At 36.8% G+C, this 72,089-nt stretch overlaps 4 protein-coding genes across 5 annotated transcripts; 3 read left to right on the top strand and 1 right to left on the bottom strand.

The window, feature by feature from the left end:
• On the top strand, nucleotides 12,538–14,016 carry LOC109229863 (ATP-dependent DNA helicase PIF1-like). The gene has a single exon (XM_019395413.1). The coding sequence runs from the start codon at nucleotides 12,538–12,540 to the stop codon at nucleotides 14,014–14,016; it is 1,479 nt and encodes a 492-aa protein (XP_019250958.1).
• Nucleotides 22,416–32,423, top strand: LOC109228761 (serine/threonine-protein phosphatase 5). Of its 2 annotated transcripts, XM_019393962.1 has the most exons (13): nucleotides 22,416–22,679; nucleotides 22,780–22,949; nucleotides 23,046–23,117; nucleotides 24,735–24,885; nucleotides 25,878–26,081; nucleotides 27,209–27,317; nucleotides 27,402–27,519; nucleotides 29,163–29,310; nucleotides 29,800–30,048; nucleotides 30,584–30,709; nucleotides 30,840–30,940; nucleotides 31,773–31,847; nucleotides 32,003–32,423. In XM_019393962.1, the coding sequence occupies exons 1-13, from the start codon at nucleotides 22,601–22,603 to the stop codon at nucleotides 32,060–32,062; spliced, it is 1,662 nt and encodes a 553-aa protein (XP_019249507.1). In that variant the 5' UTR covers nucleotides 22,416–22,600; the 3' UTR covers nucleotides 32,063–32,423. The 2 variants fall into 2 exon arrangements, with proteins under 2 accessions (XP_019249507.1, XP_019249508.1); XM_019393963.1 differs by lacking the exon at nucleotides 25,878–26,081 and having other exon boundaries at nucleotides 22,419–22,679.
• On the top strand, nucleotides 36,493–38,036 carry LOC109230416 (protein TOO MANY MOUTHS-like). The gene has a single exon (XM_019395928.1). The coding sequence runs from the start codon at nucleotides 36,606–36,608 to the stop codon at nucleotides 37,977–37,979; it is 1,374 nt and encodes a 457-aa protein (XP_019251473.1). The 5' UTR covers nucleotides 36,493–36,605; the 3' UTR covers nucleotides 37,980–38,036.
• Nucleotides 43,486–50,879, bottom strand: LOC109228760 (ubiquinone biosynthesis O-methyltransferase, mitochondrial). The gene is made up of 9 exons (XM_019393961.1): nucleotides 50,568–50,879; nucleotides 50,391–50,480; nucleotides 48,990–49,068; nucleotides 48,772–48,849; nucleotides 47,043–47,091; nucleotides 45,647–45,696; nucleotides 44,736–44,885; nucleotides 43,991–44,071; nucleotides 43,486–43,890 (listed from the first exon to the last, which is right to left on the bottom strand). Exons 1-9 carry the CDS (start codon nucleotides 50,831–50,833, stop codon nucleotides 43,765–43,767), a joined length of 969 nt encoding a protein of 322 aa, XP_019249506.1. The 5' UTR covers nucleotides 50,834–50,879; the 3' UTR covers nucleotides 43,486–43,764.

The following is a 72,089-nucleotide window of genomic DNA, read 5'->3' as shown; positions in this document are numbered from 1 at the left end:
GATTGATTCGGGAGCCACTCGCCATGTTTGTGCTGTTAGAGAAGCTTTTGCTACTTATGCTCCTGTTGGACCCGATGAGAGGCTTTCTATGGGAAATGCTGCAAAGGCGAAGATTGAAGGATGTGAGAAGATATTCTCAAAATGACCTCCGGCAAAGTGGTGACTTTGAACAACGTCCTTCATGTTCCCGAGATTAGGAAGAATTTAGTCTCTGCTGGACTTCTTGTTAAGAATGGTTTTAAATGTGTTTTTGTCTCCGATAAGGTTGTAATAAGTAAGAACGAAATGTTTGTAGGAAAAGGTTACCTCATTGAGGGCCTTTTCAAGCTGAATGTAATGGTTGTTGAAAATAATAATATAATTTCAGCTTCGTCTTACTTACTTGAGTCAAATGAATTATGGCATATTCGTTTGGGTCATGTTAATTATAAAACCTTGCAGAAAATGATTAAATTGGAAGTATTGCCTAAATTTGAATGCGACAAATCAAAATGTCAAATATGTGTGGAATCTAAGTATGTTAAACATCCTTATAAGTCATTTGAAAGGAATTCAGATCCTTTAGACTTAATTCACACAGATATTTGCGATATGAAGTCAATACCATCTCGCGGTGGAAAGAAATATTTCATAACTTTTATTTACGATAGTACTCGATATTGCTATGTTTACTTACTTACTAGTAAAGATGAAGCAATAGACGCATTCAAGCAATACAAAAATGAAGTTGAAATGCAACTTAACAAGAAAATCAAAATGATAAGAAGTGATAGGGGTGGTGAATATGAATCTCCTTTTGAACAAATATGTTTAGAATATGGAATTATTCATCAAACAACGGCCCCTTACACGCCCCAATCCAATGGGATTGCATAAAGAAAGAATCGTTCATTAAAGGAGATGATGAACGCATTATTGATATGTTCTGGTTTGCCACAGAACTTGTGGGGGAAGTCGTTCTTATGGCTAGCCGAATACTAAATCGAGTACCCCATAGCAAAACACAATCCATTCCATCTGAAAAATTGAAAGGAAGGAAGCCCAACTTGAATTATTTTAAAGTGTGGGGTGTTTGGCAAAAGTGCAAGTTCCTAAACCCAAAAGGGTAAAAATAGGACCGAAAACCGTTGATTGTGTTTTCATAGGATATGCGACTAATAGTAAAGCATATCGATTTCTGGTTCATAAATCAGAAAATCCCGATATTCATAATAATACGGTTATAGAATCAGATAACGCTGAGTTCTTTGAAAATATATATCCGTATAAAAAGGAATGTGAGTCGATTGGTGAAGGATCTAAACGACCTCGGGAAGAAACAAAAGAAAGTACACTTAATCAGGAGGATCCAAGACGTAGTAAACATCAAAGAACGTCTACTTCATTTGGACCAGATTTTGTGACTTTCTTATTGGAAAATGAGCCTCAAACATTAAAAGAAGCTATGTCTTCTTTGGAATCATTGTCTTGGAAGGAGGCAGTCAATAGTGAAATAGAATCCATACTGAACAACCATACTTGGGAATTGGTTGATCTTCCTCCTGGAAATAAACCGTTGGATTCTAAATGGATCTTTAAGAGGAAAATGAAAGATGATGGAACTATTGAAAAATTTAAATCAAGAATTGTGATCAAAGGGTATAGACAACGAGAAGGTCTTGACTATTTCGATACATACTCTCTAGTTACAAGAATTACGTCCATACGAACGTTAGTAGCGTAAGCTGCAGTTTATGGTCTTGAAATTCATCAAATGGATGTTAAGACAACCTTCTTAAATGGAGAGTTGGAGGAAGAAATTTACACGGAACAACCTGAAGGGTTTGTGGTTCCAGGTAAAGAAAAGAAGGTATGTAGACTTGTTAAGTCCTTTTATGGACTAAAACAAGCACCCAAACAATGACATGCGAAATTTGACCAAACAATGTTGTCAAATGGTTTTAAAATAAATGAATGTGATAAATGTGTGTACATTAAAATATTCCAAATCACATAGTCATTGTTTGCTTATATGTGGATGATATGCTGATAATGAGTAATGACATTGCCAACATAAATGCGACTAAGCGCATGCTAACTAGCAAGTTTAATATGAAAGACTTGGGAGTTGCTGATTTAATTCTGGGAATTAAGATCCATAAGACTTCTCAAGGTCTGACATTGTCACAACCTCATTATATTAAGACAGTACTTGAAAAATTCAAGCACGTGGGCTTTAAAGTTGCAAAGACTCCAATTGACGTGAATCTTGCATTAGCAAAGAACAAAGGCCAAAGCATATCACAATTGGATTATGCTCGTGTGTTGGGTTGCTTAATGTACATCATGAATTGTACACGACCAGATATAACTTGTGCTATAAGTAAATTGAGTCGATATACGAGCAATCCAGGTCAGTCTCATTGGATAGCCATGAAACGAGTTTTGGGGTATTTAGTACATACCCAGTACTTTGCTTTGCACTACAGTAAATATCCTGCGGTCATTGAGGGATACTGTGATGCAAATTGGATCACTGGTTCAGCTGATTCGAAGTCCACAAGTGGATATGTATTCACTATTGGTGGAGGAGCGGTATCTTGGAAGTCGTCCAAACAAACTTGTATTGCCCGCTCTACGGTGGAGGCTGAGTTCATAGCCTTGGATAAAGCCGGTCAAGAAGCTGAATGGCTCCGAAATTTCTTGGAAGATATTCCATTTTGGCCCAAACCATTGGCACCAATATGCATACATTGCGATAGTCAAGCGGCAATTGGAAGGGCTTGGAGCGTTATGTATAACGGTATCATATACGACGAAGACATAAAACCGTTAGGCAATTACTCTCTAGAGGAATTATCATGATTGATTATGTAAAGTCGAGTGATAATGTGTCGGATCCACTTACAAAAGGCCTAACTAGAGAGGTAGTTGAGAAATCATCAAGGGGAATGGGACTGTGGCCGAGAACAAGTCATAGTGGCGGTAACTTTACCTAGAAGACTGGAGATCCCAATATCTAGGTTCAAAGAGATCAAATAAAGTTATTAATGACGGTTCAACATTGTCAACTAAACTTTTGGTCCATTCTCATGATGAGACAATGTTCAGTACCAAGGATAAAGCATTAAGGGTTTTTAATGATTTCTAAATTTGATACGGGGTATATCAAATAGTGTATCTACGGGATGACACGTTTAGGAATCACCTATGTAAGTGTGAAGTGTTAGCCGCTTCAAGGAGAACTTTGGAAGGCCAGTTCTCTACGCACTTATGAAACCAGGCGGTGTTCATGGCTGAAACGAACACAACAATGAGAACCAAAGACGGTTAAGGGTTGGTTGTGTGACTTATGGTTATCTAGATATACACCAAAGTTCGACGGTTCAAAGATATCAAATCTACCAATTGATCGAGTATATCCGACATAAGTTCACTACGGAAAGTTCAAAGGGAAACCTACTTATCCAGATGCAATTAATCCTTGCTTGCGAATCGCACAGTTTTTCATGCATGTTTCTGTGATATAGCCATTCCCCATTCATGTGGGGGATTGTTGGGGTTATATGTATTTAAGTATATTAAATACTTGAAAGAGGGTGCATGGGAAATGGAGGGAAATGAAATTTTTGAGTGAAATTTTAAGTTTTCCCCCTTGGCAAAGACATTGTCCCATATTGGAAGAGGAAGAGGTTTTTTATGGGTATATAGCAATTGCTCTTCTTCTAGATCTTAAAGAGTTGAGAAGAAGGCAAGCCTCGCGCCGTCGCCGTCGCCGTTGTCGTCGCTCGCTCGGCTCGGCTGTTCGGATTCGGATTTGGTCAAATGATCGATTGATTGATTAATTTTTTGGACCAAATTTATTTGTTAATAGTAAAATATTAACAGAAATATTATTAAATATTTATTTTAATAACAGAATATTAATATTAAAATAAATATTAATATTAAATCCAATCTGTTTTTCTGTTTTGGTAACAGAAATTAAGTACCCTCTTCAATTTTTCCTCTTTATTGTTGAGTAAATAGCCATTTATGTTATGGCATTTATGCTGTGGCCGTTTTGCATAAACAGTCATTCTGAAGAGTTGCACCTCTTCAGATTTTAGCCCAACTTTGGCTATAAATACAAGACTATTCTGCTCAAAATTTTCATACGATTTTCTGAGTTTCTCCTCCTTCTTCTTCATACTTTTAACATCAAACAAAGCAACAGTAAGTGTGATTTGCTTCCGAACTTTGTGTTCGCTGAAACACTGGTGTTTGAAGTACCACTACACTAGTGTGTAATTCGTTCTATCCTGGGAGGAAATAATCCATAACCTTGGGTACTAGGAGGGGATTAAATTTCTTAAGGAAACACTGTGAATTCAGTGGGCTCGAATTAATTTCTATCTCTTTACGTTTTCTGTTTATATATTATTTTGCTTTGTTTTTTTAGGATTAGTTTACAAATACAGTCTACTAACAATTTCTCCAATCAAATCTACCACCAAAATAGTGAGTACGTATTAACTTTAAATAATGTTAATTAATATCTTTTTAAAGCTAATACATATGAACTTTACATAATGTTAAGCCAAGTGACTTTTTTAAATGTTTTTTGTATTTTATGTAAAGAAATGTGCTGCTTGAATTTTTTTTCGATTTTCAAATTCATCAATCCTTAATATCTTAAATAAATTTATTTACTTTATTTATATTTTAACTTGCCCAGAGTACAAATAGTCATAGTTATCCCAATCTACATCTTTCTAATATTTTTATTATTTTATTATATTATTATGAATTTTTAATTATTTTTCACTTCCATGTTTTAAGCTAATATAGAAGGAAAATTGATGATTGGATCTATATATGATATAGATATAGATATGGATATAGATATAGATATATAGATTAGATTTATTTTCTAGATTATATCTTAAATGTGTCAAGTGGCATTTTCTCAATACGCTACTTGATTACTCACATACTTCACTACCCTCCTTTTAATATAATATAGAAGATAGATGCGCTGGGACCTAAACAAATCTTGGCTAAACAAATACTAAAAAGATAGACCATTTCCTTTTTCAACTTTCTTGGGAGGCCAACGTATGGAAAAGTGAAATGAAATGGGGAAACCTTATCCATAGGGGGATTACACTTTACACCAAACTAAATTAGTTCCCTATAATTAGTGACACATTTGAGGCAATAATATTTGTTAATTAATTAGTTATAATTAAGTATTAAAAGCACATGTCATGTACTTATTAAGTTGTTATAAACACTAGTGTGTGTTTTGGTGTTTTTTAAAGGAGGGCTTGATGAGAATGAACATAACATCTATATCTATATCTATATTATTATAAAAGCATGAATACAATGTCGGTTTACAAAAATAACCTTATAATATTAAGAACAATAACTTATAATAAAAGGACATAACCGAAATTCTAGATATTAGCCTTATAATCCTATTAGTTTTAGGACATAATACTACACATTAGGAATCCTATTAGTATAATTACTTTCAGGCGTAGACATAAAATACTACATGTTAACAAGTAAACCTAATACTTTAGGAACACATTGAACCGTTTGGTGAAAAATTAATGGTTTGGGAGGTGATTTATGTCAAGTACTACCAGTAGTTCCAAAATGATAAAAGCAGAGACTGTAAAAGCTCGCTTGCCAAAGTTATACCTCTGGTCTCAAAATGAAAAAGATTCAACTCACAAAGAAATATAAAAGTAAGAATAGATCCAGTATTCGGTGTCTTACTGCTTCGTTCTGTACGCGAAAAAAGAGCATCCAATAAAAGATGGTTTGGTTCTTCCTGAACACTTGGTTAGCAACCCCAATGATAATAGTATTGCATTTAATAAGAGAAATATTTCTGTTAATAGATTAAAACGCAATTTGTGCAAATCGCATGATAGAATTAGTCTTAGCTAGCAAAAATATATATGTTGATCAACTAAATAAAATGTTGATTGCAAAATTTTTATAGTAAAACTAAAATATTTTTCAGTTTTTGACTCAGCAAAAATGATATCAATAATTACTACCAAGAAGAATACTTAAATACTTTAATATCAAATGGCCTTCTACCATACATGTTTGTTATTTCTTACGTATGTTAGTCTCACTGTATATATAATAGACTAAGTTAAAATTGATATTCCATTGTATGTAGATTGATTTTGAAGAAAAATATGCATGTCATGCTACTGAAAAACTTAGATACACCGAATAGCTTATGTAATAGCACACATATGGTATATAGAAGTTTTGACAGTAACATCATACATGCAAAATTTTGATACTGGTCAATGTGCTTCTAAGCATATTCTTATCCCTGAATTCAACTTTGGACTTCCGAAACTAAGGAATATCCTTTTAAATTTGTGTGAAAATAATTTTTAGTATGTTTGTTTTTTGTAAATATAATAAATAAAGCACAAGGACAAACATCCTAAATATTGGACTATATTTATAGCAATATGCTTTCTTGCATGAACAACTATATATTATACTTTCAAGAGGGATATCAAGATCGACAACAAGAGTTTTGGTTAAGGCAAAGCAACCAAATCATTAGGAGGAAATATACACACAAAAATATATCCTCCACAAAGAAGTGTTCAGTAAGATACCATCACATCAAATACTTTTAAAATATACTCTCTCCGATCCACTAGGTTAATATAGTTAATTATTTTGTTAATTAATGCTAAAAGGTGAATTCCTTAATATGTGTGAAAGCAACCAAAAAATTACTTGAAGTGGACCACAGGAAGAAATACATAATTATCTAAAACATGACAAAATTGATCATTTGTGTAAGTTTTGATGATGTCCTTTTATATTAAATTCATGTATTATGCTAATGTAATAATATTTTTCGGCATTTAGATGATTGTTGTAATATTATACATAAAATTTCCCTCATTAATTAAATTTTATTATTCCTTCATATAAATAAATATTAAACTATCACGTGCCATTATTAATGTGTAACGCACGTTCATAGATACATCTATATCTATATATTAATATAAAGCAGGGAATGAGAGAGCTGATGTGGCACTCTCTACATCGAGGATCTCTATTTATCTTTTACCTCATTTTTTGGCTCTTTTTTTCAACTTTTTAATTTTGAGATATTTTAAAAAGTCCAAAAGTCACCTAATTAACTATCTACATAATTGCACCTTTTAAGACTACTAAAACCCTAAGCGTTACAACTGACAACTTCTCAAAATTCATCCATCTTCTTCGTTTGCCCTCTTCTCTATATTTTCCACTCTTCCGTCCACAAATACTATTTATGATTGCAGAGTTAATGTTTGTCGTCGGAAGAGACGTAGGCAACCAGATCTATGCTTTGTCTAAAATTTACTTTTGCTTTGAGTTTGTTTTTGTTCCTCGGTTTATTTTTTCTTTTGGCCTATAGCCAATCAGTTTTTTATCAATCTTTTATGTCAAAACTTTTTTTACATACTAAAAATTTCATCATCTTTCTCGTGCAGATTCAAGAGAAAACATTAAAATCCAATGAGATTTAGCTTTAGAAGGTAATATTTCTTCCGATGTTTTTGTTTTTGTTACTATCTTTCAGTGATTAACTCTATATTTTTTTCCTTTTCTGCTTGGTCAGTACTGTTTTGCCGTAAGCATAAAGTTTAATGCCTTTTTTTGTACCAAATATTGCTGTGTTGTAATTGGCATTTGATATACACATAGTAAGAATAATTTGAAGTGATGCACATTGCCGTTCTTTTGACTTTACAAGTTACTATGCTGAAGACTGAATATACTCTGGAGCTACCATGAATTAATCTTTTAATTCTTACATATTACAGGTACTACTATCAATCTACTTACTCTATTAGATTATACTTTTGCTGGTGGGCTTGTGGTCTAATTATATTAATCTGATGGTTACTATCATAAATGGTATTCTAAAATGTTAACTTGGAGCCAGTCGGCCAGAAAATGGTAGATAAGACTAGGGTGCGACGTCCTGTAATTAAAAGCTATTGAAATATGCCAATGAACTTGTGGAAGAAAAATACATTTAAAGACTAAAAAGGCACATAACAGAAAATAGAGCGAGTATTTTGAAACTAGCCTATCGTTTTAATTTGTATTTTCTGTGTAATTAGCTATGCATCAAAGTGAAAACCATTTTGCACTTCTACTTTGTCTTCTACATTTTCCCTAATTCAAAAAATAAATACTTTCTATTAATTTCACTTGCTGATGATGTTTATGTTATTAGGTGAATGATTCACCTGTTAAAAAATTCAGCAGCATTTATGATGGAGATGTGAACATATAGAAATACTTAAGAGTTTATCTTGTACTTGGATGTAGCTCTATTTATCATCATTTGAGCAAAGGTGAAGTGAAATAATTATTCATTGTAATTAGGAAAAAATTAATATATTGTCAAGTGTTCTATTACGTATTCACAAAGTTAAGTTGTTTTTGCTATATTTTTTCATAATCTCATTTACTTTTATTGTCAGGATTACCATTTAAGGTGTATTTGTTCGATCATGTTTTAATTAAATATAGTAAGTTAATATAGTTCCACAATATAGACCGTTGTTATAAACAGTGGTACTATTATTGCTACTAGAGCATTCATGGTTTTCCTCGACAGTATTCTCTCCTCTTGGTTGATTCGAATATACCAGATAAAGTGCGAGCGTTGGAGGCCGAAATGCTTCTCAGAATAAAGCAACAGCTTAACTTCAAGCCTAAAAATCCTTATGTTACGAAAATGTATTCATCTTTTATCTCTTTTTATTTATTTTTTCCTCCCATTTACGTGTTTAGGTCTTTTTAATGACGCTTTGCGCTCAATCTCACGTTTAATTCTCCCATCCTTTTTTATTCTTAAATTCAATTTTCAGTTGTGCACTGGATGATGCAATAAATCAAGATTTTGCGTGCAAAAGAATGGTTGCTTGCTGTGTATTAATTCCTTCCAAAAGGAAAACTTACTTTTGGTCATTATGGAGTAATTCTGTATTTACTATTTCTATATGATATTCAATAAGAATGTAATAAAGTGTCGAAAAAGAAAAACCTTTTTGTATAACAGTTAATCAATTATAAGAAGTTTTCAAAAATGAAATTCGAAAATCATTTCTATTTCTATGAGCTAATTATTGGTACTTTTGTCTTTCTATTCTTTTTTTAACAAATTATTAACTTCTCTGGCAGATCACGCAACCAGTTTCATCGTTTTTGCTTTCACGTAATTATATTAAAGTTAAGACAAAGGAAGGTGAATTTGTGCATGTAATACTCATGACAAATATTTCATACCAGATTGAGAGTGGGTCTAACGATAGCGAAATAATTAGATATAAAAAATGTGAAGGAAAAAGATGTCTCAATATGACAAAACAGTGACATTAGAAAAAAGAATTATTCTATGGAATTAGTCTTTAACCCTACAATATTTAGTAACTTCCTGTATACATATTTAATAATACTATATGTTTATAGTCTTAGGTCGAAAGCTCTATCTATCTATTTTTTCCAAAATTTTAAAAAACCTTTTTTAATTTATAAAATTATACGGTACTTTAATTTTTCGTCCAAAAGACTTCCATAAAATTAAAATACTTATTTGAGGTTTTGAACATGTTTACTAACCGCTCATGTTCTTTTTTTAAGTACTTTGGTAGATTTCTGTCTTATTATTTGGTTATTCTCCCCTTCCTCTATAATTGAGTATTTGTTAAAATATAGAATTGATCTGTATCAATGTCTATAAGTATTTTTTAGTATGTTTTGCATTAATTGATCAATGTAAGTATTTTTGAATTTTTTTTCCTTAGTAGAATGTGAAACTCTATCAATGTGAAAAGAAACAAGCACTCGGGTGAAGGTTGTTAATTGGTGTTATCGACTTCAAGAAGCAAATTGTTTAGTGTTGCTCTTTGATAAGGAACTGCTTTGTTTTTATTATTTTCCTTTTTGTATGGTTAGAGACTTCTTTTGGATAAGATTTGCATATTAAAAAAAAGAGTTGTTTGTAAATTTATTAATCACCGTGTAAAGCGCGGATAAATTCACTAGTTTCTAAGATACAATTAGCAGTTGTACTACTAAACGGCGACTCATGTATCAAATAGATAATTTCACATTTTCACTAGAATAACATTGAAGGGCATAGCATAAATGTATTACTTATGTGAATGATAGTGCCAACACAAATTATAGGGGCAAGTGCAAAAATATCATTCTCAAGAATACTATTTAAAGATTAGCGAGTATTTATTTTATCTTGAAAGTTTAAATTAAAAATTTTAACTTTAAGAAAATTGAATTAAAATTTAAGATGTACAGGCTAATTCCTAAATAGCAGCCTTATAAGGTGGTCCAAATTATACCGGAAATCCACTTGTCCATTATGAGATGGGGTTTTTTCTTTCATATACACTATATGAAACCTTATTACCAAAATTGTTCCAGTTTTGAAAATTACCCGCCCTAAATAAGGTTTGCTTACAATTTATATACAGTCCATTATTAGTGTCTTAAATTAGGGGATTAAGTTACACCCTTTTCCTTTTTTCTCTCTTCTCTTTCCCTATTTTTTGCTATCTCTCTCTATGTACTATCCATTATTAATGTCTTAAATTAGAAGCTTTAGTTGCACCCTTTTCCTTTTTTCTCTCTTCTTCTATTCCCTATTAGTGCCTTAAACCATGCTACATTTTTTTGTAGCATATGAATGATTAAATGTCAAATTAATTAGAATTACTAGAGAAGATTTAATTGCACACAATTAGTACAAATTTTCTCAAAGTATAATTGCTCTTTAGCTTGTGAACGAGATTTTAAATTTTTGGTCAAAGATAAAATCGAAATTTAAGTAAAATGTTCAACACGTCCATCTCCGTCGATGTAGCACCAGCAGCAACAGCTATATAAACTTGATGATGATAAATTTGCATAGTACATTAGCATACAAATTAAAATTTCGTACAAATTTGATGCATCTACAACAACATATAAACTAAAAATAAATTTTATATAACTAATTATATAATATACAACTTATTTATAACTTATCTACAACTTTCATACATCATTTTTACCAAGTTAAATACAACTACATCATCATACAATTTTAATACAAAATTTGTACAATATGTCTTCTGTATGTATTTTGTAAAAGATTTGTATATTTGTATGTAGTGTGTTCTTCTTCCTCTATGAAATTTCAATCAAAAATTCCTCTTTTAATACAGATACATATCAACAACTTTATGTAAAAAGATAGTATTTATAACTTAAATACAAATTTCATACAACGATTCATACATTATACAACTATTTTTTAACTTTCATACAATATTCAAATAAAAAAATATATAACTACAACAGAATACAACTTAAATACAATTTACATACAATTATAACATAATTCGTAAGTATATTGTATGTCATGTGTTCTTCTTCTTCTTCTTCTTCAATTTTCAATATACAATTCAGCCAAAATCAAGTCTAATCTTCATCAAACACCCTCAAAATTGAGATATAAACTCCAAACAATATTTCCAATTGTTTGGAACAACACCCAATTCAAATAAATAATTTTTTTTTAATTCAGCCAAAATCAAGTCTAATCTTCACCAAACACCCTCAAAATTGAGATATAAACTCCAAACAATTTTTTTAATTATTTGCAACAACACCCAATTCAAACAAATAATTCGAATTCAAAGCTTCAAAACTTTTTAATGGCTGTCAATGGTGGAGAGTCAAACACCTTCAAAATTTATTGATTGGCAATTTCAATTTGACACCAATTGTGCAACATGAAAGGAAATTACTAAGTTAAAACTCTATAGTAAAATGATTGAAATCCGTTGATGAATTTCATTAAAAATATATACAACATAAAAGGATAAAAAGTAGAAAACATCAATGGATGAAAAATTGGGGAAAGAAGAGAGAATGAGAGAGAGAGAGCGCAGGAGAGAGAACATGGATGGGAAATAACTGATTTCTTATTCAATTCCTAATATAGAGGGATACTCATTTAAAATTAAATTGTATATGACCATGTAATTAAGTTAAAACTTGATTAGGGAAGGTAATAAAGTTTTATATGTAGTATAGGAAGGTAAAAATTCCTTATGAGATTAATTGAGGCCCATTTTAAGAAAGAAGCCCAGTGAGCCCAAATTAGACTAGCCCATGATATCGTGTTACATAGTACGAACTTTTAACTTCTCTTTTCTGTTTCAACTGGAAATGAAGCAGGATAAAGCCTCATTCAGAGTTCGGTGAGCAATCCCTTTAAACATTGAATGTTTGAATTTTATTTTTTCCCTTACATTTCCTATAATGTCTGATATCCAAGATTCTAAATGCTTTATATTTTGTACCCCAGCAGAGAACATACGCCCTAAACCTCTTTCTGATTTTTCCGTTCTTTACAGTCAAAATACCATTTTGTGTGATGAAATTTGTGATTAGCCAAGAATTGATTTTTATGAGTTGACTGAATAGGGGGTGAGGGGGCAAATTAGCAATATGAAGCTGTCATTGTACACAGCTACAACAGCCTACAGGTTCTTGAGTTCCAAAGCTGCATGTTGGTCTCAAGCTAGTGCAAAGAGCAAGGTGAAACTCACAAACCCTAAAAAGCCTAGAGTAAAGTTAACTGACCAACAAAATCAAATCTTGGAAGCCATTTCAAATGGGAATTCTGTTTTCATTACTGGGTCAGCAGGCACTGGAAAAACCTATTTACTTCAGGATATCATCACTAAACTTAGGAAGATTCATGGGAAATCTCGGGTTTTCGTGACAGCCTCAACTGGGGTTGCTGCTTGTTCCCTCAATGGACAAACCCTTCATTCTTTTGCTGGAATTGGACTTGGTGATGCTAGTGATGTGGATTTGCTCTCTAGGGTTACATTGGATAAGAGAGCGTATCGAAGATGGAATAAAGTTAGGGCCTTGGTTATTGATGAAATTAGCATGATTAGTGGTGAGGTTTTTGATAATCTTGAGTTCATTGCAAGGAGCATTAGAAGTGATGAACTTGGGTGTGAGGACAAGATTTGGGGTGGGATACAACTAGTTGTGAGCGGTGACTTCTTTCAGCTTCCGCCAGTTATCAATAAGAAGGGACATAACAAGGAATTTGCTTTTGAAGCTGAGTGTTGGAATGCTAGTTTTGATATGCAAATTGAACTTAAAACTATCTTTAGGCAATCAGATGCACAACTGATAAAACTGCTACAGGGGATTAGGAAAGGGAAGTATGATTCTGACGATTTGCAGCTCTTGGATCGATGCTGCTCAACGGTCGAGCCAGATGCTTCAGCTGTTCAGCTTTACCCAAGAATTGAGGATGTGAGCAGAGTGAATGCCGATCGACTCGACTGTTTAGATGAGGTATTATTTCATTATCAAGCTCTTGACAGTGGTAAGGATCCTTGGAAGAAGCAGCTTAAGAATGGAATTGCACCTGAGTTGCTCAAATTGTGTGTAGGAGCTAGGGTGCTTTTGACAAAGAACATTGATGTTATCGGTGGACTTGTGAATGGTGCAACTGGTACGATCTTAGATTTTGCTGTTGTTCAAGATACTCATAAATTGTATGACCATGAAATTTCTGACATTTGCTTAAATGGCAACCTGCTACCTGTTGTTAAATTTGATTCTGGACAAGAACTGATGATTGGTCTAGAAAAATGGTATGTAATGGATGGAGATGAAGCTGTTGCCATGCGAAAGCAAATTCCTCTCATACTGGCTTGGGCTCTAAGCATTCATAAATGTCAAGGAATGACTCTGAACAACCTCCATACAGATCTCTACCGGGTTTTTGGCTTTGGGATGGTATATGTTGCTCTTTCGCGCGTTAAAAGCTTGGATGGCCTTCATCTAGTCAATTTCAACCCGTCAAAGATCAAGGCGCACCCCAAGGTTTTGCAGTTCTATCAAATACTGTCTGGTGAGAAAGATGAACTAAAGGAAGACGCTGTATCTGATGAGATTTAAATTTGGAAGTATTTGATGTAAATCCTTGAGCTTTGGTAGTAGAAGTCGGAAAAGACCCTTAGATGATCTGGAAAATATGGATTCCACTAAGGTTATCCTTGCGTCTCCTCTTCTTATACTCTATTAAACGGATTAGTTTTATCTTTCCTGTTTTTCCTGTTTCATTAGGGTAGAGTTGAGTGCTGACAAGTTTTGGGCTGAAATAGTTTAAGGCGGTAAGAGGATACACACTATAGAGTGTCGTCCATGTGTAGATTGTATTGATGCTGGTGTGAGCGGTAGAGGTCTTGAGAGATACAGGAGGAAATATGACCATAGCCTACTCTGTCCCCTTGGTAACAGCTATGTGTATGGAGTGATATTTATGGGACTTCAAAGTAGAAACTGACCATTCTTCATTATGAAAGCAAGCAAGACGGAATATCTAGCACCATGGCAATCCGGGAAGACATAAGAAAGATACAATATTTGATATGCAAACGGGGCCTTGAGTTTCATCACTGCCTCTAGGTAAGTAAATTCGTTGGCCAAACATGAGCACCTTGAAGGGGAGCCTTGGCGTAACTAGTAAAGTTGCTTCCATGTGACCTGGAGGTCACGGGTTCAAGCCGTGGAAACAGCCTCCTGTAGAAATGCAGGGTAAACGGCCCTTCCCCTTCGGGAGCTTAGTGCACCGGGCTGCCTTTTTCTAAACATAAGCACCTTATATTTACAGAAAATGTGAGGATATTCTACCTACAAGAACCTTAAACTTCATAACATGCAATGTCCATGATTTTGATTTGGCCACCTGAATTCTAGGAACACATGAAGTACCACAACTATGTAAAGACAGGTTATTGTAAAAGAATGGCTATATCCATTATTTACAGATACTATGGAGGCATAGCTCACGGTCCTCCTACGTGCATTCTCATATCTCTGTATATCTTGATAATTATCAACGGAGCACTGATTCAGCTAGGACGGGATCCTGATCCATGACAACCTACTGTACTCTGGTTGAGACTTAGCTAATGTTAACTTCTTAATGTAATTCTTGTTTTTTGACATGTGACTACACTGTTTGGCTAGTGAAACAAATTCATTATCCTGCGAACTGTGTTTTCATATTTTTCCTTCAGCTACAAACAGCTAGGTAATTAAATTTAGTGGTCTAACATGTTTCGTTGCCAAGCTTCCTCGTTGGGGCTTGCTCAGGTACCACTAGCTGAATGCGCGCAATTGCTTGATATGGCATAAGTATACTTGTTTTAGATGGTTTCCCTAAGCACGCAGCTCCAATATAAACTTTCGAAAGCTCAAACCGGGTTGGATAATGTGTTCAGGATGATGTAAAATCATTTGGTGCAAATTTATGCGTTAGAACTAATTTCTAGAATGTTTTCCGGTGTTTGGTTGAACATAAAAGTATTATACGATAATAGTAGAACGTGAATGATATGAGAATGCTTCTTTATTTTGAGTATTTATGTATCACTTGAAGAATGTGAAGTGAGCAACAGTTGTACTTCTGTTTTCGTTTTGGATAGGGGCTTGACGGCCGCTATGCCCCTATCCAAAAGGAAAACAGAAGTACAACCGTTACTTCACTTCAAGTTAACGCCATTTCTGGACTTTTTTCCATGGTTGACATTTCTGTTTGTATTTTAATGAAAGAACTGCAACTGAAGATAGGTGGACATGCAATTGCCGCATAACCACATAAAACTAAGTTCATCATTATTAATTATTGTGGTGGAGTGGACTAAAATAGGTAGCGGCGGGGATTTTTCGGCTATTTCCTCTTTTTAGAGTTAGTACCTTATATAATGTATTTGATCTCGGTTATAGAGATAATCTTTTTTTCACACAAGGGAAATAGGGTAATTTGGTGTATACAATATGTTTATAAATTTTATAACTCCTTCTAATGACTTATTGACTTATGCATTTTGTTATCATTTCTAATTGGATGAAACATTAATCCAACCAGTGGATGATTATAGATTTGACTCGGTTGGCTGGTCGCCCTATGTGACTGGGTCTTCAAAAAGCAAAACTCTCGGTCATTTTGAAATGACAACGTCAAAAATATACTTTTATATATACAACGAGTATATTTTCTTCTTCCCAACTTGGCGTAAGACAAGTCCATCTACTCCAACTTTAGTGAATATATGACTTTGTAACAAATGAAATTAGTAAAATCAATCTCGTTAAAGTGTCAATTACCATCCATAAAAAATAAGAAATACATCACAATTCACATATATTATCGGATTTTCTCTCAAGACAATATAAAATTTATGAATACATAAGGTGTACAAATACACATAATTATTCGCTTATTTGATTAAAAGAAAATTATTTTTACTAATACGTTAAGGTGGTAGTTGTTTGATAAATGATGTGATACTTTATACAACCATATAAAGCATATGAAAACTCTAACTCAAATATATGATACAAAAAGTACATAATATTTAACAAAATAAACACAAGCCAAGGAAGTATTGGTGTGCGTGCGCACACATGAAATAGTCCTAGGTAATTAGAAGAGATGTCGAAGTTTTGCATTTTATTTTTATATTTATATGGGAATGTTATGCAACATTAGTTGTCAAAACAACACTTCTTTAAAAATCATTAAATTCTTTAATATGTTGCATTTCAAACCTTCAGATAATTACCAAAAATACATCTTGTGAAACTATAACATGTCATCTAATTCATTCGATACTATTAACAAAAATAATAAAAATGATTCAAGATATGAAGAATACATATTTTTTTTTAAATATTTATACCACAGTGAGTGTTTTCAATTTTATCAAACATTTACTGGCAAAGTTATCCATTATCTCTATGGTGAAACATAAACCTATACAAATAAATTTACTCGGACAAATAAAAATGGAACTATAGTGTATTTGAATATTGAAATAAAACAATAAAAGAGGAAGAACAATATTGCAGAGAAAGAGAGAATAATTCTTATTGAATTTTGGGATGATTTATAATGGGGTAAGACCCCTCTATTTATAGGGGAAAAATGACTTAGTCACAAAGTAAAACTCTCTACAAGATAGACATTCACTCCAATTACAATTCTATTCATAACACTCCCCCTTGAATGTCTACTCAATAAGTAATGTTCTTCGTTAAAACCTTAACTAAAATAAAATCCATTGGGGAAAAAATTCTAGAAAAGGAAAAAGAGTACACATGTTTAATAATCCGTCTTTTGGTTGCCTCATTAAAAACCTTGCAAGGAAAACCCAATGGAACAAAACCTTGTAAGGGAAAAAGAGTACAACACGTATTAAACTCCCCCCGATGAGAGCATCAATTCGCATCTTTGAGCCTTCGCATCCCAATCTTGTGCACTAGCTTCTTGAAGGTTGACGTCGGTAGAGATTTTGTGAACAAATCAGCCATATTATCATTTGAACGAATCTGTTGCACATTGATATTACCATTCTTTTGAAGATCATGTGTGAAAAATAACGTTGGTGAAATGTGTTTTGTCCTATCTCCTTTTATGAATCCTCCCTTCAAATGGGCTATGCATGCTGCGTTGTCTTCATACAAAATCGTGGATAGTTTGTCACATTTCAAACCACATTTGTCTCGAATAAGATGTATTATAGACCTCAACCACACACTCTCTCGACTTGTTTCATGAATGACAATTATCTCCGCATGATTAGATGAAGTAGCTACAATTGATTGCTTAGTAGATCGCCAAGATATGGCAGTGCCTCCACGGGTAAACACATAACCTGTTTGAGATCGGGCCTTGTGTGGGTCAGATAAATACCCAGCATCAGCATAATCAACAAGATCGGGACTGTAATTGTTGCCAAAAAATAAGCCCATATCGGTAGTCCCTTTTAGATACCACAATATGTGTTTGATTCCATTCCAATGTCTTCTTGTGGGAGCTGAGCTATATCTTGCTAAGACGTTAACTGAAAAAGTTATGTCAGGCCTTGTAGTATTAGCAAGATACATTAGTGCACCAATTGCACTAAGATATGGTACTTCAGGACCAAGTAGCTCTTCATTCTTTTCTTGAGGTCGGAATGGATCTTTATTCACATCAAGTGATCGAAAAATCATCGGAGTACTTAATAGATGTGCTCCATCCATGTAAAACCGTTTCAATACATTTTCTACGTAGGCAGATTGATGAACAAAAATTCCGTTTGCCAAATGTTCAATTTGCAAACCAAGACATAATTTTGTATTTTCGAGATCTTTCATCTCGAATTCTTTCTTTAAATAATCAATTGCCTTTTGGAGTTCTATAGGAGTTCCAATAAGGTTTATGTCATCAACATATACGGCAAGTACAACAAATTCCGATGTTGTTTTCTTTATAAAAACACATGGACAAATGGCATCATTTATATAACCTTCCTTTAATAAATACTCACTAAGACGAGTGTACCACATTCGTCCTGATTGCTTTAGACCATACAAAGATCTTTGCAATTTGATTTGAAAATATTTCCGGGACTTTGAATTATGTGCATTAGGCATTTTAAATCCCTCGAGAATTTTCATGTATATCTCATTATCAAGTGAGCCATAAAGGTAGGCAGTAACCACATCCATTAAATGCATGTCAAGCTTTTCATGGACAGCAAAACTAATGAGATAACGGAACGTTATAGCATCCATAACGGGTGAATATGTCTCTTCATAATCGACACCAGGCCTTTGTGAAAATCCTTGTTCAACAAGGCGTGCCTTATATCTTTGTACCTCATTTTTCTCATTCCTTTTGCGTACAACGACACATTTATAGCCAACAGGCTTAACACCATTAGGTGTTTGGACTACAGGCCCAAAAATTTCACGTTTTGCAAGTGAATTCAACTCTGATTGGATTGCTTCTTGCCATTTTGGTCACGTCTTCATCGACATTCTCCAACAGATTGAGGTTCAACGATCATGCCAAAGTACAAAAGTATTGGAATCATTAACCTTTTGGTTTACGGTAGAATGTGCCTCAATTGCACTAATTCTTGTCCAATACAGGCCACAAGATAAAGATGGGAACTTCTCAATAACCCTCTTTTGACCAGAGACATTCTTGGTAATGATGAGATATTCAAGATTATTCTCATCTATTGTCTCAATATGATATCCATTTCGGCGGATATCTTTAAAACTCAACAAGTTCCTCTTGGACTTGGAGGAGAACACTGCATTCTCTATGATAAGTACTGTTCCCTTAGGCAGAGTTATTGTAGCTCTTCCAGAGCCTTCAATTAATTTACTACTAACAGAAATTGTAGTAACATCTGCCTTATACATACTTAAATGAGAGAAATATTTCTTCTCTTTGGTATCTGTTGTACATGAATCAACTAAATATATATTTTTACAATTGAACTTTGGTCCAAGTTTGCTTTGTGGGATATCCATGTTTGCTTCCAATTGTTTGACATACAAAAGAAAATATACTAATAAATATTAGTATTTAGCACCTTTTAACATAAACAGTAAAATTAGGATATGCTTCATGTACTATATGGGTTTGCTCAATTAAGCTATCTTTAATAGTCTATATCCTAATTCAATAACAAAATTCATAAACTGGACTAGTTAATCGTATAGCAATACTGACTAATTATTAGTAATGACTAGCGACAAGACAATAATATTACTTTCTTTTGTTAAATATCAAGCGTGCACTTCTAAAAATTAACTAAGATGATTTGGTTGTCAATTCAACAAACCAAAGAATTAAAGCCGTCAAATCTAGGTAACAAAAAAAAAAAAATTGCTTTTGTTGGCGAATGTTCTTTCCAGTTGCCAATTGCCAGTAACAATCTATACATTCATACCTTTTTTTTTTTCAAAACCAGTAACTAAATATTTTCTTCACATTAAAATATTACTTCAATAAAAAAATATGTTAATCCTTAAAAACTAACCAAACTGAAATATTGTTTAAAATAAATAGTAGAACTAACACTATTTCATAACACAAATAAAACTAATGACTACTACTCATGTAAAGAACTATGATTACATGATGTTTATTCACTAACTACTACGAATAGGCAAAAATAAAATTTAAACTACTCAATCATCTTTAACCACGGATCCATCACCGATCAAGTGGTCTATTTTCCCATCAGGGTGCTCAAATAAGTCTGCCACGTCCAAGTGGGCGATGTCAAAATCATTGTCAGATACAAAATTGACTTCAGGGCCTTTATTCTTTAGAGATGCTTGATAAAGCTCAACCAAATGTCTTGGTATACGACAAATATTTGCCCAATGCCCTTTTCCACTGCAACGATAACATTCGGTTTCTCTACCATTTGCCTTTGGCTTCTCATCTTTCCCTTTCCACTTTTGGTGGTTATTTATCTTTTGGGGGTGATTAACACCAGGAAAATTTCTTCCTTGTCCACGGCCACGGCCACGAATAGGGCCACGGCCTTTTCCACGCTTAGCATAATGGGAATACACCTCATCCACTTCAGGCAATGGTGTAGACCCAGTTGGTCGATTTTCGTGAATTCTCATGAGCAAATCGTTATTTCGTTCAGCCACAAGGAGAAGAGAAATCAACTCAGAATACTTCTTGAAACCTTTCTCTCAGTACTACTGTTGCAAGACCATACTGGAGGCATGAAACGTTGTGAACGTTTTTTCAAGCATATCATAGTCAGTGATAATATCTCCACAGAGTTTCAATTTAGAAGTAATTATGAACATTGCAGAATTATATTCAGAAACAGACTTAAAGTCTTGGAGCCTCAGATGAGCCCAATCATATCGTGCTTGTGGAAGAGTGACCAACTTTAAGTTGTCATATCTTTCCTTTAAGGCATTCCACAAAACAAGTGGATCTTTGACTGTGAGATATTCTATTTTCAACCCTTCATCAAGGTGATGGCGCAACAAAATCAAGGCCTTAGCACATTCTTGGGTGGATGCTTTAGTTTTGTCTTTAATGGCGTCTCAAAGATCCATTGCATCGTGAAATAAAACAATAAAAGAAAAGAATAATATTGCAGAAAAAGAGAGAATAATTCTTATTGGATTTTGGTATGATTTACAATGGGTAAGACCCCTCTATTTATAGGGGAAAAATGACTTAGTCACAAAGTAAAACTCTACAAGATAGACATTCAATTTAATTACAATGGCGAAATACATAAACGGGCCCTCCATGTTGTCCACAACGGTCAGTTGAACACCTCAACTGAGACTATTTCCAGCTAAACACTTCAAGTAGCTATTAAGTAGGTCAAGTAAACACCTGAGTACAGTAGACCATATGCGTGAGTTGCACTTGCCGATGACATGGCAAATGAACCAATCAAAAAATGACACGTGTAATTTCGCCATAAGAATTTGACACATGTAATTAACAAAAAAATACATTTAAAAAAGAAAAAAACTTTTCTTCTAAACCAGGTTCCTCCTTCCCCTAACTCTTTCTTCCAAGCTTTCTCAAACTCTTCCACTTACTCCTTGAGCCCATGACCACCATTTCATTTGCAAAAAATTGGGCAAAGAAAAATTTAGATTCCAATCGGAACAAAAGGTAGTAGGTTAGATCTGGAGCGGAAGTGAAGGCTGGCGGTCGTCACCATTTTTAGGCCTAGCCAACGGCGAAGGTTTTCTGGCGGGTTTGTTTGTTATCTGCTTCTGGCATCTTGCTGGACTTGGGCTAGTGACGATAATAATTTGAAAAAGTTGCAGAAAAAATGAATTGACAATGAAAAGTGAAATTATATATCGGAAACAAGAAAAAAGAATAAATTTAAGTAGAGTAGAAAAATTCATAACTTTAATCAAATTTAGTTGTCTAACCTATTTAGTGGCCTTACCTTGGAGCCGGCCATGAGTGTCTTGATTGAAGAGTGTCAAGCTATTTCCACAAGTACTGGGAGGAATTATATTTTCCGATCGAATCTGGGAAACAGAATCACCGGGTGTTGATGATGAGTTCTCATGTTGTTTTGTGTAGAAGGGGAGTTGTGCTCGGACTTTTTGTCGGAGATTGACGGGGTATGACATTGGTTTGCTTTGGGTTTTCTTGTTTTTCATCTATGGTGAAAATTTTTTTGAAGAAGGGGAAGAAAAGATGAAGGTATGTGGGTCCACAAAAATAAAGGTTATTTTTTAAACTGAAAAGAAAAAGAAAAGAGCACAATTCATGTCCTCACGCGCTCAATTTGTAGCGAGACACAATTGATTTGCCATGTCAGCGCAAAGTATTTACTTGATATACTTTGTAAGTACTTGAAGTGTTTAACTGGAAATAGTCTCAATTGAGGTGTTCAACTGACCGGTGTGGACAACTTGAAAGGACTATTTATGTATTTCGCCAATTACAATTCTATTAGTAACAAATACTATAAAATTTTAAACTATATGGAGTAGTAGAAAATAACAATGTGTAGGATAGCCGGAACTACAAACTAGGGCTAGAAAGCACTGAGCAAAGTCTTTCAGTCTTCTTTGACAAAACCCCTAAAGCGCGCACACACACACATACGCCATATTCATGAAAGTTCCTGTATTGTGATTGCACATAACAAACACTAGCCTCCGTACTCCCATTATTATGCCCGTAATGGAAACAGAGAACTCAAACACCCCTAGAGCTGAAGAACTCAAGCAACTCGCGAATGAAGCATTCAAAGGTAAAAATAACACAAATTTGAACCTCCTTTATTCACTGCGTGGCCATTTATGCATAATCCGAAATATAAAGTCTATTTTCGATTTTGAATGAGTTTTTAGGGCACAAGTATTCGCAAGCTATTGATTTGTACACACGAGCGATTGCGTTGAACAGTGAGAATGCGGTGTACTGGGCTAATCGTGCGTTTGCTCATACCAAATTGGAGGAATATGGCAGCGCAATACAGGATGCAACTAAGGCTATTGAAACTGACCCTAAATATTCAAAGGTTAAGTTCCAAATTGTGAAAATATGGAAAAAGAATTATGCTTTCGTTGTTATTATTCTCAAAGTAATCCCTGAGGGGTTTTGATTGGGGTTGCAGGGTTATTATAGGCGAGGGGCTGCATATTTGGCAATGGGGAAGTTCAAAGATGCGCTCAAGGATTTTCAGCAGGTTGGTGGAGTACTATTTTTTGTAATTCTTCAGTCATATCAGCTGCAAATTGCTTGTGTATTATCAAATTTTTATTTTGTAAAGCTTTAATTGGGCACAAAGGAATGTGTCGAGTGAAACATTGCTTGTTTAAATAGCTTATGCATTAGAAGAGAAAATGATGCCTTACCAGTGACATTGTGTGGGCACTATGTCATTTGTGACCTTTTAGGTTTCTTGCCAATTCTATGCTCTAGCAACTTCCGGATGTACTAAATAAGTTATCCGGAAATACTAAGATTAACAACATTTGACATCAAATTCAAGTGCAATGACATGTTGGTGAAAAATAAAATAGGTCTGACCGTCAGAGTTTGTACTAAACTGCAATTTGTTTAAAGTCATCAACAGTAAGTTTGTGCCTTCTGGCTTGTCTTTTTGGTACATAGTTATGAGATATTCATTTTTCCGCTATAAGGAAGTTGGTTGCTAAATGGAGAAGTATTGAGCAATGCTGCTTCTCTAACTACTAGATCAGCTAAAGTGGGAATTAGAAGGCAAAAATTAGAGAAGGGTATTATAGATAATCATATAAGAAAGAAATCATACTGCAAATAACGGCTAAGGTGAATACTAAAGTTTATATTTTACTCAGGATAATAGCACTGCATGCAAGATACATACTGATATTGCATGCTTTATCAATTTGGCTAATCATCCGAAAAAAGGGTAAAAAAAAGGGAATGCACCATGATGTTATTTGATGTATTTCTTAGTAGTCTGGGTGAGCCTGAGAATAGGTGTAGAAGTAAACTCACAGTTGCAATGTTTAATTTTTGACTGGCAGCTAAGTTGCTTTGACTCAATTTTACTTTTGGGGTGTGCCTTTTCCCCCTTTTTGACATCATCAACTTACCCGTGCACAATAGAGCTCTAAACTCAGTTTGTTCCTTAGGTGTTTTTGGCATTTGGATTGTCTTAGCAACTTGTTCTTTTGATGGTTTGTGCAATGGCGGAAAAAGGCCGAATTCACATGTATATGAAACCTTCTCTTATGAGTGATAAATATATAGTTTGTTTTATTGCATTTGGCGGCGAACGGGAGGAACTGTTAGTTGGGTTATTCGCAGTGTATCACAGCACTGAATTTTAGTCTTAGCTTAGTCACCACGTATAAAGATTCCTCTCTATGATACATATGAAAACATTAGTTCAAAACGGGTACTTGATATCTAAGCAATATACATATATCCATACATAAACACACATACATACACAATTTTAGTGTTTGGACACTGGAAGAGATATCAAGTAATCTTTTTAGACTGCTGATTTCCTATGATAAAGGGTATTGATTTTTTTTTTGGTCTCAGACTATTAAAAGTATTTTATTCTTAATTATGGGTCACAATAGTTGACAAATATTTTGGAGAACTTAACTATATGGTCGTGTCTCCTAAGTGGAGTTCTTGGGTGTCTCTACATTTTATGTGCTCTGAGTATGTTGTCTGCATGTCTCTTTGAAGTCTGTCTTATAGTTTTGTGCAGAAGATGCCCCTATCTTCTCTAGGCAGAGCATATTGGTAGGTTTTACCTATCTGCAATTTATGAGACCTGTTTCTTTATTGTCTCACTCAGGTCAAGAAGTTATGTCCAAACGACCCAGATGCTACCAAGAAATTGAAGGAATGTGAAAAAGCTGTCATGAAGCTAAAATTTGAAGAAGCTATTTCTGTCCCAGAATCTCAGAGACGTTCAGTAGCTGATTCTATTGATTATCACACCGTAGGTATGATAGCTCCAAGCTGATCTTTCTTCCAAGCTGGTCTCGGTGTAAATTTCTTCCTAGCATGTATTTTTCGTGAAGTTTTCTTGCTTTCATTTATGACTATATTTGTTGGGTAAATTTCTTACATGTCATCATACTTCGCAAGGTGCATGGAACATGGTTACTATACTGGAAAAAGGCTTCTTTCCCTCTCCTTTTTTTATTTCTACTGCTTGTTGCTGCCACACACATTTGATCCATTAATTGGGGAAATGGGAATTGCTCAATATCCTTAAAATGGTGAATTTACTGTCATGAGTTCTATTTATCAGTAGGGTTTAGGAGGAGTTTGTGCATCTTTGTGTATCCTGATGCATCAGTTGTTTAGTTTCTCCATTTGTTTTCACTTCTCAGTCTATAGGTTATAGGTTAGATTGTTTTTTGTCGAAGAGGTTGGTGTTCTGCACAGACATCATTTTGCTGATGTTGGATGGTAGGAAATGTTGAATTATCTCTTACCGTCTCTTTCAGATGCTCCATTTGAAGTTACCATAACAAAATAAAGATAAATCATTTTGATCTTTTATACATCCTTGATTCGTTACAGATGATGATATGTTGTTTCATTACTTTCTGTAAGAACATAACAACATAACAACGTTGTTAAGGATGCATGTCCGACTAATTAACTGTAATTGAGCCATTGCTCACTTCTCCTAACCCATTTAGGAAATGTAGAACCCTCTAAATCAAATTGTAGCTACTAAAATAGTTTTTTTAGTTAAATGACCATTCGAATTGATATGGGCCTGCCCCTTTAGATGATTCATCAATAAACCTTCATTTCAAATAACAGGACAAAATAAAGATCTTTGAACTTAGTAACCTTCTCAAAAAGAAAAAAGGGATCTTCAAGCTTAGTCAACTTTCAACCTTTCATGTTAGTCCATATAGTTTTCGTTCTTATAAAAGTAAATGTTAATAGTACGATTTTACCTATTTCATCCTTATAGGGTCTGGCCCTGGCTCATCATATGTTTCCACCAAAGTAACTGCTGTATCAGCGGCAGCAGCACTAATGGCAGTACTGGTGGTATATATGGGGACTAAGGCAGCCACAGCGGTGGCAGCAGCAGCTTTGGCAGCCTTATTGATGGTCTTGCTAACATTTCGGTGGGCTCGCTTCAATGATACCAAGAGTCGAACACTTGAATTAGGTTTGAGCCTTTCTAAGAAAAAAGTCAACAAGTAAATAACCCAAGTCAGTGGTAGTTCCAAAACGGAATTCCATCATAATTAATCAAAGGAATAGCTAAAAAGGGACTAGCTGCAAACTGAACCAAATGTTCATAGTTTAATTTATGTTGCATTGCATTATGTTATATTTTGAGTAAAAGCTATTCCTGTCTAATTGATGCTATGTTCTATGTATCCAATTGCCAGGAGCATGGTATTCCAACTAAAAACATTTTCCTCCCCCTATATTCAGTGTTGACAGTAGTTATTTGTTTCTTTTACCCTTCTCCTAGGGCCATATGGTATGGTGTTAATTATTCACCTTTGTTACTCGATTTTAGGTGGGTTATCAATCACCGGTTTAACCGTACTGCCTAGAGTACCGCAGCACCCTTACTTTCTAACCATTAAAGATTAAAGTTTAGTAGTAAGATACTACTATATCTTTAGTTGGAACAGCTAACAGTTTTCACCCCTCATTACCGTGATACATTTCAATGCTTGGGTCACATCTGTTATTGTATTTTGTGGGGAATGTAGATTTTCTCTCTGCGTGAAGCAACACAGCAATGTTTTGCTATGCAGGTTTCCTTTTGAACTTCATGCTTAGAATTCTAAACTGCCCCTTGCTGAGGACATTCATCTGTTGCCTTATGCATTTACTGCCTTAGCTTTATGTATGCAGTAATTGCCAGTTTGATGGTCCTCGTCCATTACATTTTGGATATGTTAGTAAAGACTCGTTTAGGAGAATTGGACATTGAGGATGTGTGCATGTTCTGATGCTTCTTCCTTCTGATTCTTCCTTGCTTTTATGTGCCAACTTTGTTTTACTTATGATACTCTTAGAGGCCGTGTGATCATTTTCCCTTAAAAATGTTTTCAGGTTTTCCATTTTTTATGTGAGACTTTTTTCACTCCACAATTTGTCTTGACGTAGTTAGACCTCCTGGTGATGAGTCTGTGTTGGGGAACTGGCAATTTGTCAATGGCTTAAGCTTTATTAATAGTTTAGTACTGTCTATATGTCATCTAATTCAATGAATGAGAATGTGCTGCCTTTGCTGCTCATGGATTTACCATGTTGGTTTGGTGTTTGAAATTGTAGAAGTGGAGCCTCAATATACTGGTGCAAGGATAGAGGGAGATGTTGTAACATTAGATTTTGTAAAGAAGATGCTGGATGACTTCAAAAACCAGAAGAATTTACATAAAAGGTATGTTTCGTTTATGTGGTCATAATCTTCTCTTTAATTTTTGACATGCTTCTCAATCTTTCAATGTATGCTCTTATTTGGTAGATATGCCTACCAAGTAGTTCTGCAAACAAGAGAAATGCTGCGAGCATTGCCCTCCCTCGTGGATGTCGTTGTTCCCGAAGGGAAACACTTCACTGTATGTGGTGATGTACATGGTCAGGTAATGAATATCCTAATGATGGATCCTTCTTAAAGCTTGTTGCTGTCATCTTTGTCATTTGCTTCTTGTCCTTTTTGTTCTGTTTTTCCAGTTTTACCTCGCTCTTTAGCACACCATTGTTATGCCATCAAATGATATTGACCAAGGAACATGCATTTATAGAAAGCCCCAGAACTTTCAGGTGCTTGCTAGTAGTACTATTACATGCAAGAATAGCTAAAACAGGAAACTGTTGTTTTTTTCAAACTTTGCTGCTTGGTTCACCAATCTCTCTGGAGATTCTTTAGGGTGGAATCCTATTGTCAGAAAAGATGGGCTCCGAGTGGCTCCAACCTGTAAGCAAATTTAAGGCGCTGGAACCTATTAGAGATCGTGGGCTTTTTCCCTTAGACATATTTGTCCGTCTACCCTCCCCCCTCCCTAGTTAAAGATTAGAGCTCTTTCGTGAGCTAAAATTCTAGCGGTCATACGAGTTAATACGTAAGGCCTATCTACCATATCTGAACCGCAGTCCCTTCCTCTTATACTTATTGTTGCAAGGCCGAAACATCCCTTTTCCCTTTTTCACTGAAATCCGAATTTGGATTTCCCTGATGACATACTCAGTGGCCCCACCCGCTCAGTTTTTCTCTCTACTCAGGAGAAGCATCTTCACCTTCTTACCAGACTGGGTCACCTTCATATTTAGTATGCACTTCTCTTTCCACTCAGAAAGGAACAGTATAAAATAAAAGCTCTTGAACTTTAATTTTGGTAGAAGGTGGCGAGGAGCCTGTATTAGGTTTCCACACACTATCATGAACCTTCTATCCAAATTTCAATCTTGTCTCTTTGTCAACTTTGATTAACACTCTGGTCTGTCCAACAACCCTCAGAATCCCTGGGCTACAGAACTGAGCTGGCAAGCCCACAGGTCTAATCCAGGTTCTATCCAACACCAACTCTGAACTGTCTCCCTGATCAGTGGGTTACTCCATCCTTTTGAAAGCCACTCTTTGCTTGGTATTTGGTAAAATGGCCAGCTTCCCTTTTTGAAGGGAATTTAAGAAACCTTTGTACTTTCGCTGTAAACAACCAGTTGTGATTGACCCACTTCCAGACCATCCAATCTTCGGTCGTTTTAAGCTCTTCACCAAATTTTTGTACCAAAAGCCTCTACATAAAGTGTATCTTTTCGTCATGATTTACCCTCAACCTCCTCCTGTTGTTTTCCCTTGCTTTTCTTACTCCCCTTTATCAGAATTGCCAGCGTTTGTTTAATTTCTTCAACCTGAGCATAGGCTTGGGAACCCCTTTTACAGGCACTGCTGCTGGTCTCGTGAATGAATTTCGGCTTGCTTGTGTGATTGTCAAGCTAACTGGAAAAATATTTGACAAACAAATAATTGGCCAGTAAGATTTAGGTAAAACAGTAGTTTTTTCTGATTCAATTAAGGAACAGATCCTAAAGAGAACTTGTTTGTGCCTTTGGAGATGTGCTGCAGCCTGCACGATATAACATTTAGTCCTTTATTCTCTCCTTGCTGTTTATATAGTAAGAACATATTTTGCTGGGTCTACCATTTTTGTGCTGGCTGAATGACTTACTACTTTTTATTCCTTGTGATAAGTCTCAACATGGCTCTAAACTTTTGCTATTGCAGTTTTATGACCTTCTAAATATTTTCGAGCTCAATGGGCTTCCATCGGAAGACAATCCGTATCTGTTCAATGGTGACTTTGTTGATAGAGGGTCTTTCTCTCTAGAGGTCATATTGACATTATTTGCCTTCAAGTGCATGTGTCCATCAGGTAGACCACTTGCTCTCATTCTTCTTCGGTGTTGTAAGCTCGGGTTCTTTTATATTCTTACTCCCATTTAGTATCGGGTGGTATTTAAAGGTTTTCTGGTCACAAGTTCCAGTCTCCTCTTTTTTCTACTTAACCTTAATAATCTTTTCGAGTCATTTTTCTTTTTTTCCATTATTCATTTTCTATTTTTCTCTTTTTTTGGGTACATCAATTAGATCTAACAAGTGAATGTGCCGTTTTGGGCTCCATGTAGGTCTAGGTGGTGTCTTAATGCTTTTGTTTGAGCATACTGATATTGCAATACATTAAACTCTAAGATCAAAGCTATGATTTTGTTTTTTTACATCAAAGCTATGTTTTTTTTATCAGTTCTCTGCTAGCATGACCTAAAAAGTAATTCGTCTTTTCATTGATTCAGTGAGTTTATCGCTGGTTTTAGAGTTGTTTAGATGGGCCAATTGTATCTTGCTAACAACTTCAAATTTTCAGCTATATACCTTGCGAGAGGAAATCATGAAAGCAAGAGCATGAACAAGATATATGGGTTTGAGGGCGAGGTCAGATCCAAGTTAAGCGAAACCTTTGTGGAACTCTTTGCAGAAGTGTTCTGTTGCTTGCCTTTGGCTCATGTCATAAATGGAAAAGTCTTTGTAGTTCATGGAGGCCTTTTCAGTGTTGATGGTGTGAAACTTTCTGATATTAGAGCAATTGATCGGTTTTGTGAGCCCCCTGAGGAGGGTAAGTTCTAATGCAAGTAGAGAAGTATTTTTGTTTATCCTTTCAATATGCTATTGTTGCTTTTAACAAACTGCTAATTACTCTGTTCTGAGATCCTTGATGCTCCATTAATCATCTGACTAACTTTCCAAAACAACAGCTAGGAAAAACTATGCATGCCAACATGTTTGTAATATAAAAAACTGTCCATTCTCATTTGCATGGTAGTTATCATCATTGACACATTGTCCCTGCACGCCACTTTGTTGATGCATGCTAAAAGAGAGATTCAGTCCAGACTCTACTATTATTTGATCCATGATTTGTCAGCCAAGCAGCATGGAGCTTTCTCCAGCTATGCGTCATCTTTATTAGTTAATATACTGACTTACGTTTTTGATAGTTAGTATCAATTTGCTGACTTGTTTCTCATAAAAAATAAAAAATTTGCTGACTTGTTACAGCTGTTTATTTATATTTTCTTACCTTGGTCAGACATAGTAACATGGCCAAGTTGTTTTAGGTAATAACTGGTGCTTTGTTTGATCTCCTTCAGGGTTAATGTGTGAATTGCTATGGAGTGATCCACAACCTCAGCCTGGTAGAGGACCTAGTAAACGAGGTGTTGGTCTTTCTTTCGGGGCGGATATAACTAAAAGATTCTTGCAAGAAAATAATTTAGGTACTTATCTTTTCCTTTCTCCCCTATTCTGTTGTTTGACCATGCAGAGAATCGACATTTCACTCTATTTCTGTCCTCTTGATGGGTTTTACCACATATATTCGATGCTGACAAGTGTGCATGCTTGCAGATTTAGTGGTCCGATCTCATGAAGTGAAGGATGAAGGTTATGAGATTGAGCATGACGGCAAGCTCATCACGGTGTTTTCTGCTCCAAATTATTGTGACCAGGTAATTTGTCTCTACATTTTCTCCTCTCAGGAACTTATTTGAGCTCAATGCAACTTAAGGTCAATAAAAATTACAATTTGCTAGTAAAGAAACACCTTCCGGTTAAAAGCTGCCTTTAGGTTGAAATGTAACATTTCATCCAACCTCTACTGGGTTTCCTCCATGTATAGGTTTTGTAGTTCTGCGATTTGTCGGTCAAGTTTAGCCTTGAAGTTGTGCCTGAGGACAGCCCAAAGAGATAGTGCCTTTATTGCTTCATTTAGGATATTAACATTAGGGGAAATGTCATCAAAAAGTAACTGTGCCATGACAAGTCAAAGCTGCTGGACATGAAATTAGAACAAATCATGTTATGTGCCTCCAGAAGGATGTACTCTAGTGATCTGTTAAGATAAGAACTTCTAGGGGCCTTTCTGTTTCTAGGTGGATTTGGAATTTGTTTGATATTGACTTTGTCAGCAACTTTGGTGGATGCCATTGTGAGCATATTTGGTAAATGGCATGGTATCCTGTTCCTTGAGGTCATTCTTGTTACACCAAAGCATTGTGAGTTTTGTGCATTGCTCATAATATAATTTTAAGTACATATAGTCATTTTATCTGCTACTCTCTGGGACATTAGTGGTGATTAAATCTGACAGGATAATCTGATAGCTTGAAGTGTGTTATCTATACATTTGTCTATCAATTAGAGCGAGTATCCTGCAATTTGTAGTAATTTCTGCTCGTACTACTCAGTACTCGTAGTTTTGTTTCCTACATGAAGTTCCCTTGATGTGGATGGAAATCATTTAATCAATATACTCAAATACAACTGCTTTGCATGTTGCAGATGGGTAACAAGGGTGCTTTTATACGGTTTGAGGCTCCCGATATGAAGCCAAACATTGTGACATTTTCAGCAGTGGTTAGTGGCTTTTATATTTGAAATGTCCTTTTTACTCCTCGATACTAACACTTTTAGAAATATATGAAATTTCCTCAAGTCTCTGTATTCCTTTCATGGGTTGGCTCAGTTTAAGCCAAGACTGGACTAATTTCATCGCTTTGCATTATATGCAGCCACATCCTGATGTCAAGCCGATGGCATATGCGAACAACTTCCTTAGAATGTTCTCTTAAACCTGAAACCTAACTTGCAGTATTACAATTGATGCAACCTTTTGTCTCACTGACCAAGTGCATAAACATCAGGAGGCAGAAAATTAGTAACGTACAGGCAATTATCTGCGGTGTCATTTTTTGGACAACTTCCTGACTTGCACGCCGCTGGTGAGGATCCTCACCTCGTTTGTTTTGTGTGGACAGAAAGACTTGGGTTAAGGTGTAAACACTTCAATAACAATGCTGTGTAAGATGTTTGGTGGATTGTCCCTTGTATTATTTATATTCCTCTGCGCAAGATTGTCGCAATTCTCATTTCTCTTAGAATGTCCAAACTGGGAGCTTTGATCAGTTGAAATTTTGGTCTTTCCTTTGTCTATTTTCTTGATTAAATAGGCGGTAATTTACCTGTCAGCTAAGTGTGACAACTCCTGTCTGATAATTGGATTGTCATTTGTCTCTGTGCCTGTGGCCAGATTACTGGTCAATGGTCACTGGCATTTCCTGGCTTTTGGTTCTTTAATAATAATATATAACGGCTTGTAACGAGCAAACACAATTTTTCTATCAATTTGTGAAGGTGCTGCGTTGTATATTGCCACGCGGAGCAAGTGTTGCTACAAAACATTCAACTCCCTTAGTGCCATTTAGGTTTCTCCATGGGGAAATAAGTTCATGCTATGTTCTGGCGAGGTCCGAGGCTTGTAAAGAAGCAATTAAGAGTTGAACAATTGAGCTGTTGTACATACTGAATCAGTCCTTCAATGAACTGGAATATTTTCTTGGTGATCTTTCCTTAAAAAAGTGTTAATAGATCACTGATAATTCAGTGCGTGCAATCTAGCACTTGTGCATGTGGCCAATGTCGAGGAATCATTTTTTCACCGTTTGCGGTACAACTTGATTTACAGGATGTTACAGTCTGCTGTTTGCTTGTAATTTTTAATGAAATCCAACTTTTCCAACAGGTATTCACTGTACATCTTTTGCCAAAATATCGTACAGGGACTGAGTAGGTAAATTTGGGAGAATTTAGTAGGTCTTTAATCCAACTACCAGTCAGTTTACTTCACCGAGATGTAAATGTAAAAATTTCTTCCTTTTGTGTCATGCTCTCTCTCTCTCTCTCTCTTTTATAAGTTAAAAAATTGATTCTTAGTTACCTACGGAAACTAGGAACTCGTGCATCTGTCTAGGTTCCTATTTAGGTGTAAAAGGAAATTGATTTGAAGGTTTTTATATCATAATATAATACTCCCTCCGGTCCAAAATAAGTGATTTTTTGGCCTTTTTCTTGTGGTCCAAAATAAGTGATTTTTCCAGATTTCAAGAATGAATTAATTATTTTTTTCCTACATTGTCCTTGGAGTAAATAATGTTGGAATATGTGTTAGGAGTGTTTATGTGAGATAGTAAAGGTTAATATGGTCAATTCCATTGCTAATTAATGTTAAAAGGTAGATTTCTTAATCTGTGTGAAAACATCCAAAAAATCATTTATTTTGGACTGGAGAGAGTACTGTTTTTTTTTTCTTCCCTTTATTCTATCATTTCAGAGTAGCAGCCATTGGAAATTGAGTCAAGCAATCTGTCAAACATGCGTAGTCATTAATAATTTCATTGAGCATCAAATTTTATGGAGGGAAAGCTGAAGGTTTTGGACCCAGCGTTAGGACAAGTAGTATTACATTTATCTCTTAATCTCAACTGTCTGTCTAGGATTGGAAAAGATGCTAACAGTAATCAAGAAAAAAGTGTCGAAACGAAAGAAGAAAAAGTTAAACTATAAGGAGGTTTAGGAATTGGCCCTCCTCTCTCCTCTCAATTTTGGCAAGGTTGCGGAATGAAGTTGCAATCTTGTGCGGCTCTTTCCCGAATCCCGCGCACAGCAAAAGTTTACTGAACCTGCTTGATCACGCCCAACTCTAGTCCTAAAAAGGATAAGTGGGTTGCTGCAAATATAATCCGGTCTAAAAGTGCGGAGTCGAATCCCACAGAGAACTAAGGCTTAGCTGTATCTGTTTAATATCACCAAGAAGACAAGATTGAAAATAAATAAACAGCTGAAAACTAACTATGCTTGAATTGTAAACAATTGGAATAAAGGTCTAAGGCAATGGTTTCCCCCGTTGTTGATTTCCTTGGTTGTATGTTTCTTATAGCGTTGACTTAGTTGCCTCTATCAATCATGAACTCTCCAGCTATCATAAATCTCTCTCAAGCAATTATGATAATTTACTAGACGCACTCTCTCAAGCTACGCTAGCTAGATTCGCATTATAGTTCACTTAGATCGCACCCGAGGTATCGTTATCTCTAATCCAACCTCTAAACCCTCGGTTATGACTCTCGCCTATACTCCGGGAGTGATGTTGTTCAAACAACTACCTAAATATGCACTCTCTCTCAAGCAGATACATAATAAATAGGAACGGCTAATTAAGGATCCTTTCAATTAACCACAATCAAAACATAGTTGAACAAATAGAGATTAAACTAATTCAAATCTATATTACTTATAACAACCAATTCATCCCCAACGGGTTTCACCAAAACCTTAGATTAGAAAAGTTAGCTACTCATGAAAATAACAAAAATCACAAACGAATTCATATTCAAAGGTAAAAGAACAAAGAAGAAGATTAAAGATTGATGTCCAATGATCCTCCTAGCCTCTTGCCCCCAAGGGTGTTGTCTAACCCTAAAGTAGTGTCTCTCTCTCTTCAAAATAGGTTTAGGACCCCTTTTATACAAGTTGGAATAGTGTAGGGCCGAAATTACCTTGTCCCGGACGAAATAGGACTTCTTTTTGACGCCTGGAGCGGCGCGGCCGCGGCCAAAACGCGGTAGGACCGAGGCCAGACAAGCTCTCTGATTTTCTGCCGCGGTCAGTTCCGTGGTCGCGGTTTCGACCGCATTTTTCACCCTGTTCCTTTTGGAATTTAGAAAAACGTAAAACATGAAAGTTGTAACCCTTTGAGTTAGCTTTCCAACCATATATTGTGGAGTCCAAATGGAGTTCTGAGAAAAAAGTTATGTCTATTTTACTAGACAGTGCGCAACATGCCTCCTCGAGTCTTCGTTCGTACTTAATTATCAAATTTGACCCCCGAATACGATCCCGGCTTAATTCCTTGGGCTTTTACTCAGACTTCAAAGTAGGGGTGTGCATTCGAATCGTTTTATCGATAAATCGAATCGATTATTTGTTATCGAAATCGAAATCGAAAAAATCGAAACCTTATTGAAACGATAACGATAAGCATATGTACAAATCGATAATCGATAAGTAATTATCGATAAGGGTCAAAATCGAATCGATAAATCGAATGCAAACTCCTAGACTGTAGACACTTGTTAAATGAGTAATTACCTATTTGTGTAGATTAATATAACATACAGAATGTATATATACTACGCTACTATTTTGAAAGCGGCTATACAATATTATTTTTCCTAATCTATACCCTTTCCTTTACCCTAAGTCCCTTACCCTATTATTTCCTCTACCACATTTAAGGAATGATCATATTTAAAGATCAAGGGAATGAAGTTCAAATTAATAGAAAACAGAATTAGCAGTGATGATGCGTTTTGTTTTTTTTTATACCGTTGGAGTGTTGGTGGCATACATTTGATCCCTTACTTTAGTTTTATTGCATGTGCTTGTTGACACAATTTTTATATTATAAATGGCGTTCGTCTTATTTTAGCTTCTTTTTGTCCATATTAGTTAGGCGCGTTTATAGCGATATACTTTCCGTGGAATCCCGTAAATTTTCTTATTGGTGTAATCGATAACCGAATCGATAAGCCCCCAAAATCGATAAATCGAAATCGAAAAAATCGAAACCTTATTGAAACGATAACGATAAGCATATGTACAAATCGATAATCGATAAGTAATTATTGATAAGGGTCAAAATCGAATCGATAAATCGAATGCACACCCTTACTTCAAAGCTCCAAATCACTTGAATTCATTCCATAACATCTATATAGCTCGAAATCACTCCTACAAGGCATAAAACACACCGTTAGTGCAAAACAATAGCGATTAAAGCGCAAACTCAACTAAAGTGCAGTAAATTAGAGTGTAATAAGCGACTAGAATATGTAATTATAGCCTATCATCACTGCTTTTTTGCATAATGAAGTTGCAAAGCCATTAGTAAAAAATTAAGCTACCTAAAATTGTGTAATTTCCTACATTTTGATATGTTTTCTATGTGGTCCAATTTAAACAAACCTAGTAAAATGAAAACGTATTCTCTGTTATTGTCCATCCACTCTCTCTATCTTTGTCTCCCCTCACTAGGTTTTTCAGAGTTTTCTGACCCTACCTAGGATTCAATTTCTCACTGAGTATTATGTCCCCCACCCATCATTCAATCACATTGCACTCAGTTCACAACCCCACCAAATTCTCCACCCTATCCCCTGGCCAAAGAAACCAAACCCCAAAACCCCATACATACAGAGTCTTTTTCAAAATGATTCTGTTCTTAATAAACCAGATATAACTCCTACAACTGATCAGATTTTCACAGACCTCAACACAATGTACTGTTCATTTTCATTTTCTTTTCCTCTGCTTCTACTGCTCATCATGTCCATCTTATTTCTTTCTACTCCTTCTGCCTCCACCAATCAACAGTCAACAAACATGGATCCTCATGAGCTAGAAACTCTTTTCAAGATTATGGAAACTGTTTCCTCTGATCAAAACTGGAGAATTTTACATCCATATCCTTGTAAACCAGGTTCATCTTGGCTTGGTATTGAGTGCAAAAATGGTGTTGATAATAAATCCCATGTTACTAGGCTTGATTTTGGCACACGTCCTAACCCAACATGCAAGCCTACAGCCACATTCCCTAATCTTATTTTCCAACTCCCAAATCTAGAATCTGTTTTCTTCATACAGTGCTTCACACACAGTAGGACAAGAATATCTGTTTCAAGAAACAGACTTCTCAGCACTTCACTTCAGCAGCTGAGTCTAAGATCAAACCCTTCACTCATTGGCTCTATCCCTTCTCAACTCTCTTCACTAAAGTCACTTCAAGTTCTCACACTGTCACAGAACAGTTTAATTGGACAAATTCCAGTACAAATCTTCAGTATGAGCTTTCTTGTACATCTTGATTTGACCTATAACAAGCTTACAGGCAACGTTCCAGACCAAATTGGCAATCTCCAAAATCTTGTAGGCCTTGATTTAAGTTATAATAAGTTCATAGGGCCAATCCCTGACACAATTGGCCAACTTGGTATGCTCCAAAAACTGGACTTAAGCTCCAATGCAATTACTGGAAGTATTCCAGAGAGCATTGAGAACTTGCCTTCCTTGAGTTTCATGGCTTTAAGTAACAACAAATTAAGTGGGAAGTTTCCTAAAGGATTATCAAAGCTTCAGAGTTTGCAATATTTTCTTATGGATGACAATCCAATGTTCATACCATTACCAGTAGAATTTGGTCAGTTGAAGAAACTTCAAGAATTAAGACTTGCTGGCTCTGGTTATTCAGGCACAATACCATCTAGTTATTCACAGCTCTTGAATTTAACCACCTTGTCATTACAGAATAACAAATTGAGGGGGGAAATCCCAGTTGGATTTTCCAGTCTCTCACATATATATCACTTGAATTTGAGCAGGAATTTTCTGGGAGGTGTGGTTCCTTTTAATTCTAGTTTCTTGAAAAGGTTAGGCAGGAATTTGGACCTTAGTGGTAATCCTGGGTTATGTTTGAGTCCATCTGAAGCAGATGCAGTTTTCATTGGTGTTGGAGTCTGTGGGAGAAACAACACAAATAATTCCATAACCATGCCATTTAAGAAATCTGAAGCTCCATCTGGACATAACATATCATTCTTTCTTGTGGCTGCTTTAGGTATTGTTGCATTTCATTATCTATTTTCACTAGTGTAGGCTTGTTGTATAATTTTTTATTCTTTCAAGTAAAAGTTGCCACCCAAAATTTCTTATCATGATTGGTCCTTATAATATGTGTGATGATTGATGATCATTGCCATTAAAACACCAATCCAGCAGTCAATGAAGTGGGTGAAAATCATGAGAGATTAAGGTTCAAATTCTAGCAGAGACGAAATGCGCTAGGTGGTTTCTTTTCATCTATCTAAGCTCCGGCGGGCAGATTACAAAATTACCTAGTACTGGTAGTGACAAGATTAGCATATATTACGTGAAATAATTGAGGTAAGCGCAAGCTGACTCATATACTATTATTATAGCAGAAGATGATCACTACCAATGCTTGATTCCAAGTTTTGATTTTATACAAGATAAAACTAGCATGTTGCAATTGGTTATTAATCAGCATTGTTGATTGAAGGTATATATAGTTTAAGGCACTAAGCAATAAGGAATATAATTTGTTTGGGCTCTTCTATTATCCCAGTTCTGGCTTGTAAAATGTGGTGACCTATAGCTAGGTGTGAGGAGTACAATATTGCACAGACAAAGTGAGTCATGTATAGGTAGTAGCTCTGTTAAGATGTGATGTGTAATTGCCCCCACTTGTCCTTCTAATTGCTTTATATCTGACCCTGAAAACAATTTAGGGTCAGATATATTTCAAATTGACAAAACTGGTTTGATCTTTTTTGTTATAAAAACTTTACTCAAATCAAAACTAGTATTTCTGAAAAGAACATAATACCTACCTTTTCTTTTTCTGTATATAGAGAACAAGAAAGAGCAATATATAGTCCATTCTTTTTCCTATTGGAGTGAGTGTAATGTTCACTCTATCACTTGTACGTATACAAGCTAGTGTACAACAATACTATAGTCATGTTATAGCTTTCCCAAGCCTTGGAACAGTTTTACTATATCGTTGGAAAAGGATACTTTAATTCTTGATAGGTTAAATACAGCAAAAAACTGGAGGGAGCGAAATACAGGTCGCAAAGCTTTTGTGGGAAATCTCATTTACTTTGTTGGCAAAAGAATACCTATTGGCTGCTATAAATACAAAGCACTAACTATTACTCACCATTTGGTCCTCACATAGACACATTATTATTATAGGAAGAAAACTCACACCCTCACGTGGGAAAACCAATCCTTGAACAATGCATTTAAACCATTGGAGCGAAGAAATATGGAGTCACAACGACTTTGTGACGACAAATTTTTATACTTAGATTGTGAATTTAAACTTATAAAGGTTTTAACCTCGTGAGAATTTCTGAGATTTGAAACTCCAACAAATTTTTAAACTCCAGTATGGTGGAGTTGTATCGTGTTTTATTTTGGAGTATTGTTACAAATAGCCGCCCATATTTAGTAGAAATGGCGTGGGGTAGCCACTGTTTAAGCTGGTATTTACTTTTTATCCAGTATTTTTAATGCTTAGCAATAGTAGCCACTAGTCTATTAAAATTAATATGAAAAGACTGTACCCTTTCTTCTATCTCTTTTCTCTCTGATCCTACGTATACAAATATTGGAGGATAGACTGCTTGTTGTTCTTCCTCTTTTGGTACCATTGATGAGGAATGGAAAACTTGTTTGCTATCAAAGTTGTTTGTAGGGTTTGCACTAGTTGCTAGTATCTTCTTCTTCAATTTAGTATTCCAGTGATTTTTCACATCATTATCTGTTCTTCCTGGTAGCTTAGATGCTATAACAAACCATCTGCAAATTCAAAAAATAAAAATAAAAATACTTGGGGTCACTCTTAAATACTCAAAATGTTATTAAAATGGGAAAGTTAAAGGAAAAAAATCAGGTTTTAAAAGAGCAAGAATTAGCCTGCTTCCAAGTTGAGTGTAGAGAGAGTAGATAATGTTGTCTTCCTCTTGTGTAAAATTTCCAAGTTTAATATCCGGTCTCAAATAATTCAACCATCTTAACCAGCAACTCTTACCACAACGCTTTAGGCCTGTGTTAGTTAATTTGCACACAGATAAGTTAGTCTTTAGTGTTGAACAAAGGCTATATACATAATATATAATATAGTGTGTAAATTCAAAAGTTAAGGACATGGTCCTGAACCTAGAGTTTCAAGTTCAAAAGTTAAGGAAATGTAGTCTTGAAGTCCTAAAGTTAAGTTCAATAGTTAAGGACACAAGTTCAAAAGTTAAGGACATGCAGTCCTTAACTTACAGTTACAAGTTCTAAAGTTAAGGACAAGCAGTCCTTAACTTACAGTTACAAGTTCAAAAGTTAAGGACAGACAGTCCTTAACTTACAGTTACAAGTTCAAAAGTTAAGGACAATAGGTCCTTAACTTTGATTTCCAAGTTCAAAAGTTAAGGACATGCAGTCCTTAACTTACAGTTACACGTTCAAAAGTTAAGGACATGCGCATGTCCTTAACTTACAGTTACAAGTTCAAAAGTTAAGGACAATAGGTCCTTAACTTTGACTTACAAGTTCAAAAGTTAAGGACGCTTGGTCTTGAAGTTTGAGTTCCAAGTTCAAAAGTTAAGGACATGTAGCCTTAAAGTCCTGAACTTAGAGTTCCAAGTTCAAAAGTTAAGGACATGTAGTCCTGAAGTTAAGTACAAAAGTTAATGATATGAGCAAAAGGGTATTTTCGTCCGGGCAGTTAAAGTTTATTAAAGCAGTGGCTAAAGACTAAAGACATTTTAAACGATGGATTAAAAGTAAATACATGTGTTATTAGTGGCCAACCGTGCACTTCCCCCCATATTTATTGTTTATTTTTTTTTTAGCTATATACACAGTTTATACATTGCTTATACACAATTATACATATTTAATATATAAATTATGCATATATTATACCTCCGTAGGCTATTTTAGTTTAAGCGGTTGGGTGGACGGCTATTTGGGTTAATTCTTCAACCTTTTTCTCGTCAAAAGAATGGCTAAATGTGTAATAGTTTTTGAAATAGTGGCTAAAGCTTGATAAGCGGCCCAAAAGTGACTATTTATTAATGGGATTTTTACCTAGCTATACTATAATAGAAACCTATTTACTATTTATTTAGGTTCCTTATTAATCACTTTATATACCTATATTTACTAGTTTTATACAAAACCAAAAAAAGGAGAAAATGAAAAATACCTTAAATATTGGGTATCCGTTACACATAATCCCCTACATTTAAGATACTCTTCCTTTTTTCAAGGAAAACTATATCTGTCTTTGTACTTACCCAAGATCATCACCTCTCTTTGTACTTGACCAAAATCATCACCATAAGAAATCCACTGAACTCCAAAATCATCACCTCTCTTTGTACCTACCCACAGTAAGAAACCCATTGATACTCATGATCTTTCTAACCCAAAAATCTCGCTTGCTCACTCCTCTTCCACTGTTATCCTCCCAAAATTGCAGATTCTTTCCTCTTCCAAAGCTGTTGATATACGATTTCTCTCTTTAGTCATCCAAAATCTCTTTCTTATTTATACAATATAGAAGAAATTCGAAGATTTGCTCTACAATCAAGTTATGGGTAAGCTTCACTCTACATTAAAGTTGGTTTTAGGTTAAATTTCATAATGAAACTCGAGGAAGATGAAGTTTCGGAATTGTATTACGATTGTATGATAAAGGTATCATAATTGTATTGAGTTGTATTTGATACATCAATACCTAAGACAATTCTGATACAATACTAATATTATTAAAATACAATATCGAATTATAGTTTAAGTTTAGAGTTGGTTCTAGGTGGATGTTTTAAATTGAAACTGGAAAAAGATGAAGATCAAAGTTGTATCATAATTTAGAATTGTATCACAATTTGTACCTAAAACAATACACGATACAATACTAATACAAGTATAATACGATATTGTATCAGTTTAAGTTTAGAGTCGGTTTTAAGTTGTATCATAATTGTATCAGAATTGTGTAAGAATTCTTTCAGGATTGTATCAAATTTGTATTGGAATTTATGAGCAGTTGTGAGATCGTGACGAATTTCACAGTTGGTATCACAAATATATGATAATTATATATTAATTTATTAGTATTGTATTAGGTATTATTTTTGTATAGTAATGTACCATCTACAAGTTATATACAATTGTGATACGAGTATGATACAATTACATTTTACGTATTGATGTATCTGATACAATTTAAATATAATTATGATACATTTATCGTACAATTCCTGAATATTTCTTCATTTTGAGTGTTGTCCGGTCTCCTAGCAAAAGAACGATGCAATTGATGATTTAATTAACCCTTCTGATGTTAACTTGATGGAGATGGCTGCATATCCATGGCAACCTATACTACACCATGTCGCCCTAGAGAGAGAGGAGAGAGGAGAGAGCGTGGGGTTTTGACTAATTGTAGGTAATGTGGGTGAGAGGAATTTTGAGATTGAGCATCGTGTTTTCAGGGAATGGGGGAAGAGAATGGAATGTATCAAAGTAGAGAAAGAAAGAAAATAGTGTAACTGAATAGCGTATTTAGTGGCTTAGGGGTAGGAGGTAACCAAAATTAGATATTTTGCTATAAACATTAAAAGGTATCTATAGAATATAATTTTTTAAAATGGTATTTATTTAAAATAAATAAGGTGTTAACCTTTGCTATAGGAGGTAAAAATTCCTAAATTATATGAAGATAATATTATCAGAGTGTACATCATACCTCCTTATGAGTAAATAAGAATTCTCCTCGAAGACTATTCCTTCAATACTGTTTTCTAGTCTGAGAGGTAACCAAATTGCAAAAAACAAAAAACGTGTTTATCTCCAATTGAAACAAGTTAGAATTACATTATATAACCCACGTGTTATATGTTCCTCGACAACGTGTTATAGTCAAGCAATAACTCTTAGTACTGTAATTCAACGATGGGTATTGAGGAGTCGAGAGTTGGCCAAATTCAGTTTATTTTATGGTCATCAAAAACACACGAGGTGTATGTCTCCCGAAGACAAAAGTCTCTCTCACATCTGCTTCATGGTGTTAAACGACGAGATCCATTTTAAGACATTGCATTTGAATATTAAGTTTTTTTTTGTCTTTGTATACCTAAAAATCGTCTTAAACTTCCCTAACATTCACCACAAATCAGAAATCGGAGGAAAGTACGATGCAATCAAATATTACCACGAAATTCACAACGAGGTTCTGTCTTAAAGCTTCTCGTGATTCTATACCAATGTCTGAACCCCACCAATTCTCGTCACAGGACTTACATGGATCTTGTACTTGATTCTCAACCTGCTACGGGAGGTCAAGCTATGACCCCATTAGCTATTGAGACAAGGCTTCTTGTCTTCTGATTGCAGTTGCATCCCTGACCGACTTTACATATTCTTGATAGACGAATATCCCCTTACCCTACTAGCTCCATTAATAAGATAAATAAGATGAAAGGAACAATCTGTGTCGAAACATGTCTGGAGTGCACTCCCTTTTTCCAGGCTCACGGTACTGTATTATACAAGAAAAGATTTCTTCAAAAAATAGTAAAAGAAGTGGCCAGACTTTAGTCTCCTTATACTATTCCAGTTTTGAAATTTGCCTATAACTTGATGTATTTCCCAATACCATGATTTTTGCTAGTAATTCAGAATATTCAAAAAGAAAAATTACATAGCTCAAACCCTCCAAGGGAAACAAAAAAAGAGAGAACAGATGGTTGGGCATTGCGTTCACCATCCAACAAAGTGGAAAAAAGAGATTACATACAATTACAGGATGGCTTAAGAGATAAGAACAGAATAAAATCGACAACTTTATTGCAACTTAATCTAGACTTTCATCGCTATTCGCTGGTTTTGTTCCCAAAGCAATATAATTAACACTGATGTCATCAGATAAAAACCAACAACCTGTCAAAGGGTTGTATACAAATCCAGCCATCTCTTGCACCTAACAAAAGCACAAGATTACCATTCCGAGTGGCGCAAAAACACAGAAATGGGGTTGACAATGATTTAGCTGAAAACAGAAAGGCGGGTAGTCCACTTACAGTTATAGAAGCACGTTGAAGAATAAGGACTAGTTCTTCTGGGGTTACAAAGCTTGACCATTGATGTGTCCCTTTAGGAAGCTGCAAAGTCCATTTAGAACTATTCATGTTTAGTTAAGCTGACAGCAATATGATCAATGTACAACCATTATGTTCTTGGAATGGTAAAATCAATCTAAACTCTTCCTCTCCTCCAACTCTATGAAAGCAAATGCAAGAAGGCGACAAACAAACACAGACATGGGAAGCAGGGCTGATACTCGAGGAACACCAACTTTCCGTATTTCCTTGCTACAGATAATTAGCAAAAAATTTCCGTTTAACATGGCAACTCTTATGCACAGAACGATAGTATATATCAGCAAGATGAATCCTAGCAAATTCAATAGCAGAACGTAATTGGCATACCTTGAAGCATAATCATCTTTAAATCCAGGACATAACACGGTAAACAGAATGTTTCCATTTACACGTATGATAAAGCAAGAACATTAACGTGATCCGCATAAATTGAAAGTTCAATTTAAGCTAAAAGAAGAAATACATAGAGAACTATCCACAAACACCTTTCCTTTAACTGGCTCCATAGTTTTAAAGTGCACCAGCAAATCTCCATACACAAATATCATATATGCATAGCTATGGAACATTTTGGGATCATTTAATTTTGCAAGAAATCAATCCATCCGAGTAGACATAAACCAACAATGACCAGAATTTAGTAGGAATTACTAAATATATGTACCCAATGTAGGAGATACTCTGCTGCAACAATCGTTGTTGCATATGCTCTCATTGAACGATTAATTGTGGATATAACAGTAGCGCCGCCAGGGATGGTCAATGCTGATAGTGACTGGCAGAATCCAGCAGGATCTGCTACATGCTCAATCACCTATGCAATGACGAAAATAAGATTCACATATTAGTAGAGATCAGATCAAAGTTGGGAACAGAACAGGGGAGGTTTTGACCCGAATGTTGCATTTTCACTTCAGCATTCAGACTTCCTAGCTCATGTTCATTATGTCCATCGCTTTGTAACATGTCATTTACATTCAACCATTTCAGAGGTTACTTATACATTGTTTATCAGCTTAATTAAAAATCAAAATAATCAAACCCAAATATAAAAATGCAGAATAAAAGATAATGCAAATGGACTTTTAAAAAGAAAAAAAGGAGTTGAAATCACCTTAAACTAGGCCCAAATATTCTCTTCCCACACCCACTTCCCTCACCCACAAAAAAAAAAAAAAAAGATTTTAACTTCCATTATTCGTTTCATATGTTCATGTGTGATGTGTATACAAATGTTTATATCCAACCTGTTTGATCGCCATCAACTTCATCTTATTTAATTATAATACAAGTATCAAATTACATACATCCATCTGCATCAGTAAATGTACAGTCTGACTCCAACGGCCTCCAATTATCAGACGAGAGAAAGTGCATCAAAGTTAAAAAAAGAGTAAATCTGCTCAAAAGACCAAGGACTTTACTCAATGTACTGCGCAAAGTCCAAATAGATAGTGAAAGCTTGCGAAGCAAAAGATACAAATGATGTAAGTACAGCTTACTAGAACTGTTGGATTGCAATTAAGAAGTTAAAATAACTTAGAACAGAGTCAGGTATTACTTACTAAATCATACCTCTAAAGAAATTACAGCATCAAATTGTCTCTGTTCTTCAACCAGGTTTTCTGTTGATATATATAACATTCAATAGTGTCATTTTTCGAAGAATAATCTTGAGATGCAGAATAAACACAGAATTTTAAAATAAGGTTACCAAAATCTTTTTTCCTGCAGTTTCAAGACATATGACATCAGCCAAGGTTGTTATACAACATAATTAAAAACTAGCAACATACACAAGCATCAAATCATTAATGTGTTTGTGTCTTTGTGGCATAAGAGTAATTGCCATATAACTATTAGTCTAAAACAATTAGCTTGATTCATAATCTCTCAAACATTTTAAGTAGCTGCTCTGAGATTAGGCACAGGCGCCATGGCAAAGTCAATTTCTTTTTCTACTATAAAATTTCTTCAGGAAAGCAAACATAACGACAAAGAAAAACATTTTTAGAATTTAAAGCGGAGACAAAAACAAGTAACAAACAACTAAGATCACCCCAAAAAAAATATTGCATACCTTTTTTCTTTCACGAGGAATCTCACGCTCCAATAATTTTGCAAGTTCAAATACCATTATCGAATATGCAATCTGTTTTTAATTCAAGTCTTTCTGAAGCTTGATGATTTTAGTTATATCTTTTTTAATTAATAAGTGTTTTTTATTATATTACACTGAAGAAAGCATTCATGGAGAAAAATAGATAAAGTGGAGTAGTGGACAGAACTTAATATAGTAGACCAAGTAGATGACATTTCAATTGAGTTTCTCTTCTCTGCATTCATCTGCTGGAAGGTGAAATTCACAGTGAGGACATAACCAACCACGCAAGTCAAGGAATGCAGCGATTAGGGTTTTAACTCTTATGTTGGTTATCATGAAGCTACAAATAATTAGCACACTATCTCGACCAATTACCGACCTCCATAATCTCCATAAGGAAGAAAGAGGTTAACCAATTATGATCCGAGGATCCAACACATAATGAGCACTTTCTTTTGTGGTTCACACAGTTAAATGGGGATAATTTCATACTATTGCAGCTCAAATCAGAACCACACAAAATTTGCAAAAGGCAATGACATACAACAGTTTTGATCAGAATCCACTTCAATTATATAGGAATGAAAGTGAGTGATGCCAAAATTCATTTCAAATTGCTAGGTTGAGCAGACAAAAGCAGTGCTTGATCATTGACATGGTTTCATAATGATAGCTGATGTAATGCAGACTACTTCTCCAATTCTCAATTAAAGAAGGCACCAACAAATTCCGGCACCTAAACCTGCTCATAGATCTGTTCCTTTTTAAATGGTGTCCGATCACTGTATATTGTAATAGAAAATTAACATGCACATAGAAGTTAGCAATATTTGAACTTAAGTATCATCAAACAAGACAGACATGTACCAGCGGTTGTGCACCGATATTCAATTGAAGACGCTTTTGGATCCAAATCCTGAAAGAAATATTGAAGTCCATAAGTATCCACTACATAGCATGATACGGGTTTGACTGTCATATTTGTATAGGTATGACATGGGGACACACGAAGATAATAGTCGGAACTGACACCAATTAAACACTATATCATGTATTATATGTCATTCTCTACATAGCAGAATCAACAAAAAAGATACTGGAAGAAGCATAAGAATATATAACTTCAAAAATAATACAATATCAATTTTTTATTCTTAAAAATAATGCAAAATCAATTTTAACAGAATTTAACACCAGAACATGAATTCTAGACACACACCCATAAAACTATGATAGAATTTAAGATAGGATTTACAGCTTAATAAACAGCAAAAATAATGCTGAATCTATATGTGTTAATCTAGCTTAGAACTCCTTCAAATGGAAGTTAATCAGTTTTATAAAGTGGTTTCGATTACTTCATCACGGATATGATTTCAGAGAATACGCCCTGTGTTTTTAATTTCTTAAACTACTGTTTGGTACATAAAGACCCGAAGTTGTCACAGAAAAGTGTTGTCGCGGGCTCAAGAGTTGTGCTTTGGTCTCTTGGAAGGACAAGCACATCTAGATATGGGGATATGCTGTGCAGAAAATATAACGTAAAATAAGGAACTCATTTTTTTTTCACATACCAAAAGTTAGTACCCTACATATATTTTATCCAATACCTACATATATTTTATCCAATACGATTACGACATAATTACATGGACTAAAGTTCAGTAACTGAGCACCTTAAATGCAATCTTTTGAAAATATTTTTCTGGTATATATCAATCATGGGAACAGCTAGAGTGCAACTTCGATTTGCGAACATCCCAGAACATCACAGCATATATGACTGCACGAAAACAAAGATCTAAAGGATAATCTGGCTTGTTCCCATTTTATGCAAAAAGGAAGAGACTCGTAGAATGGAAGAGATAAACAGAGCTTTGCAAATTTTGGTTAAAACATGACAAGATCTATACATCTTAATCAGAGCATCTTGTGCCAAATTTACTAAATGCGTAAGTTGCCAATCCCTGGACTTTGTTATGTGTCTACTTTATCTGCTTGCCAAACTTATGATACTATTTCTATGCCAGCAGCATGAAGCACTGGTCCGAATGAATATTGCTCCACCTCCCTCAATAATGCCTAAGATTTAAACATTTCTTTATTTTCAGATCACCTAAAAGGGCAGAAGAAAGATTTCGTTTCTTCAACAGTTATATTGCTTCATCTCTACTGGACCTTTAAGTAGGATTAAAAACCTAGACAGAAGAAACATCAGATAACCAAATGTTCTATATTGGAACTTTTCTTGCATTTTCTGTCAACATTGGGTACTTCTGATTCAGTAGACATTCTAGTGATAAGCTCAAAACCATTCTAAATGTTAAAATCCTAGTACCTCTTTCTTCCCGATCTCTTTGACCATCAAGCGAACTATAATTTTGACGGGAGCAAAACTGTAATTGTCCCTCAAGGTAAGGTCGTAAGGATGTCTACAGAAAACTCAAAATCAATAAAAAGACTCGTAAAATTTTAAATGTCATGCTCGTGATATTTCATGCGTGAAAGAACTTTAAAGAAACTGTACATTAACCAGACAAGACTTAAAACAGCAGTTTAATAGTGCACAATGGGTACATCTAAGAGTAAAACATACCGCATGAAGGCGAGCAATCTTAATATTTTTGTCCACAGCGTCAACTCCCATGACAGTAGCTCCCATTCGAGCCAAAGGCTGAATTAAGAGGGAAAATGAGATGTGCCAAGCCATACGTTTCAAATAGGCAAATAACTATATTCACAGGAGAAAAGTAATCTGCCATATGCAAATGTAAAAGTGAACTTAATCGAGTACTAAGCTTAAAGAATGTATACCTCAGTTAAAATTCCCCCTCCACAACCAACATCGACAAACTTTAATCCTTCAAAAGGTCTAGTGCAATTTGGATCCTTTCTGATACAACAAAAACAGATTTAGCTTCCAGGGATACAACAAGAGTAAAAACTGCATGTAGAGCAGTGTCAAGATGTACATAATAAACTGCATGAATAAGAACGCACCATCTCAAACCAGAGTAATTCACTCAGTTTGAGCCACACCTTGTATTGGTGTTATGTGCATTTTAATAGTATTAAATTATAATATTAAAGTGCATTAACTTTTGTGATGTTAGTGGCTATAAATTGGCAAGAAAGTGGTCATTATCTTTGGTTTAACTCATATAACCACTAATACCATGACCTATCACTAATTACCCACTAAAGCTTAAATCTGTAACCACCAACCCATGTTCTAAAATTTTACTATCCCACTACCTTGTTATTTATTTTATGGAAGAAGTTCTACACCTATAAATAATGGTGTTTCTTTCTTGTGTTTGGGTATGAGAAAAGTATTGTAGCGTACATGAAATAGTGAGGTTGGTGTAGTGAAAAAGAGAGTTGAGAGAAGGTGTTCATTTTTTGTGGGGCTTTCCCACTCAATAACTTTGTCCGGAGTTTGTTCAATTCATACGACACTGTCAGGCAGTTGTATCTTGAAGGGGACAAGTCAAGAGTGTTACTGCTGTACCGATGAAGATTCTATCGCAATGGGCTTGAATCTTCTTAAAAAGACCGAGATATCCATGCCTAAGCTGGAGAATGTTTATTTATTTTTCTTCATCTTATTTTTTCATATGCAATTCCTTGTATTTTCACCAACACATTGTTAGGACGTTGATACACTAAATACAATAGCTTCTTTATAAAGACATGCACTTCTGAGAGTTTTCAAGTAGAGACAAAGGTAGCGATAATTTGATTTTCTGTTTTTTATTTTTAAGTGCAAATTTTGTAGTAACTTTTTCTAGAAAGTATAACGGAAAATAGGAACTAATTTGCTGATTACCCTATCTGACAAGGGAGGGTTTTTGCAAATAAGGGAGGTTAGTATACTAGCGAACTCTAAAACCAGCTCAGCATGATTTTTTTAACATAAGCCTGAAAAGAAGGCTACTAATATAGTACTCCCTCCGTTCCAATTTACGTGAACCTGTTTGACTGGGCACGGAGTTTAAGAAAAAATGAAAGACTTATTTGTTGTCCTAAACAAGTCCAAATGGGGCCCAGAGTATTTGTGTGGTTATAAAAGCTTAGCTTCTCATTAAGGTATAAGGTAGAGTTATAAGTTTAAGCTAAATTGTTACCAAATTTAGAAAGGGTTCATTCTTTCCGGAACGAACAAAAAAGGAAATAGCTTCACATAAACTGGAACACAGATAGTATAATAATTACCTGAAATGGCGACAAAGAGAGGACCTAATGAAAGCAAGTCTCGTAGGGTTCATCATATGTAATGGCTTAAACGGTCCTTCTGCATCCCACCTGATTATAAACTCAAATTCAGTACCAAAAACAACTATGCCTCAATTAAAAGAACAAATTGCGGAACCTTTGAACTTTATATAATACCAGGTCTCGGAAATGGCGGAGAATTTAGCAAGTTCAAATTCATTGAGAGAACTTGTAGAGGTGGTGGAGGGATTAGGGGATGGAGGTGGTGGAGGATTTATAGGAGTTGGCTGAGAAACTTCCGAATAAGATCGCCATTTTACTTGATTATGTAACGACTGGAAGTTGGAATTGGGGTCTCTGAGTATATTATTGAAACGAGTATTGCTGAGTTGAGAGACTCTGCATAGGGATCTCAGTCGGTTATGAACGAGTTTCGAAGCCATGGCTGACGAGCTCGAAAATATGGTGTAACGTGTTGCTAATAGGACAACAGCTTTGTCATAGTAACACTTTTGTGTTATACACAGTTAGGTGACCCCGTCATCATTGGGCCTGATTCCTGATTGGGTCTTTGGCCCAAACTTGTTTTCTTGGGCTGTAAGAAATTAATAAGAAATTTTTACCTCCTATAGTAAAGGTTAACACCTTATTTATTTTAAAAAATTATATTCTATATATACCTTTTAATGTTTATAGCAAAATATCTAATTTTGGTTACCTCCTACCCCTAAGCCACTAAATACGCTATTCAATTACACTATTTTCTTTCTCTCTCTACTTTGATACATGCCATTCTCTTTCCTCATTCCCTGAAAACATGATGCTCAATCTCAAAATTCCTCTCACCCACATCACCTACAATTAGTCAAAAAACCCACACTCTCTCCTCTCTCCTCTCTCTCTAGGGCGACATGCTGTAGTATAGGTTGCCATGGATACGCAGCCCTCTCCATCAAGTTAACATCAGAAGGGTTAAGGTTGAATCTCAAGAGCCTTTGTTTGGATCTCGTTTCCGAATCAGGTAACGGCGTATCCTCGTAGATGATGAGATGCCGATTGCCGGAGTTCGGACTGCCATCTTCAGGTTGCTTGCTCTGCGCCCTTCGCTTCAATGGTGGTGTTCTCAGCATCACGATTCCTTCCTTTTTCCATTCACGGGCTCAGCGCGATCCTAGGGTTTTGAATACACTACCTGAATCGCCTGTATATCTCTGATTGATGATGTATTTAGTGCTTTTCAAATGAAGCTAAGAGGAGTATTTCAAAAACTGAGGCGCCAATTGGTAATTTATTGGATCGTATTCGGGGACCCATTGGGGCTGAGCAACTTGGTTTTCTATTAATATATTTCAATGTATCACATTGTATTTTCATGTATTTCATTGTATTCATTGTCTATTTTTTCATTGTAATTCAACGTATCTCACTGTATTCTATGTATTTCATTGTATTCACTGTCTTTTTTTCATTGTATTTCAATTTATCCCGCTGTATTCTATGTATTTCATTGTATTCACTGTCTCGCTATATGCCATGAATGTATTCATATGTTTTTTTTTTAATTAATATAATTTATGTACTCAGATGTATTATATAATTTCTCTGAAGATTGCTGTGTTTTTGGGGTATTTTTCGGTTGAGAATCTTTTTTATAACTGGAAATACAAAATTTGTGTGTTGTAATTGAGTTTGTTGAGTTATATTAGGAGTCTATTATGTTAATTGATTCACTTTCCATTTAAAAATAGTGTAATCCCCTGTTTCACGCCTTGAATACAATCGAATACAGTCGAATACAATAATTTGTCCAGATGTAATCCCATGTTTCATGCCATGAATACACTCGAATACAACAACTGATTAGCTGGACTTCCCTGATTCACACCTATTTTTGCTATTGTATTCATGAATACAGTAGCTTAAATACATATAATACATCTTATAACAACAGAAAATGTATCTACAATCCGTAATATAGCAAATGGTATCTATATATAGCTAATTACCACTAAAAGATAGTGCTTTATGAAAATTTCACAATTAATAAAGGGACTTTTACGGGAGAAGTGCACGGTTGGCCACTATTTAAGGATGTCTTTACTCTTTATTCACGGTTTAGGATGTATTTACTTTTTAGCCAGTGCTTAATAATCTTTTACCTGCCCGGACGAAAATACCCCTGTGTTAGACATGGGTGCTGTGTAAATATTAAGGACATGGTGTCCTTAACTTCATGAATGTTGTGTAAATATTAAGGACTACTTGTCCTTAGTTTTTGAACTTGTAACTCTAAGTTTAGGACTACATATTTCACGCTTGGAATTTAATTTTGTGCTTTGGAAGGAAAAATGTAGGCTAATTAATTAGGGAGTCTTGAATGTTTGGTGTGGCCAAAGTTGGGTCACACCACCCTTTCTTAAAATGAGCTAATATTTGAAGTACTTGATATGTCGCGTATGATAACTGATGACATGTTGGAAAATTCTTTTGAAGTAAACAAATGAAATATCCTCAAATGAAGGCAAAAACAAACTAATTAGTAATTAACACCGCCAGTATTTTAATTTGCAAGAGAAGATTATCTAATTGCCATTATTATATTTCTAACTAATACTCAAGATTCCTGATATATTAGCTATCACGTGTAATGATATTCCTATACCTAACAACCACGGATCGGAGTTAGTGGCGCCTTAACAAAGTAGATGGCCTAAAGCATTTTTTCGTGAAGAGGTCTTAATTTTTTTCTTTGAACTTTCATACATATTTTTATTTAAAGTCTATTTTTATAGTTTCTTGATATGCAAAGTAGTTAAGTAATAATTTTTTCATAGTTAATTTCTTCAAGTAATTTTTTTAATTGATAATATAGCTAATCATTCACATGGCTAAATAGTTCTCTGTTTATTTTTTTTTATTTATAAAAATCATGTAATTTTTACCTTAAAATATTAAGTATATGAAAAAATTAAGGAATTTTTACCTCATATAGTAAAGGTTAACACCTTATTTATTTTAAATAAATACGATTTTAAAAAATTTTATTCTATAGATACCTTTTAATGTTTATGTCATGACCCCAGTTCGCCTTCCTTGAACTTCGTGACGGCACCTAGTCTCTACGACTAGGTAAGCCTAACAATTTGCGGAAAAAGGAACAAAATGGGAAAAACTAATAAAAACTGAAGATAAACAAATATAGAAGTGTTTAAGATGCTGCTCGGCATGTACCAACACAAGAGTTCTTTGATGTATTTCTGCTGATTGATACACGTTCCCTTTATGGAATGCTTCACTTGAAGACCAGGAAGACATTCGGTTCCTCCATCATACTCATTTCAAACTTACTTCCCATGAGTTTAGCAAATTCTTTACATAATGAGTCAGTTGTAGCTCCAAATATGATGTCATCCACATAAATCTGAACAATGAGTAGGTTCCTTCATGATTTCTTCATAAAATAAGTGTTGTCAATTTTCCCTCTTGTAAAGCCTTTTTCTAGAAGGAATTTTGACAACCTTTCACACCAAGCACGGGGAGCCTGACTCCTATAATAGTTCTGTCAGCAGGTCGTAGAACCAGGTTCCACACACTGTTCCTTTCAAGTTGACGGAGCTCTTCTTGCATAGCTTCTTAGAACCAGGTTGAATACTAGAGTCTAAGGATATGATTACATTTTGAAGGGATGTGAACTCTTTTGCTTCTAGTTGGATGCTTGAACTTCAGAATTTGACGGACCAGGTTCTTCCATATGTGAATCATCATTGACATCAACAGCATTATGACATCCACTATTGTGTTCTGCATCAGAAGTTCCTAATGCTGCATCTCCATCTCTTTCTTCAGCTTCAGTGGTAGTAATTGGGGTACCAAGTTCCTCTTGAGAAGTAGAAGAGGATGTTGCACTGTCTTCGCCTGTCTCCTTCATCTGACTCATCATATCAGCCTTGCCATTTGAAACATCAGATATTTTCCTTAGCACATGCATCACACACTCTGTGCTCCTTGAAATTTGAATTTGGCAGACCACGAACCAGGTCCTTCTTCAAGCAGCTCATATCACCAGCTTGTAGAGACTTAAAATTAGCAACGTAGATATTCTTGTATCTTTTGGTTACTAAGACCACTTCGCCAGTTACCAGATTAGTAACTGTGCACACTTTAGACAAGAACTCTTCATCACCGATTTGAGAGACTTTCCAACCTTTCCGACACCGAGAATGTACCCATTCTTTAATTTCCAGAGGATACATTCCCTCCCTGCAGGGCCTTCAGTGAAAGGAAATCATTTGTTCTCCCAGTCATGAGCTTCGAGCAGTCGCTATCTATGTACCACTGTTGATTGCTCCCTTTCACTGTTCCCTACACACTAAATCAATGACTAGACTTAGGAACCCAAGCCAGCTTGGGTCCCTTATAATGATAGAACGGGCGGATCAAACTTCTTTTTGCCCATGCAGGCAGCACATATTTTCTTTTCAGGGAACCAGGTTCCTCATCAGTACGCCTCTTTTCAATAAAAACTCTGTTTTTCTGTAAAGACTGAATTTTAACTTTACAAGAGTCCTTGTAATGACCAGTTTGACCACAGTGAGTGCACAACCTATTATCAGCCATAGTTATATACTTCCTATGGGGATTATAGGAGGTTTTAGCCTTTTGGAACCCGATGCCTTGCCTGTTTCCACCATTACTCCTACACATAAACGTTATTACATCAGAGGACCGAGTCCATTTAAGTGACTTATCAAGATCATTTTTAACCCTTTTTAAATCCCCCTGAAGTTGTCTATTCTTTTCAAGCTCAGCAACAAGACTTGTTTTAACTTTCTTAAGCTCACTCTCAAGCTCAAGTTGAGCCTCTCTAGCCACTTCCTCTCTCTCAGTGTTGTCCATCCATTTTTTTGTTTGCTTTTTAAACAAGTTATGCTCTCTAGTTACTTCTTCCACTTGTTCCCTTAATTCTTCAATGGAAACTACCATATCGTCCCTTTCTTGCTCAGTAGCTGCAATTTTCTCTACTAGAGTATTCTTTTCTTTGCTAAGGTTCTCTATGGTTTCCTTCAAGTCATCAACCACTACCATCAAATCATCTCTAGACTGTTCAACATCTCCTAGCTCTATGATTAAGGCATCTTTATCATTAACAAAACTATAATATGTATCAATTAGAATATTTGCTAATGACATTAATTTTTTCGAAGAGTAGGACTTCAGATTTCTCTGAACATCCCTGAAAGTTACCTCATGATTGTCATCCTCTTCATCCTCATCGGACTGAGCCGTCATTGCAAACAATGAATCAAATTCCTTTGCTTCATTTTGCACATCCATCATGGAGCTGCTTCCTGCATCCGGTTCCTCTTCTGATTCATTGGAGGAGTCTCCCCATGCAGCAAGAGCTTGCTTCACAACATTGTCAGCTGCACTTTTTCGGCTGAATCGTTTGTCAGGAACCAGGTTCCTTTTTGCTACTTTGTCAGAGTTGTGTTTGTGATGCTCTTGTTTCAGAAATGGGCAGTCTCATTGATGAAGTGTCCAGGATTTCCACACTTATGACAGCAATCATTTCCTTTGAAATTCCTATTGGAACCTCCTTTCTTTGGGATCCTATCATTTTTGCGACCCATCTTCTGACTTTGTGGTATATTGGTTGATTGACTTTCCTCAAAGTTTGGTGGAGCATCCATGCAGATCCTTTCTAGGTGTTAACCTTTTAGAAAGAACCCGCTCTGATACCAATTGTTAGAAAACTAAGCGTCCACCAGACTGTATAGAGAACCGGGTTCTCTATGAGTTTCCATTGAAAATACTGATGAACCAAACTGTATAGCGATATGGTCTTATATCAGTTCCCACAGTGCTAACTGCTGATCCAATATGTAGATGAGACACAGAATAAGTTCCTACTGTATAGAGAACCAGATTCTCTATAAGTTCCCACTGTAAGCAACAGACTGTAAAATCAACTAGTATAGGGAATCAGGTTCTCTAATTGTTCTCGCAGTAGCTCGGCAATAAGTAAAGAACACAGAGGATTTTATGTGGAAAATCCCAACTCAAGGGGACAAAAACCACGACTTACACTTGTAGGCTTTCAACTTCACTAACTTGTAAACCCCTATTACAAGCCACTTTGTAATGACTCTATTACAAAGGATTCAACTCAACTAACTTGTGGTACTCTCACCACAAGCCACTTTGTGACTCTCTAGTTACAAAGACTTTGACTAACTTGTGATACTCTCATCACAAGCCACTTTGTAATAACTCTATTACAAAGACTTCAATCACTCTAACTTGTAATAACACTATTACAAGCCACTTTATAACTCTCTAGTTACAAAGACTTTAACTTATGACTAAACCTAGTCACAACATAAACTGGAGAGTTTACAAATTTGGGTTTCCTAAAAACAGCTTCTAAAAAGCAAGATAGGAGTTACAATGAAGAACAAATAACAAAGACTCAACAAACCTAAGGACTTAAGATATCTTCAATCTTGGATCCGGTCCTTGAGGTTGAATCAGCTTTGTTCTTGAGAGAGGTTGTTCTTGCACTTGAGAGAATATTTTCGTTTTTGATTTTGCAAGTCTTGAAACTGAATCTCGTGCCTTGCATAAGGTTTATACTACAAAAGAGATCACCTTAGTGATGTCAAATCTTGGTTAGTACATGCCACTTCTTCATGGGAAGTGATTGCTGCACTGTTGCAGGCAGTCACTTTCTGCAGTTACTTTCTAGCTGTACAGTTGACCTATATTTATGTCAGGGGAACACTAAGGGATCAGGTCCCTAATCTGGTTCTTGTGAATCTAAAGCACACTGCCCAGATTATCTTGAGTCGCTTTACTTGAATGATTGTACCAGGCATGCTTCAGGTCCTTTATCTGGTTCTCTCATGAAGTAAGTTGTTTTACCTTCCTTGATGGTATTTATACGCACGTGACATCACTTACAATGATGTAAACAAAGTAGGTAAAAAGCCTTCCATAGAAAGTTGACTGCTGCACTGTTCCTGTGCAGTAGCGTGTGCAGGCAGTAACTTTCCTGCTGGAGAGTTGACTTCATACAATCTCCTCGTGAACTTGTAGGGACCTGTTTCCTCAGCTGTTCCTTGCACTCTGAAGGGTTGAGTTATATCCCACGCTGGATCCCAACCTGGAACTTTGTGATCTCAAGGTCTTGTAGATGTGTAGCAGGTTCTTTATCTGGTTCTGGAGGGTAAGTTTGTTAGATCATCAAAACATAAAGTAAAGTACTTATGCCCAAGGTACTTGTATCCTATCATGAGTTATTTTGCTGTTTTCCATGATAATATCTCCGATTTTTCAAAAACACCTCTTCGTCTTCAAAACTAGGGTTTCTTAACCGCTTTTCAAAATGACTTTTCCTCTGATTTTCAGTATTATTCTATGATGTTTACTATGTTTAAACGGTTTATTTAAGTTTTCCTTTTATCTGATTCATTATGTTAAGAACCCTAATTCTTGGTTTTAATCCTGGGTTCTGAGAACTGTCCTAGCTTATTTATTCGTCTAATTTGTTCGCATGTCTGTTATTCATCAATGTGTTCTATGTTTCTATGATTTTACCCTGTTATGCTCATTAGGATTTTTGATTTTGCTTTTTCCGCCTATATTATGTTTATTCTGTTTATTAACAGAAATTTGTGGTAATTTCCTCTAATAAGTTCTATTTCTAGTTGAATCCCTAATTTTCTGTGATTGATACCCTTTACTGATTTCCTATGGTAATATTCTTTACTGATTTCCGACCTTTAGTTTACTTCTTGCCTTATTACATGGCTGACTATACTATTAATTGATTATTATATTATTTCCTTAATTAGAATTGATTCTTACAATTTGAATTGATTCCCTTAATTAAGGGAGTACTTGTACTGATTTAGCTCTAATTGGTTCTGAGTTCGATAATTACTATACAATTGTGATTCTTATCTTATTTTACCTAGTTTCAAACTACTACATACGTGCTCCTTCATTAACAGTCAACACACACGAACACATTAGCTAAAACTCTCTCACACTCAAAACTTTTCTGCTCTCTTCTTTGGTTACTTGCTATTATTCTGAGTTAGCCGGTTGCAAGACAAGGCTAATTATTGTGCTCTCCTCTTCTTCACTTTGTGTTTACTATCTCTTTACTGGAATGTTATGATTTCAATTCAAGTCCCAAAACCAATATGCTTCTTTTACTGCTTTAGTTTATCATGTTTCTAATTTGTTTCTATCTATGGTTCTGTTGTTCAACATGTAATTGACATGTTCACATTATTGCTTCATCTAGCGTGCTAGTCTAACCCTCTTAGGGCATTTCAGAACATGTTCTACTTCCATGCTAGTCTGTATCAATGTGACTCTACCCTGTTTTGAATGCTTGTCTACTTGTTATCCAGTTTTGATATGCACTTACTTTGCAGACTAATCTGTCACTTTAAATGTCTGATTCTATGATTGGTTCTGAAATTCATACTGTGTTGGTACCACTAGCTATCCCCTAATCCCATAAAACCCCACAAGAACTGCTATGCTCCTGTATACTATGTGCTCTATGTGTCCCCCAAATCCCATTACCCATGTTTGTGGTGGCTGAACCTGCCTTGGTTCTATGTTCCTTGGTTATGTATGAACTTGCTTTGGGTGTTGTGTTTGGACTGTTGCTTATTACTCTACTCTTTTTTCAAAACTGTCCTATTGAATAATTTCCTCTATTGTTTTACAAAACTATTTCAAACAAGTCTCTTCTCAAATTGTTTTCCTGCTTAAATCTTTTCAAAACTATGTCAAGCACTCTCACATCTACTTAGGTTTAAGCTCTACCCCTCTAATGTGTGACTGCTTAGAGATCCTTATGAGATTCCTCTGAACTCTGATACATTAGATCTGGCCCTTCCACACTGCACTTACTCAACTATGGTTATGAAATCTGGGTGTGAGCACTGCCCGGGATTCCTTGAGGTCCTTAGGAAACTCTGACACACCCGGGTTATGTGAAAGGCTGTGAGGCAATCTGGCATTGGAAATTCTAGAAATTTGGGCCTACTTTCAGGCTCCCTATAGTGTAACTTCTTATTTTTCTTATCTACTTATGTAATTCATTCGATATTGGCCTGTAATAATTTGTTGTAAACAGATACTGGGGATGGATAGTGAAAATGGGAGGGTAGCTATGCATGTTATAAACATCAAAGGGGTAGAAACCATGCTTTAGGTTTACATTTCCTATATGTGCAATAGAATCCATGTTTAGGACCAACATGTGAAAAACATATCATGTATTAGAGACCATGCTCCCTAGGTTTTTTTTATTATGTATGCTGTTTCGGCATCTCATTTTGAAATTCCTGCTATCACTTAGAAATTCTGTTTCTTGGATAAAAGGCATTAAAACAAAAACTGCTGCACCTGCACACTTGACAGCATGCTCTACAATGCTGTAACCTCTTATGCATTTAGAAATCCTGCTTTAGGAAATTTTGCAGTCATGCTGTGCATTTAGAAATCCTGCTTTAGGAATCTTGCATATAAATCGTTCTATACCTTATGTGTGCATATTAGATACCATGTTTAGGTTCTCGTTCACACTCACTTAGTTACGCGTAGTTAAACTACTGACGCGTGAAAAGGGATATAAATAGTCTCATCCTGCTTTAAACAAATTAGTAATAATCCTGTATCCTGTAAGACTTAGAACAACATGCTTTAGGTAAAATAACTTCTAAACTGTTTTAATAATTCTGGTAACTGTTGTTCATTATCCTACGCCTAGGCAAGCCTTAGGTAATCAACCTCTATAAAATTGGAAATTGTTCTTTGTGTTTACTGCTTAATGGTTAACAGGCTTAAAATCAGTAGGCAAACTGATTAGGGCCCCTGCTTCTGAGCTCATAAAATAATTATGCATGTCTCTTGTGTTCTGATACTCACCTAGACATCATGTCTTAGGATCCCGTTTAACAAATACTGCCCTTATTTGTGTTTGAGTCATGCTGTTTACATGCCTTGTCTGTGGAGGTAAAACTGAGCCTCTTATTTGCTTTTTCCTGCTTTTTATTTGCTAAAGTCCTATGTGTTCTTGCTTGTCGCTCTAGTATTTTCTCCTTTAAACCTAAGGGTCTGTCTAGAACTGCTTATAGGTAGAGGTCCTAATTTTCTCCAGGACTATTAAGAAGGGACGGGTAACAGCACGCATAGAGATCGCTAAATAACATTCGCTTAATAACCGCTAAGGGGAGGGAAGGGTAGATATGGACATGATGACTACGCGTTAATGTCACGTGTAGCCCCTCATTGAGTTGTGTTTACCGGGAATTGCGTGGGGTGATCCTGTAGGCTAACAAACCTTGGACCCCTCCTTCCCAAATTCCCTTTGTCTAAAACTTTACTTTCTTTTATATGTGCACAATTTGTTCAAAGCCTTTGTCTTAATATTTGAGTCATACAATGTCCAACATGCTCTATTTGCAATTATGTGTTTCAACTACTTATTTATTAAAGGACTAATTCATAAGTATAAGTTCGGCCGGGACCCACCGTTGTGGACCGAGAGGGGTGCCTAACACCTTCCCCTCAAGGTTATTTCGAGCCCTTACCCTAAATCTCTGGTAATGCAAACTAGTCTAAGAGTTAATCGCTCTAGGTGCCCTAACGCACCATAATCCGTTAGGTGGCGACTCTTCAAATACCCAAATCCCAAAAGGAAACGAGTCGATTCCCCCATGGAATGTCGAAACCCGGACCTTTCTCTGCGAGGAGGGAAATAAGGGGGCGCGACAGCATGGCGACTCTGCTGGGGATATATTAGGCTCTTACCATAACGAACTTATTTTTGCGAATTAGTCCAAGCATGCTTTATCCCGTACCCCTTTCCCCTTATTTGAATTTAACTGTCTGTTTTCTTTTAAGCATTTACGATTCTTTATCCCTAAAACTGACGTATCTCTTTGTTTTCTTTTTCTGTAACTGTCTTTCAATTATTTACATACTGTATTTATTTTTCTACGTGCAAATACTTGAGTACATGTTATTAATTGCTGCATAAATCATGCTCCACATCATATTCCACTTGTGCATATCAAATCCTATAGCAACGCTTGATGAGTGGTTGCGCTCTTCCTATTTATTACCCTTAAATTAGGAAAGGCTTATTTGCGGTAAAACTAGTCGATCAGCGGTGCAGTCGACGGTTATGTGCCTTTCCCCCTCAAGTTGTTCGCTTGAGGGTACCATTCTAAAACCCCATAAGTAACCTTACTCTGGTCAAAATTGTGCATGCATCATGGTCAAACCTAGTCAGATCAATTATGTCCACATAATAATCCTTTAAGATGATCCTTATCCAAAGTCCACCGGGTTTTCCATAATCCCAACAGACACAACCACGTTCTGTACATTAATTTGGAGAACTAAATGCTGATATGCTGATCATGAATGTATAAATAGTTGAGTCTGGTGGGGGAGAAAGGCCTAACCCTTTTATTTTGCAAAAAATGAGGCACGAGGTCCCCAGATTCGGTATGGTTAGCAACATCCCTCCATTGCTGCTAGATTGGTAGGAGGACCTTTCCTCAAGTGACAAAAAACATATAAGAAAGTACCTGGGTAACTTGCCTTCCCAGCTAGACATTGAGCCAAACAAGAGGTTGATCGAGGCTGCCACTTTATTCTGGGATAGTGAAAGGGCGGTGTTTCGTTTTGGCGGCATAGAAATGACACCACTTCTAGAGGAAATCGGAGGGCTTGCGGGCTTGACTTGGGATAGCCCCGGGTTATTGGTGCCGAAAAACCGTACTGGCAAAGGGTTCTTAAAGATGATGGGGCTGAAGAAGAATGCCGACCTAGTGGTTGAAGGAATCTTACAAACTTTCGAATACCTGTATGAGAGGTATGGCCATAGCAAGTCCTTCCGTACTTACCATGATGAGATCTCTCTCACTTCTCTGGGCCATATACACCGCAGAGTGTTCGTGTTCATTGTATGCTTTCTGGGCCTGATAGTGTTCCTAATGAAAAAGGAAAGAATCCACACTAGGTTGGCCATTATTGCCAAGACTTTGATGGAGGGGATCAATGGACAGACATACACCATAGTCCCCATGATCATAGCCGACATCTATAGGGCTCTGGAGCGCTGTCAAAGAGGGGTCCAACATTTCGAGGGTTGTAAGTTGTTGCTGCAATTGTGGTTGCTAGAACATCTTCAAAGGGGCCAGTATCGCCAAGAATTTCCGCGAAGGGCTTGGAATGACCATATTTCCTTCCATCACCCTAAGCGGATAACCTACATTCCGGATAGGTTTGCTCAGCGGGAGAGTGCCAAAGAGTGGGTGGAATTCTTCGACAATCTGACCGAGGAGCAAGTGCAATGGATGTTTGAGTGGTTCCCAACGGAAGAATTTATCATCAGATCCAGGGACGCTTCACACTTGGTGATGATTGGGTTGAGAGGGATATACCCTTATGTCCCTATCCGAGTTATGAGGCAAGCAGGCAGGAAACAGGTTGTGCCAAGGGTTGCCAAGATGAGTCATTTCAGAGTAGACTTTCAAGACGATGACGTTCCTTACAAGTGCCAAGCCTAGCATATGTGGCACTGCAAAACCATTGTGGAAAAGAACACCATTGAGCCTGACAGGTATCATGCAGGGTGCGAACCTCTCTACCCGGCGTGGTTAGAAGACAATCTGAAAGGAATGGTGATGCCAGGAACTGGTCGAGGGAATAGAATCATAGACGAAGAAGCTGAAGCTCAAGTCAAGTACAACAGGCTGCGCAAGAGGTTCCACGACTCTGAGAATGAGCACCGGGAAATACATGAGAGGAATGTGAGGTTGATCGAAGAGTGGAAAGAAATGGCGGTCACTTCCATAGGAAGCTGGAATATCAAGTTCGAGGAATAGTGGAACTGGAGGGTAAGGTCATAAAAAGGATTGAGGATTGCCAGAACGCTGAAGGAGGACATCTGACCAGAGCCTACTTGCTACTGGGGCTGCGCGAATAGGGAGATCTATATGATGGAGTCCGGAAGATCAAATCTAGGGAAGGTTCTTCTGGGACCAAATAGGCTAGATGTATTTGCTCTTTCCTAAAAATGTAATAAGGCCAAGTGCCAGTAGTGACTTATTTTCTTTTATCTTAGTGTCATTTTGGGATTCGTCTATTTTTATATTAATGAAATGAGGCATTTATTGGCATCTGAGTTCTCCAAATCTATTTGTCACTAGGCCTACCTCAGGCAAAACGAGGCTACCAAATTAGGACGCAAATTTACATTCCCGCAATACGTGTTTAAATACTGCAACATTTTAATATCCCCACTAACTTGTTACCTTTTTGTTTTTCTTTATTTTTAATTATTCCTATCCCCTTAGGTTGGTTCACTCATACTGGCATCGTCAGCGTATCATACCAGATCTAGAGGCCCTCCACCTCCTCCTCCTCCAAGCAATACAAAAAGCAAAGGGAAAAAATGGATGACTTAAGTGGTATTCGAAAGGAGAATTTTGAGAACGCAGAAACTTCAGACGGTCAGAGTACGCCGACACCAAATGATCTAGTTCTGATATTGGAACAAAAGAGAGAGCTACAAGGGGAGCTAGAGCATGTTCACAACTTGGAAAACTTATCACTCACCCTGAATGTCCCCGATATCAATCAACAAAACATAAAGAAACCAGTACCTCCCCAAAACACACCAAACCAACATCCACAAAACCTTCCTGCACCATATCAATACACAGCCCCACCGCAAAATCTCAATCCCTTACCAATACCAACCCTACCAAAACACCCATATCAGTCAATCCAGTACCCACCAAGTGCCACTTACCCCACTCCCCAAAATACACCACAGCCCGTCCCCGACCCTAAAAACTCAACCAACGACCATCACTACACCCAAGTCCCTGACACTCATCAGAACAACCCTATATATGTGGAAACGGTACCTCACTCCACTCAGTCCACTTCCTATCTACCAGAATCCTCAAAGAAGGACCAACTCATTAAGAACATGGTTGAAGAACTCAAGAAATTAACAAGCCGGGTTTAGGGTGTCGAAGGCGGCAAAGGAATAGAAGGGTTGAACTATGAAGACCTATGCATACAACCAGATGTAGAATTGCCGGAGGGGTACAAACCTCCCAAATTCGAGATGTTTGACGGCACATGCGATCCTAAAGTCCATCTAAGGACCTACCATGACAAGTTTGTCGGAGTCGGAAAGGACGAGAAGATCCGGATGAAACTCTTTATGAGGAGTCTTACCGGTGATGCTTTGTCCTAGTACATTAGCCAGGATCCCAAGAAATGGATCAATTGGGTAAGTATGACATCAGATTTCATGGGCCGATTCAGGTTCAACACAGAAAATGCACCTGATGTCTTCTACATCCAGAATCTCAAGAAGAAACCCACTGAGACTTTCCGCGAGTATGCTATCCGCTGGAGGTCGGAAGCTGCCAAAGTCAGGACATCCTTGGACGAAGAGCAGATGAACAAGTTCTTCGTCAGAACACAGGACCCGCAGTATTACGAAAGGTTGATGGTTATTGAAAACCATAAATTCTCGGATATCATCAATCTTGGGGAAAGGATTGAGGAAGGCATTAAGAGCGGGATAGTAACAAATTTGAGGCATTATAGGCCACAAATAAAGCATTGCAATCAGGCGGCATATCGAAAAAGAAAGACGTTGGGGCAGTAATGGTGGCTCAGGGCCCGAAATCTCCACTTACCTATCGAACACCTCCACCCACATATCAAACACCTCCACCCACATACCAAACACCACCACCCACATATCAACCATTATCTCCCAGATACTCCCAACCAACCACTGTCTATCATACCTACAACTCCCAATCACCTCATTTCCAATCGCCTTTGACTTGCCAAAATTATCCAAGACCAAGACCCAATTTCGGCCGCAAGCCACTCAGATACACCGCCATCGTTGAACCCATTGACCAGCTATATGAAAGATTGAAAGCCGCAGGTTATGTCATGCATGTTCCCGCTGTGGCAATAGAGAATCCATCCCAATGGGTCAATCCTAATATAACTTGTGCATACCATTTCGGTATGAAAGGGCACACCACTGACGAGTGCCGAGCATTGAAAGACAAGATCTAGACACTAATTGACAACAAAGTTATACAGGCAAAAGAGGCCGCACCCAATGTTCGCAATAACCCTCTCCCTGATCATAGAGGTGGTGGAATACATGTGATAGAGACAAACGAAGAATGGGGCCCTGAGGGGTCGATTGGGCTCATTCGGGAAGGTGATGACTTCAAACCTTCAGTCACACTTACCCCTATTGTGGTACAGACTCAGTCACCAGTCGAGGTTAAGGTAGCCACATCAGTTCCGTTCGAGGTAAAGATGGCTCCACCCGCGACCACCCCTATTCCGTTTGAAGTAGAAGTGGTCGCACCGTTCACAGTGACAGTATCAACCACACCCTCTTTCCACTCAAAAGAGATACCTTGGGATTATGTTGCCGAATCTAGACACAAAGGAAAGGCAAAGATGAAGGAATCCGATGCCGCACAAGGAGTGACCAGGACCGGGAGAATCTATACCCTTGAGCACCTGGGAGGACCAGGTAAGGATGCCACTGCCAAGCAACCTGTCATTGAAACAGGGCCAGATGACCTTTGGAGGAAAGTACAAGCAAAGGAGTATTCCATCATCGATCATCTGAACAAAACCCCAGCTCAGATATCCATCTTGTCACTGTTGCAAAATTCAGAGGCACGCAAAAATGCTTTGATGAAAGTGCTGAGCGAAGCCCATATGCCCAATAACATCACCAGCGGAGAGATGTACAATATGGTAGGACATGTATTAGAAAGACACAGAATCACTTTCCACGAAGATGAGTTGCCACCTGAGGGTCTGAATCATAACAGGGCACTGCACATTACGGTGCGATGTGAAGACTACTTCATTGCCAGGGTTTTGGTTGACGGAAGTTCGAGCCTCAATATTTGTCCGTTGGACACTTTGAAAAGATTGGACAAAGGATTTCATGAAATACGGACAGGAAGCATGAATGTGAAAGCATTCGATGGGTCTCAGAGGGCCACGATCGAGGAAATCAACCTTTGCTTGCAGATGGGGCCAACTTGGTTCAACGTCAGGTGCTCGATATACCAGCCTCATATAATCTTCTGTTGGGCCGACCATGGATCCATGCCGCTGGAGCCGTACCTTCCACACTACATTAAGCCGTGAAATTCGAATGGAATCGTCAAGAAATGGTTATTCACGGAGATGGGAGTAACCCCATTTACACTAGTCAAACCATCCTAGTCATTGGAAATAGGAGAAGGCTAGGAGGGGAAACCTATCATCACATTGAGCGCGTCAACGCCGTCGAGAAGTACAAATAGTGGAGCAGTAAAATAGAAAGCATACTAGCATGGTCTGGGTACGAACCCGGCAAAGGGCTTGGGAAGAATCTCCAAGGCATCACTAAGCCGATACAGGTGAAGGGTCATGGTACTACCTTTGGGCTCGGATATCAATACACATGGAAGACTATAATGATTGGTCGCCTCCATGGCGTGGACCATACTACTCTCTTGAGCAACCAGTGCCACGTTAGGAACAAGTTTTTCACCAAGCTGATACTATATGGGGGACTGCAGAAGAGGAAGCACTAGCGGGGTTGAAGAATTTACTCTTGGGGGATGAAGACATGGGCTGCAGTGCGATAATTGAGGAGGTGGAGGAAGAAGGCCTCACTATTCAGGCTGTGGAGAAGGGAGCTGTTCTTAGAAACTGGACCGCCACAGCATCCCGGGCCTGCTGAGTCCCTGGGTAGCTTGGCAAATTTTAATTCTATAGCCATTTTAGGCACTTAAGATTTTCAGCAACTTTGTTTTTAAAGACTTGTTTGGTTTCAAAATAAATGCTCAATTCATCGAGCCGTATTAGCCTGGATGATGTTTAATTTTAATCAAATACATTTGCTCTTTATCATTCATTACTATTTTCTACACTTTTCTTTCTACAGCGTTATAATTACTTTTCCTGATGAACCGGTGACTGTGACATGTAATGAGGCAACGCAACATAAGGATAGTGATTCAGATGAAGAAGACAAGATACCCGAGGAAGTTGTCATAGAGGTGGAAAACTTTGAGAATAAGCCTATGTCCAACCTGGACGAAATCGAAGCAACAAACCTGGGGGATGCCGAGACCGTTAAGGAGACTCACATCAGCATTCACTTATCACCAATAGAGAAGTAAAAGCACATCCATTTCCTAAAAGAATATGAGGACATTTTCGCATGGTCATAGGATGACATGGCAGGTTTGAGCACATCCATAGTGGCTCACAAGTTACCTACCAATCCCATGTGCCCACCGGTGAAACAGAAACTCAGAAAGTTCAAACCATACATGAGCCTGAAAATCAAGGAGGAGGTTATCAAGCAGATCAAAGCCAAAGTTCTCAGGGTGGTTGAGTATCCAACTTGGTTAGCCAACATTGTGCCAGTTCCAAAGAAAGATGGAAAAGTCAGAGTATGTGTTGACTATCGGGATTTAAACAAAGCAAGTCCCAAGGACGACTTTCCACTGCCAAACATACACATCCTGATCGATAATTGTGCCAAGCATGAACTCCAATATTTTGTAGATTGCTTCACGGGTTATCACCAGATTTGGATGGACGAAGAGGACGCAGAGAAAATAGCCTTTATTACACCATGAGGTGTATACTGTTACAAGATGATGCCATTTGGTCTAAGGAATGCTGAGGCTACCTATATGAGAGCCATGAAAACCATCTTCCATGATATGATACACAAGGAGATAGAGGTATACGTGGACGATGTCATCATCAAATCCAAGAGGTCCGCAGACCATATACTAGACTTGAGAAAGTTCTTCAACAGATTAAGGAGGTACAACTTGAAACTGAACCCCGCCAAATGTGCATTCGGGGTTCCCGCAGGAAAATTATTAGGGTTCATTGTCAGCCGTCGAAGGATTGAACTAGATCCGTCAAAAGTCAAGGCTATTCAAGAGTTACCGCCGCCCATGAGCAAAAAGGACGTGATGAGCTTCCTAGGGTGCCTCAATTATATCAGCCATTTCATAGCACAGTCCACAGTCATATGCGAACCCATCTTCAAGATGCTGAGGAAAGACGCCGAGACAAGCCGGACCGAAGATTGTTAGAAAGCTTTGACAAAATAAGGAGTACCTGTCCACACCACCGGTCCTGGTCCCACCAGAGCCAGGACGACCTTTGATGCTCTATCTATCCGTATTGGATAGAGCCTTCGGGTGTGTTCTGGGACAACATGACGAGACAAGGAGAAAGGAGCAAGCCATCTACTACTTGAGTAAGAAGTTCACACCATACGAAGCACGATACTCTTTGCTGGAACGTACTTGCTGTGCTTTGACCTGGACGACCCAGAAGTTGAGGAATTACTTCTGTGCCTACACTACATACCTCATATCCAGGATGGACCCTTTGAATATATATTTTAGAAACCCATGCCGACCGGAAAATTGGCCAAATGGCAGATACTGTTGAGTGAGTTCGATATCGTCTACGTAACTCAAAAGGCGGTCAAAGGACAAGCATTGGCGGATCATCTTGCTGAGAATCTGGTGGGAGGAGAATACAAAACCCTTGAAAACGTATTTTCCTGATGAAGAAGTGTCATTCGTGGGAGAAGACATTACTGAAGCATATGATGGTTGGAGTATGTTATTCGACGGAGCCGCAAATTTCAAAGGAGTGGGCATTAGGGCAGTTTTGGTATCAGAAACAGGTCAACATTATCCAGTATCTGCTAAACATGGTAGAGTATGAAGCCTGCATATTAGGACTCAACATGGCAATCGACATGAACATTCAGGAGCTGCTAGTTGTCGGTGATTCAGATTTACTTGTGCACCAGGTGCAAGGAGAGTGGGCCACCAAAAATTCCAAGTTATTACCATATATGCACCATGTGTAGGAATTGAGAAAGAGGTTCACCAAGATAGAGTTTCGGCATGCACCCAGGATTCAGAATGAGTTTGCCGACGCATTGGCCACCTTGTCATCTATGATACATCATCCAGACAAGAATTACATTGATCCCATTCCTATAGGGATCCATAATCAACCTGCATATTGCGCTCATGTTGAAGAAGAAAAAGATGGAAAGCCTTGGTTCCATGACATCAAGGAGTATTTCTCAAAGGGAGAATATCCAGAGCATGCAAATCACACTCAGAAGCGCACACTTCGAAGATTATCCAATCACTTCTTCCACAGCGGAGGAAATTTGTATAGAAGAACTCCTGATTTGGGATTGCTAAGATGTGTCGATGCAAAAGAAGCCTCTAAGCTACTCGAGGAGGTACATGCTGGGACATGTGGCTCGCACATGAATGGTTTCGTCTTGGCTAAGAAGATACTCAGGGCCGGTTACTTTTGGATGACCATGGAGACCGATTGTGTCAGGTATGTCCGCAAATGCTACCAATGTCAAGTGCACGCAGATATGATAAAAGTACCGCCAAATGAGCTCAATGCAACAAGCTCACCTTGGCCGTTCGCTGCTTGGGGAATGGATGTTATTGGTCCAATTAAGCCCACTACTTCAAACGGACACAGGTTTATTCTGTTAGCCATTGATTACTTCACAAAATGGGTAGAGGCTGCATCTTACAAAGCTGTAACCAAGAAAGTCGTCGCAGACCGTATTGTTTGCCGATTCGGAGTTCCTGATTCTATTGTTACTGATAATGCTGCCAACCTCAACAGTGACCTGATGAAAGCTATGTGTGAAACTTTCAAAATCAAGCACAAGAATTCCACAGCCTACAGACCTCAGATGAATGGAGCCGTAGAAGCCGCCAACAAAAACATCAAGAAGATACTAAGGAAGATGGTAGGAAACTACAAACAATGGAACGAGAAGCTACCTTCCGCTTTATTGGGATACCGCACTACGGTTCGCACATCAATCGGGGCAACTCCCTACATGCTGGTTTACGGTACCGAAGCTGTCATCCCAGCCGAGGTAGAGATTCCTTCTTTAAGAATCATACAGGAAGCTGAATTCAGCGATGCAGAATGGATTATGAGTTGCTACAAACAGTTGGCCCTTATAGATGGAAAAAGGATGAACGCAGTATGTCACGGCCAACTTTATCAGAACAGAATGTCCAGAGCTTTCAACAAAAGGGTCAAAACAAGACAATTTGCACCAGGACAGCTGGTGTTGAAGAAGATCTTCCCACATCAAGATGAAGCGAAAGGGAAATTCTCTCCCAACTGGCAAGGTCCGTACATGGTTTACAAGGTGCTGACAGGAGGAGCACTCATACTTGCAAAAATGGATGGAGAAATCTGGCCGAAACCAATCAATTCAGATGCAGTCAAGAGATACTATGCTTAGATGATTTACATTTCCTCATCTGATGTAGTTGAACTACGCTTGACCTGATTCCCATTTAAGAGGGGAGACGTAGGCAGCCTTATGGGTTCAGTCGTATCATAATAAAATTTCCATTTCCCCCAGGATCAGAAACTGGAGCAGAATTTTGAGGAGGACCCTCAAAATTCCGGAGCAAGTCCAGCCGACGCCAACATGTGTCAGACGGTCAGAAATCAGCTAAGAAACCGGGGCAGAATTTTGAGAACGATTCTCAAAATTCGGAAGAAGGTTTAACAAGGCCTATTATCTGCAAACGGTCAAAAGATCATCTACCAAACTGGGGCAGAATTTTGAGGGGGACCCTCAAAATTCCAATATAAGGGAGCTGCAATGCCTTTGAGATGTGTTACACTCACTAGTTCATCTAAATTACTTGATATTTCAATATATTTCTGAATAACTCTATTTTTCAATAATTGCATATTTTCGGAAACTCTATTTCCGTAACAGTCAAGTTACCCAGGAAACTCAAAATGGAGCAAAGCAAGACCCAAAAACTTATAATTTTTCTTTGAGCGCAGGCACATCAGACACAACGGTAACATCCGCAGATATATGCACGTAGCAAGATTACTATCAATCAGGCCATCAGACACTGAATATATCTCCAACTAAGACATATGCTACTCTTATTTGCTACTCGCTATTTGCATAAGGCTAATCGTTGCCTCCATACTTGCACGAGGCTAATCCCTGCCTCCCTACTTGCATGAGGCTAACCCTTGCATCCCTACTTGCATGAGGCTAATCCTTGCCTCCTTACTTGCATGAGGCTAATCCTTGCCTCCCTACTTGCATGAGGCTAATCATTGCCTCCTTATTTGCATGAGGCTAATCCCTGCCTCCATACTTGCATGAGGCTAATCCCTGCCTCCATACCTGCACGAGGATAACCCTTGCCTCCATACCTGCATGAGGCCAATCCTTGCCTCCATATCTGCATAAGGCTAATCCTTGCCTCCATACATGCATGAGGCTAATCCCTGCCTCCCTATTTGCATGAGGCTAATCCATACCTCCATATTTGTATGAGGCTAATCCCTTCCTCCCTGCTTGCACGAGGGCTAATCCTTGCCTCCATACTTGCATGAGGCTAATCCCTGCCTCCATACCTACATGAGGCTAATCCCTGCCTCCCTATCTGCATGAGGCTAATCCCTGCCTCCCTATCTGCATGAGGCTAATCCTTGCCTCCCCATTTGCATGAGGCTAAT

Source organism: Nicotiana attenuata, chromosome 7 (genome assembly GCF_001879085.1).
Source record: "Nicotiana attenuata strain UT chromosome 7, NIATTr2, whole genome shotgun sequence".
In the NCBI taxonomy this organism is placed as follows: Eukaryota; Viridiplantae; Streptophyta; class Magnoliopsida; order Solanales; family Solanaceae; genus Nicotiana; species Nicotiana attenuata.
The sequence above is the reverse complement of the archived record's forward strand: the minus strand, read 5'-3'. Positions and strand labels throughout refer to the sequence as shown.

Bases quoted from the DNA above. Each gene is read 5' to 3' on its own strand.
- LOC109230416 (XM_019395928.1), top strand. From the start codon at position 36,606: ATGTACTGTTCATTTTCATTTTCTTTTCCTCTGCTTCTACTGCTCATC.
- LOC109228760 (XM_019393961.1), bottom strand. From the start codon at position 50,833: ATGGCTTCGAAACTCGTTCATAACCGACTGAGATCCCTATGCAGAGTC. The intron at 47,092-48,771 runs GTATGTTTTACT...TATTTCTTTCAG, and splicing joins AGATTGCTCGCCTTCATGCG to GATTTGGATCCAAAAGCGTC. The intron at 45,697-47,042 runs GTACATGTCTGT...ATATATCAACAG, and splicing joins ATATCGGTGCACAACCGCTG to AAAACCTGGTTGAAGAACAG.
- LOC109228761 (XM_019393962.1), top strand. From the start codon at position 22,601: ATGCCCGTAATGGAAACAGAGAACTCAAACACCCCTAGAGCTGAAGAA. The intron at 27,318-27,401 runs GTATGTTTCGTT...CTTATTTGGTAG, and splicing joins CAGAAGAATTTACATAAAAG to ATATGCCTACCAAGTAGTTC. The intron at 27,520-29,162 runs GTAATGAATATC...TTGCTATTGCAG, and splicing joins GTGGTGATGTACATGGTCAG to TTTTATGACCTTCTAAATAT.
- LOC109229863 (XM_019395413.1), top strand. From the start codon at position 12,538: ATGAAGCTGTCATTGTACACAGCTACAACAGCCTACAGGTTCTTGAGT.